General features: G+C 31.9%; 5 protein-coding genes across 11 annotated transcripts in view; 2 read left to right on the top strand and 3 right to left on the bottom strand.

Annotated features, from left to right (window-relative positions):
* The first annotated feature begins 9,632 nt into the window (after nucleotides 1-9,632).
* LOC110616825 (protein indeterminate-domain 16) lies at nucleotides 9,633-12,367 on the top strand. Of its 2 annotated transcripts, none has more exons than XM_043957241.1 (3): nucleotides 9,633-10,176; nucleotides 10,265-10,658; nucleotides 11,369-12,367. In XM_043957241.1, the coding sequence occupies exons 1-3, from the start codon at nucleotides 10,062-10,064 to the stop codon at nucleotides 12,180-12,182; spliced, it is 1,323 nt and encodes a 440-aa protein (XP_043813176.1). In that variant the 5' UTR covers nucleotides 9,633-10,061; the 3' UTR covers nucleotides 12,183-12,367. The 2 variants fall into 2 exon arrangements, with proteins under 2 accessions (XP_043813176.1, XP_021615014.1); XM_021759322.2 differs by having other exon boundaries at nucleotides 9,637-10,176; nucleotides 10,259-10,658.
* A 6,513-nt stretch (nucleotides 12,368-18,880) lies between these two features.
* LOC110618137 (zinc-finger homeodomain protein 2) lies at nucleotides 18,881-19,695 on the bottom strand. Its single transcript, XM_021761203.2, has one exon. The coding sequence runs from the start codon at nucleotides 19,423-19,425 to the stop codon at nucleotides 18,913-18,915; it is 513 nt and encodes a 170-aa protein (XP_021616895.1). The 5' UTR covers nucleotides 19,426-19,695; the 3' UTR covers nucleotides 18,881-18,912.
* A 741-nt stretch (nucleotides 19,696-20,436) lies between these two features.
* On the bottom strand, nucleotides 20,437-41,955 carry LOC110617295 (putative 3,4-dihydroxy-2-butanone kinase). Of its 3 annotated transcripts, XM_021760001.2 has the most exons (21): nucleotides 41,708-41,955; nucleotides 40,724-40,753; nucleotides 40,473-40,546; nucleotides 40,315-40,378; nucleotides 38,941-39,053; nucleotides 38,789-38,836; nucleotides 38,525-38,596; nucleotides 38,339-38,428; nucleotides 37,529-37,702; nucleotides 37,089-37,172; nucleotides 35,204-35,259; nucleotides 34,796-34,926; nucleotides 34,621-34,713; nucleotides 34,318-34,382; nucleotides 23,172-23,315; nucleotides 23,046-23,089; nucleotides 22,645-22,728; nucleotides 22,455-22,528; nucleotides 22,270-22,382; nucleotides 22,092-22,187; nucleotides 20,437-20,813 (listed from the first exon to the last, which is right to left on the bottom strand). In XM_021760001.2, the coding sequence occupies exons 1-21, from the start codon at nucleotides 41,745-41,747 to the stop codon at nucleotides 20,688-20,690; spliced, it is 1,815 nt and encodes a 604-aa protein (XP_021615693.1). In that variant the 5' UTR covers nucleotides 41,748-41,955; the 3' UTR covers nucleotides 20,437-20,687. The 3 variants fall into 3 exon arrangements, with proteins under 3 accessions (XP_021615693.1, XP_021615694.1, XP_021615697.1); XM_021760002.2 differs by lacking the exon at nucleotides 40,724-40,753 and having other exon boundaries at nucleotides 41,708-41,954; XM_021760005.2 differs by lacking the exons at nucleotides 40,724-40,753; nucleotides 41,708-41,955 and having other exon boundaries at nucleotides 40,331-40,378; nucleotides 40,473-40,552.
* An 18,122-nt stretch (nucleotides 41,956-60,077) lies between these two features.
* Nucleotides 60,078-66,657, top strand: LOC110616890 (transcription repressor KAN1). 4 transcript variants are annotated; one of them, XM_021759404.2, is made up of 6 exons: nucleotides 60,078-61,177; nucleotides 61,279-61,355; nucleotides 61,850-61,895; nucleotides 62,095-62,233; nucleotides 66,287-66,371; nucleotides 66,489-66,657. In XM_021759404.2, exons 1-6 carry the CDS (start codon nucleotides 60,412-60,414, stop codon nucleotides 66,606-66,608), a joined length of 1,233 nt encoding a protein of 410 aa, XP_021615096.1. In that variant the 5' UTR covers nucleotides 60,078-60,411; the 3' UTR covers nucleotides 66,609-66,657. The 4 variants fall into 4 exon arrangements, with proteins under 4 accessions (XP_021615096.1, XP_021615098.1, XP_021615099.1 ...); XM_021759406.2 differs by having other exon boundaries at nucleotides 60,080-61,177; nucleotides 66,290-66,371; XM_021759407.2 differs by having other exon boundaries at nucleotides 60,082-61,177; nucleotides 66,501-66,657.
* Nucleotides 66,658-71,414: 4,757 nt separating this feature from the next.
* The window catches only part of LOC110616680 (annexin D5), a 3,141-nt gene continuing 2,466 nt past the window's right edge, over nucleotides 71,415-72,089 (bottom strand). The window contains exons 5-6 of the mRNA XM_021759132.2: nucleotides 72,037-72,089; nucleotides 71,415-71,909 (exon numbers count right to left, since the gene is read on the bottom strand). The exon at nucleotides 72,037-72,089 is cut by the window's right edge and continues 37 nt beyond it. Coding sequence (XP_021614824.1) covers nucleotides 71,706-71,909; nucleotides 72,037-72,089 — 257 coding nt within the window. The 3' untranslated portion in view covers nucleotides 71,415-71,705. The remainder of the gene's footprint in view (nucleotides 71,910-72,036) is intronic.

Below are 72,089 nucleotides of genomic sequence, written 5' to 3' on the forward strand. Positions count from 1 at the left end.
CATTTGATAGAGAGGTGCTTTTCCCAAGACGAGAAAGGCTAGGTGGGTGAGAAACCCGAGCTTAGTTCGCCTGAAAAAGGCTCTGCCAAGATAAGACGGTGTTTCTCACTGCCTTGGTGATGTCCATTTTCTGTGGGGACTTAGCTATTGTTAAGAGAAAGTCTAAAGTCTCATCCTCGTTCCTCCGTGGTTGGACACATCCTTCCTCAACTCCACTCACATGTTTTAGCTCGTTCGAAGGTATTCAAAACCCCCGAACATTCGGTGACAGAGGACAAAAAACTTATTTTTCTATCACTTTAATGAAGAAGGTACCTGATTAAATATCGTCTAGCATTTCCTCTCACTAAAAAATCAGAACTCGTTTCTTCGAGTGCCTAGCTGGTATAGTTGAGAGAAGGGGACCACACTCAGCTCGATGTTGTTATTAGCACAAACAAACCGGAAGGCCACCAGGATTCTCCAGCTGTTGGGATGCAGCCGTGCGACCGAAATTTTATGGAACTGTAGGACCTTAGCAAAAAAGGGTCCATGGGGAACCGAAGACTCACCTTCAGCTGCTTTTCATAGATTATGATAGTAACCTCTGTAGGGATCTGGTCATTCACGCGAACACTCGAGGAAGGAACAAAGAAACAAAAAGTCTTTTGAGAAATTTGGTATTTGTCGTGAAGAGGATTTACATCTTACTCCGTTAGTATGGAAGGGACATTGCTGATCAGACTGTCCTCACTTTCGTGAGCCGTCCTCAATGAAATAATGAGGGCGAGGCGCAGATGAGACCATCGAATGAGGAGTTTGAGGTAGAACTTTTATTGGAGGCACGAGAAGAAGATAAAGTATCCCTATTTATCTTAAAAAAAAGTAAATAGGAATTACTGTAAAAACAAGAAAGAATGAATGAAAAAGAGGAGTGACTAAGTCTTTCCTAAAAGCAGAGACAATGGTTGCAAGCACAAGTGATATTTGAGAAAGAAGAATGACTTTTATATAATGGTTTCAACGACATGTTTTAAAAGTAGTTCAAGAAACAGAGCAGTTATCATATGTGTGCAGAAGCAAGCAAAGCGACGTGAACAGAGAAAAACCAATCCAAGTTAGCTATGTGCCCTAAATTGTAGAGGCAACTGTCACCTTCGAATCTAAAGAAAGATAAAAATGAAATCTTAATGCATATTTATCAAAATTTTGTTATTTAATTTTTTATTTAATTATTTTATAATCAAATATGATATATTAAAATTTGATAAATATGAAAGACAAGTTTGTATAAAATAAGCTTATTTGTAATCAATTATAATTTAGGGATGAATATATAAAAATATAGAAACAAATTACAACTAAAGAGTTTTTTTTTTATTAATAAATTAAAATTTAATAACTAAATCGAGAAATATAAAAACTAACTTATATGTTTCATTAAACTGAAAATTAAAATATAATTAATTAAAAATATTTTAATTGAATTTTAAATACTACATCAATATTTATTATCAAAATTAGTGGGGAAAACTCCACTCTATTATATGATTTTAGAGTTTATATAATAGTAAATAATAATAATTATAAAATCGTTTACTTAATACTTAGTATCTCAAGTAGGAAGAGTAATTAATGAGTCATATACATTTATATAGATTTTATTTATCAAGCAATTGTAGAATATCCATCACCTTAAAAAAAAAAAAAAAAAAAATAGAAGGTCCAAGCCCATGACCATTAGCGTACTTTGCCGAGCTATTCAACTCATGATTGTTTTTGTTTTTTTTTTTTTTTTTTTGATAAACTAAGCTTCCATTAATAAAAATTAAGGTGAAAAAAGAAAGCCCTTAACATGATCAGCACACATAATTAATTCAGAATTAAACTACATGCCTTAATTATATTACTTTTAGAAGCCAATTAACGTTTAATGATTTATTTCCAACCATATTTTGCTTCCTTTTTTTTCTCAATATTATTATCATTATTTTCTTAATATATTTATTATATATATCATAAAAATAAATATTTTTATATTAAACATTTCAATTATTGAATATGCAATTCACATTTTAATAATAAAAATTTTATTTTACAGTAATAATCATGAATATTTTATAAAAAAATATATTATTTAATTTAAAATAATAATATATATAAAATAATTAAAAATTATATATTTATCTAAAATAAAATTTATTTATTATTAAAATTGTAAACTACATATTTAATAGTCGACTATTTTCAGTTATTTTACCTATATAAAAAAATAATTTATCATATAATCTCTAAAGTTTAAGTTTAGTAGAACTATAACTTAGTTCTTTCTTATTTATAGTAAATAATTTAATTTTTTAATTTTTTATTAACAAAATAGTCCAATTCCAATTAAAAGGATTAAATTATTATAAATATGAAAAATATAAAAACTAAATTATTTTAAATTATTAAAATTAAAAAAATTATTATAAAAAATAAGGATGGAAGGAGTAAATTATTATAGTTTAACTGATAAAAATATTATTTTATTAACAGATAAAAAATTTTAGAGACTATATTATTTATTATTAAAATGATAAAAATTAAATTATAGATTTTGCTAAATCTCATGAACTATATTATAAATTAACTTATATAAAAAGGCTAAATATATAATTTGAACCTTAACTTTTACCTAAAAACTCAATTAGCCTCCTAACTTTTTTATTGTTAACTTTTAACACCTGAACTTTATAAAAATATAACTATCTAACTTTACGTGCACATATAACTATTTAATCTTCGAAAAATTGAAATACGTGTAAACTATTTATGAGTGTAGAGGTCGAATAGTTATTAATATTATACAATAATCGTTCAAAATAAGTTATGTATTGATACTTGAAGACAGGGTCAGGTGATAAGAGTTTGATAAGATGATACTCAGTCCTATCGAGGAAAAATAAGACTTGGATGCTTTAGGTCTCGACTCTTCGTCAAGATTCGCCCTCTCAACTACAGGGCGAGACTCCATGAGAAATTACCGTTAGCAAGCACTATCCAGCAGATTCTCATTATGGCTGTAATTGTGGGATTTCCGACCAATTAACAGGCGAGATTCCTTATCAATTAGCCGACCACATTATTACCGGATTTTTAGGAATTTCATTTTCTTACAGTATAAAAGCCAATGATCATAAAGAAAAAGGTATGCAATTTTTAGATAACTATTCTTGAGTTCTAAACTATTCCTTACATTCGTCATTTCTCTCCAGTTTACTAACTTGAGCGTCGCAGTGCCTGTCGTAGGCACTAACTATCTCACATACTATTCCTTGTAGGTTGACCAATTACAGTACAGTTTCTTTTCGGTCATATCATTTGGTTGATCCGTAAATCACTTCACATTCTCTTGGTTTCGTACACTAATTGAAAACTGTTCGATTTTAACTGAAAAGTGCATTTTTACAGTTCCTCAAAGATTGATGAGTCTTCTCACTAATCCTCGATGAATATGCATTTTTTTCATTGATCTATAAATTTTAATTTTTGTTGGCTTGATATTTACATTACTTTTTCTATTTCTTCTATCTATTTAGTTCTGTGGAATTGAAAATTTGGGTTTTGATTTTGACATGTAAACTTTGTGTAATACCCGGCTAGATTCCGGCATCGGAATCCCTACCTTCCAGCGGAATCTCCGTTGAAATCTAGAATTTCTGAAGATGCCAGAGTCTTCTAGAGGGGTAAAATGTGTTTTCTAAAATGTTTTCACATGATTTTATAGTTTTAATGCAAAAGAAATGGAGTTTTGAAAAGAATAGGCTAAGGTGGACGGACCCAGGTTCGGCCGCCGAACCTCAAGTTCGGCCGCCGAACATGGGGCTGTTTCAGGAGTGCTTTAGGCCTCCGAAGGCTTTGAGGGAAGAAACCAAGTTCGGCCGCTGAACCTCAAGTTCGGCCGCCGAACATGAGATAGTTTAGGAGGCACGTTAGGCTTCCGAAAGTGGCTTCCTTTCGGCCGCCGAACCCCAAGTTTGGCCGCCAAACGTGGTGAAGTTTTGGCAGCAGCTTTGGCCGCCGAAGGAGGTTTAGCCGGCCACCTATAAAAGGCCATTTGTCCGGAAAATGGGCGAGTTTTCTCTCTCTTTTCGGGCATAGGTGAGTTCATGCTCTCCTTTGGTTGTTTTTATGCTTTTTTCTTCAAATCCCTCAAGTTTTCATGAGTTTTATCTTTGCTTTGAAGAGTTTTAAGCTTTGATCAAGGTTTTGAGAGCTTGGAGACTTTTGGAGCTTGGACTCTCCATACCTTCAAGCTTGGGTCGCACTAACCCTCGATCTTCAAGAGGTAAGTGTAGATCTTTATCTTTTATGATGTTTTAAGTGAGTTTTATGAAGGGTTAAGGGCTAGGAATGCATGAGTTGCATGGATGTGCATGTTAAGGTTTTGATACCCTTTATGATAAAAGTGTGTTAATGCATGTTTATGTGATGTTTGTTGGGGGTTTAGGCTAGTTTGAGACCCCTATATGCTTGTTGTATGAGTTGTGCATGTTTTGAAAGTGTTGGATGTGAGTGTGGGAGGTTTTGGAGGCGGATTGCATGAGGCGGAAACGGGTTCTGCCTTGCTGGGGAACCCAGGTTTGGCCGCCGAAAGTGGTTTCGGCTTCCAAACCTGCCTGTGGAAGCAATCTTTGGCCGCCAAACCTTGCCCCCGAAAATGGACTTTCGGCTCTGGAAGAGACTTTCGACGCCGAAAGTGCCTGGCTTTCGGCTCTAGAGGAGACTTTCGGCCGCCGAACCTGCCTCTGAAAGTGCCTGACTTTCGGATCTGTGGGAGCATTCGGCCGCCGAATGTGCCGCCGAAGGTGCCCTGTCCAGCTTTCCTTTGCCTGTTTTGCATGCATATTTTGAGGTGTTTTATAGGGGTTTTTGGGGAGATGTTTAGTGTTATGTTAGAGTTGTTTTGGTCCCTCATTTGAGTCCACCTGTGTAGGATCGAACCTGAGGAACCGAGGTGTTCAGCAGTATTAGCTGCTTCAGAGTTAGTCCTCAGCTAGTCAGAGGTGAGTAGAACTAAACTTTATGTGTTAAAATAAATTAAATGTTTTAAGCATGTTCATGCATCATGAATACCATGTTATGTAATAGGTTGTTTGCATTAGAATTCACAAATATGATGCATTGCATAATACGATGATGATGTGGATGGATATTGGATGATCCTCTAGCCCTCAGTATGATATGATATGGTATGATATGATATGATATGACATGAGATGGAAAGACCAGGTGTGGCCGTATCGCCCCTGGCAATATGCTATATGTAAGAGAAGACCAGGCGTGGCCGTATCGCCCCTGACACAGTTGGACATGTTACGATATATAGAGGGCTATTGGTGACAAGTTCATCCTTGATATGATGTGTTTGTGATGTGATGCATTTCATGAAAGCATATGTTTGAATACTTTTTACTATTGTTCTACTCACTCGGCTTTATAGCTCACCCCTCTCCCCTAACCCCAGGCTTGCAGGGTCAGAGATAGTTCAGGAGGTCAGCAGGTTATGGCTATGGTTATGTCATGTAATAGAATAGTAGTGGACATGATGTAATGTAAAGTTATGTAATGATGTAAAAGGATGTATTGTAAAGTAATGTATTGAGGTTTAGTATTGTGCTTAGCCCTAATGTTTATGGTTTGTCCCTGTTACATATGATCTTTATGTATGTTTATGATGAGATATGATGAACCAAGCTTGACGTACGATATGTGGACTCAACTGGAGCATTTGATGAGGGCTCTAGTAAGGGGTTTTATGTTTTCAGTTTTTATGCATGCTCATGTCAAGCTTGGTAGATGCGAAAAGTTAAAGTTTTAAATTCGTATTTGATCATGTATGGGATTATACCAATTGTACAGGATGTATATTAGGCTTGCTACGGGTCCCGGCGACCTTAAGTCGATCTGGATCCTAGCGCCAGTAGCGGTCCGGTTTCCGGATCGTTACACTTTGTGTGTAATTTATTTTGATTAGTGCAATAGTTGTATTGTTTTATGTTGTATACGTGCATTTTGTGTGTTATTGGTGTTTGATTTGCAATGGATTGGAAAATTGCAGAAGGTTTGAAAACAAAGGTTACAAAGGATTGATCTTTGTTTCCGTTTTGATGGTTTTAAAATCAAACTCAATCAAACCAATTAAGTTTAGTTTGATTCGATTTTTTTCTTATTTTGATTCGGCTCAGTTGTTATATTTAGTAATTTTGATTTTTCGGTTTTTCAAATTCAGTGCGGTTCAGATTTCTCTTTCCTATAAACAAGGTATCTCATACCAGGCCACAAGGCAGAAATCTGTCAGGTCGTAATCCGAATGTTAGTTCCGATAAACAAGGTATCTCATGTCAGGCCACAAGGTGCGTATCCGCCACGCTACGCGATCGGGTGTTAGTCCCCTTATATAAAGTTTTTAAGGCATTTAATGCCAAGGCCATCAGGCGAGTTCCACTAAGCCATAATTTGAGTGTTAGTCCCACTAAACAAGGCATCTGATGCGCAGGCCACAAGTTACCTATTCGCCAAGCCATACGACTGGGTGTTAGTCACGCCTCATAAAAATTTTCTAAGACATTTTATGCACAGACCACAAGGCGGATAAATGCCGTGAATTTTCGAGTGTTAATCCCAAGAGAAAGTCAAATCTTTTCCAAAAAGCATCGCAAGGCCGGTATCTTCCAGGCTACCGACCTGATGTCACTCCTGATTGATAAAATCCTTTAAGTCATTATCATAACTGAGTGTTAAGTTCGATATTTTATTTCTTTCAAGTTATTTATTTTATAGTCGGGTATCCGCCAGGCGAGTCACAAGGTGGGAATAAATTCTATTAAAAAGTTTAAAGTTATCTTATGGTAAAAAGCAGAGACTGCCAGATGCTTGGTCAGGTGTTAACTCCTTAACAGCCTTTCAAAAAGATTATTTAGCCGGATGAGGTTTATGGTTGAGTATCGAACATATAAGCACTTAGCGAAAATAGTGACAAAGAGTATAGAAGAAAAAGATTTTATTAAAAATGAAAAAATAGGGCAATTATCAGGAAAAGCAACACGAGTATGGAATGCCAATCTAAACAGGCCACATGCCCTAGATTGTGAAGACAATTATCACATTCGAATCTAAAAAATCGAAGACCTGCGGGAGACTTCTGATATTACACAATAATCGTCCAAAGTAGGCCATGTGTTGGCATTTGAAGACAAGACCACGTGGCAATGGACTGATTAGATGATATTTGATCCCACTGAGGGAAAAGAAGACCTAGACGCTTTAGGTCTCGGCTTTTCATAAGACTCGCCCTCTCAATTACAAGACGAGACTCCATGAGAAGTTACCATTAGCAGGCACTATCCAACAGATTTCCATTATACCTAAAATCACGGGATTCCCGACCGATTAGCCGGCGAGATCCCTTATCAATTAGTCTGCCACATCATTTCAGGATTTTTAAAAAATATTATAATTAATTTCATTTTCTTACAATATAAAACCCAACGATCACAGGGATAAACATATGCAATTTTTAGACAACTACTCTTAAGTTTTAAGTCATTGCTTACATCCACTCTTTCTCTCTAGTTTATTGACGTGAGTGTCGGAATTACTGCCGTAGACCAACCACCTCACATTCTCTTCCTTACAGCTGGATCAATCATAGCACAATTTCGTTTCGGTCATATTTTATAAAATTTAAGTGTTAAATAATTATAATTTTATAAAACGTAAGGGTTAAAAGTTAATAATAAAAAGATTAATGTGAAAACTGTTTTCTTTTATAAAAACTAGACGTTAAATGATGTATTTACTCTATATAAAATATAATTTATTATGTTATATATACAAAATTAGTATTAAATAATTGTATTTAATCAGCGTTAACTGTGCAATGTTGCCGTCATTAAAAATTCGTAAAAATAAATAATTTTTTTAAAAGAATTAACCACATAAAATTTAACGAAATTTATTGTAAAATCTACCGCATCATCTGTTGAATTAGTAATTGTATAGAATTTGTCCCATATAATGATTATATTAATAATTTAATATTAAAATCGGTGGTTTGACATTTTTTTTCTCAAATGAAATAAGAAATTAAATTTTTATAGATATTTTAATGTTTAACATTAAATACGTGTTAATTATGCCAATTAATTTTGATGTATAAAAAAATAATTAAAATAAGAATTGAACATTTTCTGGAAAAAAAATAAAAATTCAACTCTACCATAACAACTATATTTGTTCCCCATTGATGGGAAATAAAATCATAGTTTAGATATGACTAATATACCCATGAAGATGACTTGTCATAATATGACCTTTACAAAAAGCTGCTTCAGACCCTATAATTAATAAAATTTACTGTGCAGTCATAACCAAAAAGATAAAAAAAAAGGGTACAGTTTGGTCTATGGAAACCATTGATGAAGTCTCCCCTTTTTCCACCCTCTCTCTATATATATTATGATAAATATTATAAAAATAATAATTTTATTAGTTAAGCTTTTATTTATTTCATATAAAATATTTACATTATAAAAAAATAAAAATAAAAATAAATTTATTAATTAAATTATAAAAAAATTAATTAGTAAATATTAACTTAAAGTATTAATGATTTTTGGTAGAAGTGAGTATTCAATCAGTTCAATTTAAAATTGAATCGAACTGAATAAACTAAAAATTAAAATTTTAGTATTTATAAAAATCAAATTAAACTGATTTTAATAAGAAATTAAATTAAATCGAACTAATCTAATTCGGTTTGATTTAATTCAGTTTGATCGATTTTAATTTTTAATAAATTTTTTATTTTTTATACTTTATTTTTAGTATTTTATAATTTAATTAAAATATTTTAATTTTAATATAATATAATTTCTTTATATTATTGAAAATAATATATTATTATTACTAATCGGTTCGATTTAATTTTTTTAATTTTTTTTATCAAATTAAATCAAATAAAAATAATCAAAATTTTTGAAATTAAAAACTAAATCGAATTAAAATAAATAAAAAATTTAATTAAATTTTTAAATTAATTCAATTTCATCAATTTTTTAGATAAAATTAAATACTGTAGCTATTTGATAATGTTTTCAGAATTTCTTTTTATTTTTTAATATTAATAATATTAAAAAATAAATTATTGAAAAACAATCTTTTTTATAATTAATTTTAAAGGAAATAATTTATTATTTTTAAAAAAACTATTTTTAAAATTTTAATAATTTTACTAATATTGTTATATATAAATTTATTTTATTTTTTAAATTATAATCAAATAAAAAATAAATAATTTTTTAAAAAATATTTTCCATGAAAAAATCACGAAAAAAAAGGAGCAAACGTGTATAACTCAAATTATGTAAGTAATAATTTTTAAGAAGATATACATAGAGAGAACAGTAGAGCACAGAAGCTATGAAAATGGTGACAAAAATAGGGAGAGCTTACGTGTATATGGAGAGCAGAGCTGTATTTATTCATGCAAGAAAAAAAAAAAAATACTGTAGCTATGAATTATGAGTATTTTGTTTCTTTGTGGGTACTTAATATTTATTTATTTGTTTTATTTTCTTTCTGGCCCATGTATTTCTGGTTGTGGGATCAACTTTCCATCAATGTGATTGCTTCTTTCTCTCTCATCCTTCCCTCTGAAGAAGTTTATTAAGGAGCTTCCACAAACAATACCTGATGAAGATGAGTTTCTCAACTATGAAAGATGGAAAGATGATGAAAAGGCTGCTCAAAGTTTAAAGCCTATAACAAAGCTGATAAACCGAAAGAAAGAAAGAAAAAATACAAAAGAAAAGAAAAGAAAAGTAAAGAAAGGAAAGGAAACACCTTTTCCCTTCTACTTCTTCTTTTTCTTCTCTCATATATATCCCCACATATCTTTAATTTCTCTCACTTCTTTTTCTTCTTCTACTGCTTCATCCAACTCCAACTGTTGCACGAACAAAGCTTCTCTTTTCTTCTCTTCTTCTTCGCTTTGGATTCTATTGTTATTGCAAGATACATATATATGAATTCAACCCATGCTAGCCAACAACTCTTCCTCATCGCTTCCTTCTTCTTCTTCTGATCCTTTTTCTTGTTTAGAAGTTGCAACTAACAATAATAAGAGAAAAAGAAGACCAGCAGGGACTCCAGGTTTCTTTTCTTGCTTTCTTCATTAATTTTAATTCCTTTTTTTTTTTTTGTTTTCTGTTTGTAATTCTTGATTCCCATGTAGATCCAGATGCTGAGGTGGTGTCTTTATCACCCAAAACGCTATTGGAATCTGATCGTTATGTATGTGAGATCTGCAACCAGGGGTTTCAGAGAGATCAAAACCTACAGATGCATAGGAGGAGACATAAGGTCCCTTGGAAGTTACTCAAGAGAGAGACTCCTGTGGTGAAGAAGAGAGTTTTTGTTTGTCCTGAGCCTACTTGCTTACACCATGATCCATGCCATGCCCTTGGTGATCTTGTTGGGATTAAAAAGCATTTCAGAAGAAAACACAGCAATCATAAACAATGGGTTTGTGAAAAATGTTCTAAAGGTTATGCTGTTCAATCTGATTATAAAGCTCATCTCAAAACCTGTGGCACCAGAGGCCATTCTTGCGATTGCGGCCGTGTTTTCTCAAGGTTTCTTCTTCATCCATTACCAATAATGTTGATTTACAAATAGATCTCATCACCATCTTACTCTTTTTCTTAATTATCATTGGATTTTGACTGATTGATTCTCAATCCAGTTTTTAATTAACTACTGTTTATTGACAGTTGTTGAACACGGTTCCCAAAAATCAGTTGCAGTCGTTTCTTTTTCTTTCCCTGTTTGTTTCAAATTCTTTCCACTGTCCACAACTCAAAACAGTTCAATGCTCAAAAACCCAAAAGCACTTCCTCATTTCTGATTATATATATATATATATATATATATATGGGGGAAGAAAGACAATCTCATCTAATTGTTTTCTCTATAAATGATTGGCTTCAGCTGTCATTACCATGATGTTTCTATTCCTTGTAGTTAATTAATATAATATATCTATATATATATATATATGTACATGTATCTTCTACTTATTCAATCCCACATTCGATCGCATCCACTGATAATATTTTTTTATGGATATTTGTGCTTTTTTTATTCATTTAATATGCGTTTATGTCTTGATCCTCCTTATTACTTTGTTTCTAATCCACCCCTTCATCAACAAGGACACCCAGATGATAGCCCTTTTGAGTAAATTCTTGCTCTAGTATCATGACATCAATTTGAATAATTTGCTGTTATAATTGAATTGATTCATTGGTTCTTGTGTTTTGCTCTCTTTCTGATATTGTCGCAGAGTTGAGAGTTTTATAGAGCATCAAGACACTTGCAACATGGGACGCTTACGACCAGAATCACAATCACTACAGCCTGCATGCTTGTCTAGAACAGCATCGAGCCCAAGCCCTTCTGCAGATACAAATTTCAGCACAGTTCCTTGGTCTCCTTTAGTAATACCAAGGAAAACAACTGATGCCATGTTCTTGAGCCCTACTGTAGATAAAAAAGATTACAATTTGGAGCTCCAGCTTTCAAGCACATCAAATCCCATTGACGTCTCAGTTTCTCCTAAGATAGACGATAATCATTCTACCCAGTTGCAGCTCTCAATTGGGTCAAGTGATTTCATCGAAAAAAACGATTCAAATATCACTTGTGCAACTATAGATGCAGGCAAACTCTCCCCAGGAGAGAGCAACAATAATCACAGAGAAAAATCTGAATTGCCAGCCTCAAGGGTTAAAGAAAAAGCATGGGAGAAGCTAAGGTTGGCCATGGCAGAGAAAGCTTATGCAGAAGAGGCAAGACAACGAGCGAAAAGACAGATTGAAATGGCGGAACAAGAATTTGCCAATGCCAAGAGAATTAGGCAACAAGCTCAAGCTGAACTAAACAAGGCACAGTCTCTGAAAGTGCATGCAACGAAGCAAATCAATTCAACAATTCTCCAAATCACTTGCCATGCTTGTAAACAGCAATTTCAAGCGAGAACACATCCAGATGAGAACTCTTTGGGTTTGAGTTACATGTCTTCAGCAATAACAGAAGGTGAAGTAGAGAATGATAATGATCTAGAAAAGCCTGCAGCTTATAACCTAAGCATAAGTTAATCCTTTCTGTTTATATATAATATTGAGATCATTATTTTGTTTATGATCCAAGTATAGGTAGGTTTTGATTATAAGGATGTGGTATGGATGAAGCTTTGAGAGAAGTTTTATTATTTTTCTGGTTAATGGAAGTTGTTCTGGGATTTATTAATATATAAAAATAAATGATGAATGGATTATTATTATTTGATTTATATATTTAGTTAATATTACTGAGAAATTAAATAAAAAAAAAGTAAATTAAATGAAATGGGTGTACAGTGGGACGTAGATATTGGTTAGGTTTTGAGTACAGGGAGAGACTATTTCATTGAATAAGAGCTCAGAGACAATGATATCTCTTTATCCCTAAACTTTTGGTAGTTTTGGATTTTCTGCTTGGAGTATATGCATATGAATAAGCCGAGCTCAGAAAATGAAGGTGACCTCTCTCGCCACCATTCAACAACAGCACTGACCAATATTTATAACCTTAACTTTTTTAAATTTATTTATATTTATATAAATAATTTAAATTAAAAAAAAGCCATGTTTTTCAGTGCCATAGTTGTAAGGGTTAATGCCAGACTCACTAGTCCCTCTCAGCCTCAGGCTCTCCAGAAACGAACTCCATTCACCAATTTTTTTTTTTTTTTGCTTGTTCATGGTAATATATACATAAGCTTTCTCTCTCTGCATCAGAATCAGAGCCATAGAAGAGAGGATGGGGACCAGTGGGGGAGTCAGAGGAAGCAGCATCTTTCCATTTATGCAGACACCATATTGAAAGCTTTTCTTTTTCTTGAGCTGGAAAATGAAATTTCTTTAAGTGGTCTCTCTTTCTTTTTTGACTTAAAAACCCAAACCCAAAAGGTAAAGGCTATTCTTAAGTGAACTTTTCAACCTAAAGGTCTCTTTTTTTTTTTTTTTCAAAAACAATATTTTCCCCTCTTGAACCACGTGCATGCTTCTTCTCTTGGTCATCAATGATATTGTTGAAGTGTTAAGTAATCTCTTCTCTGTGTTGAAGCTAATGAATGGAGTTAAATCAAGTGTTAATGAAGCATGCATGGTGTTATTTATTATGATTTTCATGCAAAGATGGCAACATCAGGTAATAGAATAGATGTTTATTATGATTTCAATACATTAACTGCATTTCTCGTGCTTGTGGGGATAAATTAATAAAATGTAGGCATGGAGAGATGAGATGAAATCATTTCATTGACAGTGATGGAAAGAGATTGCAGATTAATTGCATAATATATATTGTTTTACATTTCAACATTTTTATTTATAATCTTCCCTACCTAATATAAACCCTAAACTTTTTTTTTTTTTTTTTGAAATAGAGACCAAAAATTAAAGAGTAAAACATGAGATCTCTCATATTTATTCAAATACACTTTACAATCAGATTAAATCTGTGAGTGCAATATAAATCCTAAACTTTATAATATAGCTAAACTCGATTTGAGAAATATTCTTTTTTTTTTAAATAATTATAAAAAAAAGTTAATCTATATCAAATTAAATGAATTAGTAATAATAATATATTATTTTTAATAATATAGAGATATTAGATCATAATTAATATTGAAATATTTTAATTAACTTTTAAAATATTAAAAATAAGATAAAAAAATTAAAATACTTAAAAGATTAAAAAATTTATTAAAAAATTAAAATAAAGTAAAAAAATAAAAAATTTATTAAAAAATTTGACCGATCAAACCGAATCAGATCGATTCGATTTAAATTGTTTTCTATTTAAAATCAATTTGAATTTTATCAATACTAAAATTTCAATTTTCAATTTATTCCATTTAATTCGATAGTTAAATCATTAAAATAAATTAATTTCAACACATTCTTAATGATATATAAGTTAAATTAGATATTAGTAACAGTTACTATATATATATATATATATATATTGTCTTATTTTTAAAATATTTTTTAAAATATCTTTTAATATTTAATAAAATTTAATATATTTAAAATAAATATAATTAAAAAAGTAAATGAAAAAATTATATTTTTTAATTTGTTTAAAAAATTAAAGACGGAAGAAGTATTATATGTATAAAAAATGATTTATCTTATCGTATGCACAACAAATTTATTGAATAATTTGTCGTACGGAATGAAATGCAGTGGTCCGAGTGATCCCTCTGTCGAATTGTTCTTCCTCCACGCCTATTTTGTTAAATCAATAAAGTTATTTACTAAAAGAAAAAAAGGGATATTAGGTCAGCATGATTCACGAATTAGGATTTAGAATCAACCTTGCAATCTAAATATCTTGATTTAAAGTAAATAAATCCATTTTTTCCCAAAAAGAAAAAGAAAAAGAAAAAGAAAAGCTTAATGGTTTTGTCATTTTTTGGGTTCCTTCAACCGAATGTGGAGAACAAGGTTTTGGTTTTTGGTGTGCGAATCTTCTTCTCATTCACACTAATCAACAAATCTTTGCTAGTTTCTTGCTCATTAGTGTAAAATTTACTACAACATATGTTAAATATTAAAATTAGCAAATTTTACTTCCACGTTAATTTTATTATTATATCGATTAATATATAACAATAAGATAATTATTAAAAATACTTTAATTAATTAGATTTACAAGAAAAAAACAGTGAAAAAGAGATGTTCACATCGCTTAAATTAGTATATTAAAAAATGGATTAAAAGCAATTCAAAAATTTAAGTAATATAAGAGAATAGTATACATTTATCCACGTGATTCTTCTAATTTTATATTGTAAGAAGGTGAAAATAAATATAGAATTTTCTGATAATCCAGTGATGATGATATAACCGGACGTAAATAGAGATACGCCGGATTGTGTTTGATAATAGTAACTTTATACCAAGAATCGTTCTATCTAGAGAAATATGAATTTTGACGATAAACAAAATGTTTAAAGTATCTCGATCTTTTTTTTTTAAATTGGACTGCGTTCCCACTTATCATATCCTTGCTACGTGGTCATATCTTATAGTCACAGTTTATAACTTATTTTATATGATTATTATATAACATCAGTTATTAATAATTATTTTATTAATAACAATCATAATTTTGTTGCAAAATACCTACCACCATAATTTTATAACAATTACTATCATAAATTTAATTACAATCATATATTGCTATGATAAACTTAATCATAGTGATAAACTTTATATTTTTATAGCAAAAATCTTTACTATTGATTTTAATATTTCTTATAATAATTGTTCAATGTCTTAATTTGAATTACTATTGATAATTTGTTAAATTATAATTCTCTAATGTTAATATTTTTTCACTCATATAATTATTTCATCATTTTAATTGAGTTAGTCATTTTGCTCATTATGATATGCACATTTATTTTAAGTTTTTCATGTTTAATTAAAGTTAATTTTATAAAATATATAATAATAATAATATCATTTGTTGCCTTTGGAATCCCATTTCAATGAAGGGATTGTTTCATTTTGAATTGGGTGCTCAAAATGTATACCAAACTCCAAATGGGCTTTTGACCCAAAGATTTGCTGCAACCCACAACCCACTGATAAATTGGAGAATTCCTACAACTCTTCCTCGGAATTTGGGCTGTCGGTTCAGTCTGGGCCCAATTTTGGGCCACAAATCAATTATTTTTTATTCATTAATTTAATGTAACTCAGATACAACCGTGTTGTGTCTTGATTTTAATTCCCATTTTCAGTCAAATAACTTTTTTTTAAAAATAATTTTTTCATATTCTTTTTCATTAAAAATAAATAAAAATAAAAGAAAAAATTTTTAAAATGCAATTTTACCTTCAATAACTTTCTTCCTGTTCTTCCTCAATAACTCAATTTTTAAAATTTATTTTTTTCTTCTTTCCCAATAACCCAACTTTTAAAACTCAATTTTTATATTTCTTCCGCTTCCTCGATAATTTAATTTTTAAAATTTAATTTTTTTTTTACTTTTTCTTCTTCTTTCTCCTAAATAATTCAATTTTTAAAATTTAATTTTTTAATAAAAATAAACAAAGAATTATTTTATTGATGAATAGAAAAATAAAAATATTTTAATATATTTTGAATATATAGTGATTGATTTATTAATAATAGTTATTTAGAATGATAATTACTATAATTTTTAAAGAAAAAAAATTACATAAAATGATAATTATTATATAGCTGAGAGGTTGTAATTTTTCTTAAAAGAGAAAACTGCCTTATTTTAAAACTGTGTGGAAAAAAAAATAGAACAATTTAATTATTATTAGATTTATGGTTATATGAGTTTAGGTTTTCATAACCCTAGGTTGTGTAATATTATTACAAAGGAGAATCCCTTAAGAAGCAGACATTAGAAAAGCTGGGCTGTAGAATTTTATGATGTCTGATCGTGTAACCAGGTACATTGACTATAATTGATTTTCCAACCAAGCTTTGTCTATAAGATTAAGATAATACCCATTGATTTTTAATCTATTTACATGTGTCTGGATTAAAAATCTCTTACTCTGTCTGTTGGTTTCCTGTTCAAAAGAACCATGCATATTCCAGATACTCAACATTATTGGCACATGTTTGAGCAATAAGGAGAGATTAAAAAGAGACAGAAAGACTAGAAATTAAAGGAGGATAGGTTCATGAATTGAGAGTTGGGTGCATGAGTTGACTACAAATTTAATAGAGGATGAGGTGAAATTGATGTAAGAATGGGAGACAAACCTATACATTAACAACTGTCCTTCACTTCCTACTTCATACTCTTTCAATTCATTCTGCCTTGTCTCAACCTTTCCTAACCTACCTGTCATACTCTCCGAATCACCATATATTAATTATTGATTATGTTAAAAATTTATGCTTACAGCACTCAATTAAACTTGTATGCTGTGGTCACTGAGCTATCTATAATATAATAGAAATATACAGAGTTGGACTGGATGGCTTTGTTTGTATGCTCAATCATAAAACCTACTGCAACAGTAATGGTGGAAAAATATTAATAAATTTACTAATTTCTCTTTTATTATCGATATTCATCTAGAAAGTAGAGTTTACAGTTGGTGCATAAGCTCGATTAGAAAATAAATATTTTTTTTGCTAGTAACGTCTAACTGTCTTTATATTATAGTGTTATTTTTCTTTGTCACTTAGATCCATATATACGGATGCATCAAAATTCTTTTCACGCCAGGTAGCCATTTAATTTTTTCTAATGTGCATGCGAACAGGACTGCGAAGTGACCGGCTCACTTCTCTTATCTTCTGTCACATCACTGGACTAAATTTTTCCTGTTGGACCCGTGCTCATGAACTATCCGATCTATTCTATGTGTCTGGACTAGAACTTTCGATAATTTTATTTGAAAACGATCTGATAGATCTTAAATCTGTATTTTTTATTAAAATTTAATATAAAAAATCCGACCATCATAATTATTACCCATAAAAAAAAAGGCGTAACTAAAATTCAAATCCAGAATCATAAAGAGCTAATAATTGAAGATATTTTACTGCTCATAATTCAGGCTTTTATGTCTGGAATCTGCAGCTTTGGTATGTAAAGACAAATGTTGGAGAAATGGTGAGAATGAAGAAATGGATGAGAAATGATCCAACACAAGCAGCACATATTGATTGTGATGCTGATGCTGATTTGATGGTGATGGTCTGCTTAATTAATTACAAAAATTTTATTGTTAAGATATAGAATTTAATGATATATCATGCACCATACATACATTATATATCAGGCTCCTAAATTTTGTTTTACGCTGAGTTGATCCTCTCTATTTAAAGGTGAAAATTCGGGGAAGAGCCCTAAAATAATTTTTTTTTTTTAAATATAAAAATATATCATTTTTTTAATATATTTTATTTAAAAATTTATAAAAAATAAAAAACTTTAATCGATATGAATATAATTAAATTGTTGAATTATATTAAATTTATATTTATATGTTGATTTTTTTTTGGTATTTATTTTTTTGAATTATGGGATAGTTGAATTTTTAAGATTTGTTAGGATGATGATGGCGGCTAAAGTTGGTGCATTTTCTTCTTAATTTTTTATTCCCCTGACTTATTAATTAGTGGAGCATCCTACTCCATGCTTAATCAATATGGTATACCACTCTTTTATAATTTTTTTTAATATTATTAAAATTTATTTATTTAATTAATTTAAATTTACATCAAATAAATTCGTTGAAAAAATAAAACGCTCTCCAAAAATTATTTCATATTTAAAATTTAAATTTGAGATTTTTAGTTAAAAAAAAAACTCTACCATTTCATTTCATTCAAAAAAATTATTCTTTTATAATTTTATTTACAAAATTATAGATTTTAACTTTAGTATTATAACTCAATTAATCAAATTTTATTTCTCATACTCAAATTTAATTTAATATAATATATGAAATACTCAACTTTACTTAATTATAGCTGAAAATATAAATATGTGAAAAATTATTAATATTTGATCTTCTGAAATTAATTATTTAATCTCTTTATTTTTAAAAATATTTAGTTAGTCTACATCTTTCTTAACAAATAAGAGTATTTCAGTCTTCTTTGAAAAAAAAAAAACTTTTATTAGTATATTTTTAAAAATAAAGGATGAATTGGTTAATTTCATTCCAGTAATAATAATTTTTTAAAATATATTGATTTACCAATTTAAAAAAAAAAAAATACACTGACAAGAGAGAGAGAGAAAGAAAAAGAAGCAAAGGAATCCAATCTCTTACTGAGTAGTAAGGGAAGAAGCATTCCCAGTAGTAGAAGAAGAAGAAGAAGAATTCTTATGATTATGCATCCAAACTTTAAAAACTTGTCTACTAATTCCAACTCCTCTACAGAATCTCTCTACTTCATCTTCTTCATCTTTCCTCTGCAACTTCCATCCTAACTTCTCTGCAAATCCCAACATCTTCTCCTTCTGCTCCGCCGTAAACTTTGTCCTGAATCTCTTCGTCTTTCCACTGCTTCTTTCTCCCGGCAACCTACTACCCACATCCACATATTCCATCATTTCCATCACAGTCGACTGATCAGGCCGGCTGCTGCTGCTGCTATACGTTACTTTCCTGTGGAAATTGCGGTGGCAGCCGCAAGCGGCGCATTGGAGGGTGGAAGGAGAGGTGTGGTCTAGGGTGAATTCTCCACATCCATCTGTAGCGTAGCTTCCTAAGCTGGCTGCATGGTTTCTGAGGCATTCTTTGTATACGTCATTTGTGGTGTGATCGCCACCGTCCATCTCTCTCGATCTGTGTCTGCTACTACAACTACTGTAGTGTTGAATGTTTTGTAAGAGATGGGAGTGTCTGTTTGATATATAATGAAAATTACATATATATTATGAAGGGTAGAGGCTGTAAATAGTTGGAAAATCAAGGGGTAAGACAGGGAAGATATTTAATTAGGTTGTGTTGGATTGGTGCATGAATGCAAACACCAAAGTACACATTAATTTTTTTTTATATATATATAATAAGAGCAATTCATTTATGAGTTGGATTCAATTGGTTTTGGTCAAACTCAGATTTGACTACATTTTTATTATAAATCACAACTTCATTTTTTATATTTTCAGTTTAGTTACAGTCAAAATTAATTTTTTTAAAAAAATTAATTATAATTAATTTAATATAATTATTTTTTTTAACTAAAAATTGAAGATTGAGAATAAAATTTGAAAATTTTCGAATCCACTTCCATTAAATGCAAACAAATATAAATGTTATTTTTTTGATAAAAAAATATTTTATATATAATTAAAAAATAGGTTATTTAATTATTTTAAAAAAATATGATTCCAATGTGATAGCAAACATGATGGGTTTCAACAACATTGGGATATAATATTTAATATTGAAAATAAAAGGGTAAACATGAATATGATGGGCCCCCAAGGCAAGCAGTATGGGGTTCTTCCAATAATTAACCTTGGGAATTCATAATTCCATTATATTTTGCATTTTTCTTTAACTAAGAATTTAATTCCACATTAGATAAGTTAAAAGAGATGAGCGGTGGTGATAAAACACTTGAGCAATGGAGAAAGGAAAGAATGGGAAGAGAATGATGGGTCCTTTTGCCTTTTTGTTTCCTTTTACTTTTGTTTTGAAGATCTCTCAATCTAAAAACAACGACTTCACCACCAATATGCTAAAACATATCATACTAATTACTACTTTTTTTCTACAAGGGCTTTGCTGAACAAGGGACCCCCTCCCTAAATATCCCACTGCCATAACAAGATAGAAAGAGAAGAAAGCATCTATGAGTTCAGTTGTAATATATGATCCATCAGGGTACAACAAGATTTTGAAATGTACCAAATTTGAAATATTGCATTCTTCTCTGAAATTCACATTTTCTATAGAAATTTCAAAAATGAAACTTGCTCTCTCAACTTTGCTCAAAATTTGCATAAGTTAAAACCCTAAGTTAAGACAATCATCAACAAAAATACATATAGCTTGGTTTTACATGCAGCAGCCAAAAAGTACCGCATACTTATGAAGGCTCAAGTTTGTTCTTGATAGCTAAAGCTGCTGCTCTGTACCATGAAGCTGCGGCCATAGCTCCGGGATCTGGAACTGAAGCAAGGATCTCCGCAGAGACGTAGGTAGAGCGGCCAGCCTGCATAAACTCATCTCATAAATTCCCCGAATACATGCATTGCAATACACAAATATGAAAGTTATATTGCAACACAATAGCAAAATAAGGGAGCAGCCGAAATATATGCTAAATCTGTGCACCAAACATGCAAAGGGAGACTTGAGGAGTGGATATAGGGATTGGCTATGCCTACCACCAAGGTTTTTCAAATCAACCCAATTATTGAACCAGTCAAGGATGAAAAACAAAGGGTTATGAGTTTAAGGTCCAATGGGCTTTGAGAAACAAGGTCATTACTACTACTATTGCAGATCAGTTAAATCTCAGTCAAGAGATTATGCTTAATTCATCCTCCTTTAACATTAATCAATGAAACAGACTAGTGAAGAAAGATTCGTATTGCTAGACTTTGCAAAGGTTGCGGCAATAAAACTGAATAAACTTCTGTAACATCATCCATGTAACCACATAACTAGATTGGCATCAAGCTGCAAACAAAAGGAGCATCTACTTCATAAAATTATATGATTATACATAAACAGAAGAAAAAGTTCAAAACATACTGTAACGCTTAATGCTTATAAGTCCAAGAACATGAAATATTTGTGTTATTTTAATAGGGCGTGTTTCATGTAGGGTCATTTTAGAACCATTTTTATTAATTCCACGAATTTTATGTACATCATGCTATAAAATAAATTGAGAAATTGATAAATTTGTGATATTCATTTTCTAAAAAAAAAGTTGCTGTATTTTCTATAAATCTATAATCAAGTTTAATCTTAAAAAAAATAGTAAACATGGCAACTTATGATGTGATGTAGCCAGTCATGATTAATATGTATAAGGCTCAATTATACTTCTTATTTTTTGAAATCTAGCATCATATGAGCATGATTTACCAACATCATTATTGAAAGAAACAAAAAGGAAAAACCTATTACAGTAGAATGACCAAAAGAACATTTTTATCCTTCACATGTTGTACATACTTTTAGCACATATAAGAATTACTGCATATGATCTTACTGCAGAAAGGCTCGAAAAATTCAGGGAAAGTACTTCCCAACTTCATTTCGTGTATGAAAACAAGATTAGTTGCTGAAAAGCAACTTTGTTTTGTGTCCTTTTGCATCCAACATGGGTAATGGAAGAGACAACAAAGTTAAATATCCATGTAAATTCCATCATCGGCCAGAATCCACTTAGCATTATTCTTTTTGTATCTAGAAATGATGTGGGAAGTGCATGCCATTAAAGTACCAAAAGAAAATTAAAAAAAATAAAGAATATCACCTGTGCCTGCATGTGCCTGGTTGATTCAGCTCCAGCCAATGCTGCTTCAGATGATTGAATAAAAGCAGTGATAGGATCATCCCCAGCAGTTAATCTCTGCTTTTTAAAGTAGGTAAATTAGTATCAGAGTATAAAGCCACAAATGTGGAAATAAAAGATGATCATTCTTGCTGCCAACCTCCTGAAGAACTGCTGATGCTGGAATAAGTGCATCTAGCAAAGTGCGATAGCCAGCACTGGCCCCACCATACTTGCTGACTGCAGCGATTGAAGCTTCAAGTGCTTCAGCCCCTGCTTTAAGAGAGTGGTTAAGGTCAAAAGCAATTGTATCTGAAAATCATCACGTTAGGAACCAAATATTACATTGCTTTGATGTGACAACTGATTGTGAGTTTGCTTTCAACTGTGCATGAGCTGCCGTGCAAAATATGTTGTATCTGTTCCAAAGAGTAAAATACAGAGATCAACTACAAGTAAAAGGTAAAAGCAATGAACAAAAAAAGGAGTAATGACAAAGCTCAATTAAAATGCAGAGTCAAAGAAAGTAAAATACATAATCCCACTTGTTCCTCCCATAACTCTTCTAATAGATGATCCAATTTCATTTACTGTCTCCGCAGCATCATTCAGGGGATAACTACGAGCAGACGAAAGCGATTCAGATGAGACATTGAAAAAAGAAAATTATATTTGTAAAACTTTTTGCTAAAAAAAATTAAGTAGAAGAAAAAATACACGTTATTTTCCTGAGGAACTACAAACACTGTATTCTTGCAATATTCATCTTTAGCATGAAAAGTAAATAACAGAACATCTTTCCCTCTGCAATCATATGCAGGGGAATCAATCAATTTATATGTTTAATTTGTCCTAGATTTTCTAACAATCTAAACCATCACATGGCAATGTACCCTAATAAAGCAACAAAAATTCTCTTGAAGAGAAGAAACTTACAATTTTTTCATGTCCTCAAGAATTGCTGTTGCACCTCTATACATCTGAAACAGAAGGTACATCAGCAGTGGATCCCAGGCAAGTGATTATCGTGAAATTAAGAATTAAGTTCAAGGATAGACCCACCGTTGAGCCACAATCACCATCACCTACTTTGCTATCCCATTCATTTAAATCGTCTCTAAGATTGATAATTGCATTTGCTGCTGCCTCAATAGCCGCCTCAAGAATTTGCCCCTGTTCACTTAACTGCAGTGGCCGGCTCATCATCTAATCAAAAAGAGAAATGGACATTCAGGTTTGGCGATGTAGTATTGTGAGAAATGCTAAAAGCGCCTTGTGGTTTGATCTAATACACAATTTCATCCAATTATTTGAAGAACAATTATCAACAAAAAACAAAGATTTTTGAGGGACTAAAGTCAGGATTAAAAAGCATTCAAACTTCACAACTTCGGGAACTACAATGTGATAGGGATAGGAACGGGTCAGCTTTAGAGCATGGAGAAACTTCTAAAATTGAGTGAGCTGAAATATTCTTCTGTTAGAGAGAATTTTGAAGAAAGATACATGGAAAGGGGCCAGCTGGAAAAGAGTACAAATAAGGGATGAAATGGAGGAGCAATGTATGTTTTGGTTCTGAGTTCAAATTTCTCTGTTACAGAGGAGCAGACTTCCTGCACGGGACATTAATCCTGGAGGTTCTTATGAGCCATTTTAATTTCCTTATTTGTTCCTCTTTTACTATTTTTATTTCTGGATGGGGATTGTAAATTTGTGAAAGAGTTGCATTGTTAGAGTTGTATTGTTTTCCATTATCAATCAGTACAAGTTCTCAATAGAATTTCATATTCTCTTCATTGTTCTTTCTATTTTCAAGTCTTCTTTGTTCCTAATTCTATCAATTGGTTCGACCTGCCAAATCTTGAGACGCTGGTCCACAATGGAAAATAGAATAGAGAAGGTAGAGAAGAGATTGGAGAAGATAGAGAGGAATTAAATATTTAGCATTGTGAGCTTGAAGAAAAATTTAATAGCATTGAGCATTTACTTACTCAGTTGTTCTTATGAACCATTTTAATTTCCTTGTTTGTTCCTCTTTTATTATTTTTTATTTCTGGATGGGGATTGTAAATTTGTGAAAGAGTTGCATTGTTAGAGTTGTATTGTTTTCCATTATCAATTAGTATAAGTTCTCAATAGAATTTCAGATTCTCTTCATTGTCTTTCTATTTTCAAGTCTTCTTTGTTCCTGTTGAATCCCACATCGGTTGTGGAAAGGGATAATGTGCCCCTTATATGGGCCATAGGCACTCCTCCCCTTGAGCTAGCTTTTGGGGTGAGTTAGGCCTGGCCCAAATTTAACATGGTATTAGAGCCTCCCCATCCGATGTTGGGCGCCCCATAAATGTGCCACGCACTACTAAAAATTCTGGGCGTGAGGGGGTGTGTTGAATCCCACATCGGTTGTGGAAAGGGGTAATGTGCCCCTGCCCCCTTGAGCTAGCTTTTAGGGTGAGTTAGGCCTGGCCCAAATTTAACAGTTCCTAACTCTATCAATTGGTTCAACCTGCCAAATCTTGAGAAGCTGGTCCACAATGGAAAATAGAATAGAGAAGGTAGAGAAGAGATTGGAGAAGATAGAGTGGAAAAAGACAACCTTCTAAGAAAACCTAAATATTTACCATTGTGAGCTTGAAGAAAAATTTAATAGGATTGGGCATTTACTTACTCAGTTGTTATGGAAGGAAGGCAGTAAATGGAAATGGTCAAGCTCTTCAATAACTTCGTTAACATCAAATCAGTGATGAGTTTGTCATAAAAAAACAGGGTACCCAAAATCCCAAATGCACATTTGAGAGGAATGTTTGATTCTATTCTGATTAAATTGATCTTTAAAAGATTTGAGTATTTATATACAAAAAATCAACCTAAATTAAGAATATTTACAATAAGAATAAAATCCCTTAAATCAAGTCTAATAAGAATCCCAAAGGTTTGAATGCTCCTAATTAGAAACCTTCTATGTTGGTCAACACTACCCTTCAAGTTGGTGCATAGATATCACATGCACAACTTGCAAATCAAGTTGCAAATCAAGATATGACAGGTCTTGTTGCTGACCCCTTTGGTAAACACATCAACTAGCTGGTCATCAAAAGTTACGTGATCGAACATCAAGACACCATTTATTAACTTCTCTTTAATGAGGTGTCGATCAATCTTTACATGCTTTGTTCGGTCATGTTGAACCGGATTGTGAGCTATACTGATGGCAGCTTTGTTGTCACAGTACAAGAGGAGTTTGTCCCTGTCCAATAGTTTCAATTCCTCCAACAATCTCTGCAACCATAAGAGTTCACAAACGCCTTGTGCAATTGCTCTATATTCTGCCTCAACACTTGATCGAGCAACAACAATTTGCTTTTTGCTTCTTCAAGTGACAAAGTTTCCTCCCACAAGTGTACAGTAACCACTAATCGACCTTCTATCATCAAGGGATCCAACCCAATCTGCATCTGTGAATGAATGTATGCGAAAATGACCGTATTTAGAGAATAGGAGACCTTTTTTAGGAGCAGATTTCAAATATCGCAAAATGCAAAAAATAGTTTGCATATGAGATTCACGAAGATCATGCGTAAACTGACTGACTAAGCTGACTGCATATGTTGTCTGGTTGAGTATACGAAAAATAAATCAATCTGCCTACCAATTTCTAATATTTGCCCATATCTATTATCTACTGATTCACCAATTCTTACTTGTAGCTTGCGATTGGTCTCAATAGGAGTTTCCGCAGGTTTGCAACTTAACATACCAGTTTCTTCTAAAAGATCCAGAATGTATTTTCTCTGAGAAATAAAGATTCCCTTCTTTGACCTAGCAACCTCGATTCCCAGAAAATATTGCAGTTTTCCTAGATCTTTAATTTCGAACTCCTAAACCAAAAGCTTTTTCAGTCGAGTCATCTCTTCATGAAATGTCAGCCGAGTCATATTGTTAGTAATTTGCCTTTAGTATTTGACTAAATCTTTACACATTTAGTTTTTTAACAAATTTTTAAGCATGATTTACTTGTTGCTTAATTATAGGAGATTAGTTTAGATTTTTTCCAGATTATTTGCCGCAGTGGTTAAGTAGTTTTTTTTCTATAAATATTCATCAGTTAATAAGAAGGATATGCTTCCAAGTCCAATATATTCCAGTTCTTTAAATCCTTTTCATATAGCTTTATATCTGTCTTTTCTACAAAGTGGTATCAGAGCATATTATCTTGAGGGATCTGTGAGAATGGAGAGTGATACACAATCAGCTTTTAGCCATCATGCTGCTCCACCAGTTTTTGATGGCCAAAATTATCAAGCATGGGCTGTTAGAATGACGGTCTATCTTGAGGCTATGGATCTTTGGGAGGCTGTAGAAGAAGACTACGTTGTTCAACCGTTGCCTGCAAATCCAACGGTGGCACAGATAAAAAATCACAAGAAGAGAAAGACAAGGAAGTCAAAAGCCATAGCTTGTCTTTACTCTGCCGTTTCAAGTACAATTTTTACTAGGATCATGAACCTGGATTCAGCCAAAGCCATATGGGATTATCTCAAAAAGGAGTATCAAGGTAATGAAAGAACCAAGAGCATGCAAATTCTCAACTTGATTAGAGAATTTGAGATGGTAAAAATGAAGGAGTCGGAAACAATTAAGGATTATTCGGACAAGTTGCTGGGCATTGTCAACAAAGTAAGGCTGCTGGGTAAGGATTTCTCTGATAACAGAATTATTGAAAAAATTCTTGTTACTCTTCCTGAGAAATATGAGTCAAAAATCTCTTCTCTAGAGGAGTCTAAGGATCTGTCAAGCATATCCTTAGCAGAGTTGGTTAATGCTTTGCAGGCTCAGGAGCAAAGAAGGATAATGAGAAAAGAAGAAAATGTGGAGGATGCTTTGAAGGCCAAGTCAGAAAGTTCAGGAGGCAAAGACAAGAAATTTATGGAAAAATATAATAGCAGCAAGTTCAGCAATGTCAACAAAGGTGCTAGTTCACCTTGTACACATTGCAAAAAGTTGAATCATCATCCAAAGAAGTGTTGGTGGAGGCCTGACATTAAGTGCAGAAAGTGTGGTATCATGGGACATATGGAGAGAGTGTGCAAATCCCAACAGTCCGAAGTAGCAAAAGCTCATATAGAAGAAAATGATGAAGAACAACTCTTTGTGGCAACGTGTTTTGCAGCTAAGAACAACTCAAGTGATTCTTGGTTGATAGATAGCGGCTGCACCAATCACATGACCAACGATCCAACTCGCTTCATAGAGATCAATAAGACTTTTATCTCTAAAGTGAGAATTGGAAATGGCCAGCTTATTCCAGTCAAAGGAAAAGGCACAGTGGAAATTGAGAGCTTGACAGGTTTAAAACTTATTTCTGACGTTCTGTATGTGCCTGATATTGACCAAAATTTGTTGAGTGTTGGGCAGCTTCTTGAAAAAGGCTACAAAGTTTTTTTTGAGGATAAGAAATGCTTTATTAAGGATGCAATGGGCAGAAATGTGTTTAAGGTCATGATGAAGTCTAAGAGTTTTGCTCTGAATCTGCTGGAAAATGGACAAGCAGCATTTGTATGTCACCTCAGCAATGCAGAGTTGTGGCACAAAAGGTTGGGACACTTTCATCATGCTGGATTACTGTATATGCAGAAAAATGACTTTGTGAAGGGTGTCCCACCACTCGAAGAAGAGCTAACTGATTGTGTGGCTTGTCAATATGGAAAGCAGGTCAGGAAACCATTTCCTCGAATCGTATGGAGAACGTCACACAAGCTGCAGCTGGTGCATTCAGATGTTGGAGGACCTCAGAAAACATCATCTTTAAATGGTAATCAATATTATATTACATTTATTGATGATTACACAAGATTTTGTTGGATTTACTTCTTCAAATCCAAAGCTGAGGTTGCTAGTATATTCTGGAAGTTTAAAAATTGGGTGGAAAATCAAAGTGATTGCAGAATACGAACAATAAGATTTGACAATGGGACAGAGTACAAGAATGCAATTTTTGATAAATTTTGTGAGGATGCAGGTATTGAGCACCAACTCACAACTCCTTACACTCCCCAGCAGAATGGCGTAAGTGAGAGAAAGAACCGGAGCATCATGGAGATGGCAAGATGCATGCTGCATGAAAAAGGGTTGTCAAAAAATCTTTGGGCAGAAGCTTCAAGTACTGCAGTTTTCTTGTTGAATAGGCTCCCGACTAGAGCTATTGAAGGCAAAACACCATTTGAGGCATGGTTTGGTTATAAGCCAGATTTACAAAATCTAAAAATTTTTGGTTGCCTATGTTTTTCTTATGTGCCACAGGTGAAGAGAGATAAACTTGATAAGAAGGCAGAACCCGGTATATTTGTCGGATACAGCAGCACTTCTAAAGCTTACAGAATTTTCCAACCTAAAAATGGAAAAATTATTGTAAGTCGTGATGTCAAATTCATGGAGGACAAGCAATGGATTTGGGAGGAGACAATAGAAAGAGAATTTCCAAAATTCTCTCAAGAAATTAATGACAAGATAGATGATATTCCGGTTCGTGGCACAAGATTATTGTTTGATGTCTATGCAAGGAGTAATGTTGCTGTTTTTGAGCCTGCAGAATTCAATGAAGCAATGAAGGATGACAAATGGATAGATTCCATTAAAGATGAACTACGAATGATTGAGAAGAATGACACCTGGGAATTGGTAGATAGACCTCAAAATAGAAAGTTCATTGGTGTGAAATGGGTTTATAGGACCAAACTGAATGCTGATGGTTCTGTAAACAAACATAAAGCCAGATTGGTTGTGAAATGGTACAATCAAGTCTTTGGAGTAGATTTTTCAGAAACTTTTGCTCCGGTTGCACGTTTGGAGACTATCAGGATGTTGCTGGCTTTATCTGCACAAAAAGGTTGGAAACTTTATCAGCTGGATGTTAAGTCAGCTTTTTTAAATGGTTTCCTTCAAGAAGAAATCTATGTTGAACAGCCTGAGGGATTTCTAGTCAAGGGAAAGGAGGAGAAAGTTTACAAACTGAAGAAGGCTTTGTATGGCCTTAAACAGGCTCCCAGGGCCTGGTACAGCAGAGTTGATGTTTATCTTCAAAGTCTTGGATTTGCAAAAAGTCCAAGTGAAGCCACCTTATATGTGAAGAAATCTGATACTAACAAAATTGTGGTGTCTATTTATGTTGACGATTTGCTTGTTGCAGGAAGTGATGAAAAATTGGTGAATGAATTTAAAGCTGATATGTTCAAAGCTTTTGAGATGACAGATCTTTGTTTATTGTCTTATTTTTTGGGTCTAGAAGTGAAACAAAGTGCTCATGAAGTCTTCATATGTCAGCAGAAGTTTGCAAAAGAAATTCTTAAAAAGTTTCACATGAAAGATTGCAAAGAAATTAGCACACCAATGAATTTGAAGGAGAAGTTCAGTAAAGAAGATGGAGCTGAAAAGGTGGATGAAGGGCTGTACAGGAGTTTGATTGGTTGCTTGATGTATCTCACAGCCACAAGACCGGACATAACCTTTGCCGTAAGTTTGTTATCAAGATTTATGAATTGTGCCAGTAAAATTCATTTTGTAGCTAAGCGTATTTTAAGATATTTGAAGGGTACAACAGATTATGGCATCAAATATTATGGTCTTAAAAATTTTCAGCTCTAAGGTTTTTCAGATAGTGATTGGGCAGGTTCTACTGATGATATGAGAAGCACAACTTGTTTTTGTTTTAGTTTTGGCTCAGGTGTTTTCTCATGGAGTTTAAGAAAGCAAGAGGTTGTTGCTCAAAGCACAGCAGAAGCAGAGTTTATTGCAGCAAATGCAACTGTGAATCAAGCAATTTGGATTCGAAAAATACTTGAAGACTTGCAAATAAAACAAAATGATCCAACAGAGATTTTTGTTGACAACCAAGCTGCCATTGCAATCTCAAAGGACCCTGTCTTTCATGGAAAAACTAAACACTTTAATATCAGGCTCTATCACTTGAGGGAAAAGCAGAAAGATGGTGAAATCAAGCTAGTGTTTTGCAAAACAGAGGAACAAACTGCAGATATCTTAACCAAAGGTCTTCCTAAAGCAAGATTCGAAGAGTTGAGGAATAAGTTAGGTGTATGCAAATACTAAGGCAAGGAGGAGATTGTTAGTAATTTGCCTTTAGTATTTGACTAAATCTTTACACATTTAGTTTTTTAACAAATTTTTAAGCATGATTTACTTGTTGCTTAATTATAGGAGATTAGTTTAGATTTTTTCCAGATTATTTGCAGCAGTGGTTAAGTAGTTTTTTTTCTATAAATATTCATCAGTTAATAAGAAGGATATGCTTCCAAGTCCAATATATTCCAGTTCTTTAAATCCTTTTCATATAGCTTTATATCTGTCTTTTCTACACATATCTTTAGTGTCATCCCCTGTCATTTCTATGTCATCAACATAAACTATAAAAAGAGTAATTTTTCCCTTGTGATCTCTGATAAATAGGGTATGATCAACATTGCTCTGTTGATGGCCAAAGAAAATCATATCTCTACTGAATCGATCAAACCAAACTCTGAATGACTGCTTCAATCCACGCAAACCCTTCTTTAGCCTGCACACATTTCCTTGTGTTTTTTCATCACCAAATCCAAAAAGAATTTCTATTTACACTTCCTCCTCCAAATCTCCATGGAAAAATGCATTTTTCACATCAAATTGTTGGAGATCCCAATCAAGAGTGACAGCGCAAGATAACAATACTCTGATTGAGTTCATTTTGGTAACAAGGGCAAATGTCTCCCGCTAATCCACTCCATAGGTTTGAGTATATCCCTTGGCCACTAGTCTAGTCTTGAATCTTTCAATTGATCTATCTGCTTTGTATTTCACAATGAACATCCATGTATAGCTAACAAGTTTTTTCCCAGGTCAGAGAGTAGCAAGCTCCCAAGTCTCATTTTTTGCTAGTGTTTTCATCTCTTCAATCATTGCTCCTTTCCATTTAGGATTTATAAGAGTTTCCTTCTAATCCTATAGAATAAACACAGAGGAAATAGACAAGACAAAGACTCTATAGGATGGAGACAAAAACCCATAAGAGAGAAAGTTAAAAATAGAGTGCTTTATGCAAGATCTAACTCCTTTCCTTTGAGGAATTGGTTTATTTAGATCATCAAAGGGCTCAAGGTTCAAGGACGACTCACCAAACGGAGAAGAGAAAGAGTCATGACACTGAGTAGGCTGCACAATGGCTTTTTATGCTTCTATTTTGTCTCTTCTTGAGTACCTCCTTAAATCTGGTTTATCCAACCATCCAACTTGGTCACTAATAGTCTCCCCTATATAGTAGTCTCCTCTAGAGTAAAACGTTCTAGAGTTATAGAATCAAGAATCATCTTTTCTCTTTTATTGTCCCCCCCCCGAAGAATTGATGGGGTAGTACTGAAATAAAGTTCAGTCTCTCTAAATATAACATCCATACTCACAAAGTATTTTCTAAATGGAGGGTAGTAACACTTGTAACTTTTCTGTGTGGAAGAGTACTCAACAAACACACATTTAATAGTCCTCGGATCGAGCTTCTCACTTATTCTAGCATGAACAAAACACATGCATCCAAATACCCTTGGTTGGACAATATAAGCATTTTTTTCTTGTAGCACCTCTAAAAGGCTTTTAAAGGCAAGAGTTTTGAGAGACATTCTATTAATGAGTTAAGCTACTACTAAGACTACATCTCCCCAGTAGGTTTTTGAAAGGTTCATAGCGAAAAGGAAGATCAAGCTACTTCCAATAGGTGTTTATTTTTTATTTCAGCAACACCATTTTGAGCATTAGTGTAATAACAACTAATTTGATGCAGTATCCCATTAGACTCTAGATAAGCAGAAAAACGATCATATATGTACTCTGCACCATTATCAGTTCTCAAAACTTTTATCTAAGCATCAAATTGAGTACAAATTATCTTGTGAAAATATTGAAAGCAAAAAATCACATCACTCTCTGCTTTTATTAAATAAACCCAAGTCATGTGAGTGCAACAATCATTAAAAGTAACAAACCAACGATTACCAAATAGTGAGACCGTCCCCAAAAGTCAGAATGGATGGTCACAAAAGGGATTGTACTCCTATTATTATTGGAGGAATAAGAGGTTCTTATATACTTAGCATACTCATAAGCATCACAAACTAAAGAACCACATTGAATCTTGAAAAATAAATCAGGATAAAGTTTCTCTAGCACAAAGAAAAATGGGTGTCCTAATCGTCGTTATCACTATATGATTTCCTGGTTGACATCCTGATTTTTTCCAAAAGGAGCTCGAGGTGAATTCAAACTCAAATTCCCTTCCAATATATACAAGCCATCGTGCAGTCTACCATTACCAATCCTTTTACCGGTTTGAAAGTCCTGAATAATACAATGGTTGGAAAAAAATTCAATTTTACAGTTGAGTGTTTTGATGAGAGAACTAAGAAACAAGGAACATGAAGAATAGAGGATAGCTTGATATTTGAAGTACAAACAATAGAATCGGTTCCAGATATAGGAGTGGAGGAACCATATGCAATTTTGACAGTGTCTTTTTATAGACATGGAAGGTAATTAAGGAAGCTTTCAGAGGAGCCCGTCATATGTCTATTTGCACCAGAATCAATAATCCATAGAGCATAATCAAGAGACGAAATAAAAATATTATCAAAAGTCCTTACATTACCCACAAAAATTACTACCATTTCAAGAAAACACCACCCTTTTTCTATCAAAAAAGAGTGAAAAATTATTGTTAAGAAAGAATTAATGTTCACTGACAAAAAAAGGCATTGGTCCAACAGATTAGAAGTGTGACTTGAAAGCGAGTCTACCGGAAAGGATCACTACTGGAAAAAACCACCGGAGCACCAATGGAATTAGTAGATCAAGAGACAGAATTTCAAAGTGGCAGAATACCCAAATAGTAGCTGCCAAAGCCAAATCCAAAGCTACTAAGGGTAATCACCTTAACCCGGAGTACCAAACCTCAAAACATCACCCAATGCTGCAATACCCAAGCCGAATCGACACCAGAAGAGGAGACAAAGCCGTCGGATCTCGTTGGAAAAGGTCATACGTGTCGGTGCGTGGCGTCGGAGCAAAGAGAGAGGAAGGCGCGTGTGGGCTACACGGACTTTGTCTGATCGCTGAAATTGGACAGGAGGCTCAGGCCGCAATGTTGACCGATAGGGGTGGTGACACAAACAACTCACCCTAAACAGGTGATCTAGAGACGGCAGATTTGAGACCCAAGAAGCTATAGTAAAAAAATTTTAAACCAACAGACTGAAACTACAGATCTGAGAACTAGGCTATGATACCATGTAGAATTTGAGAGGAATGTTTGATTCTATTATGATTAAATTGATCTTTACAAACTTTGAGTATTTATACACAAAAAATCAACCTAAATTAAGAATATTTATAATAAAAATAAAATCCCTTAAATCAAGCCTAATTAGAATCCTAAAGATTTGAATCATCCTAATTAAGAACCTTCTATGTTGGTCAACATTTATCAAAGCATACAACATCACTCATCATCAACTTATTTTGCACATATCAAAGTATGACATTATTGCTTGAAACTAGACGATGATGATGATAAGAGTTGGCAAAAAATACTTAAAGTTGAAATTGAAGAATATCAATAATATAATCTTTCAAGTCCTCTTTGTTCCTACACGAATTTAAGGGAAGTTTAATAACTTAATTAGGTATCTCAATTCAAAATTAGCCTAAATGACATACGAGTATATTCATGTCGGAATTTACCAATTCCATAAATAATTCAATGGAAAAAAAAAAAGAACACCCAGAAAATCAATATTGGGGGTTGGGTACTTCAATAGTTGGGTTACATTAACCAACCTTGTTTTCCCGTGATACAAATTAATTTTTGCCATCACTAAAAAGATTCTCTACCAGATTTTGATGGTAACAATGCAGTCCAACAAATGAGTTGTCAGTGACTCATCTGATTCACTCATAAACTCATACGGAAATGCATAAATTTCCAATTTTTCAATTTCAAAACTTCAATATAATACATTAACCTCACAATTTAAATATAATATATTACCTTTCCCAGCATTTATCATTAAAACTAGAATTGAGCCACAAAATCAAGGACATGAGTAGGTAACTTCTCTTAGCATATGAAAATACCAAATCACAAATCAAAATAAGCAATGATGTATATGAGAAGTACCTCATCACTCTTTGTTAAACGATTCAGCGGCAGAGGAATAGGTATCTTGGCAGGTGGACGATTACCTGCAAATGAAGATTAACCCTAGACATGAACAGCAATCAAAGGATAGCTCCTAAGGACTTCTTTGTTTGGCATTCTGAATATTGACATGGTACTATTGGGAACTTTTTTTTTTTTTTGCTAGAAGAGAATAGATCACCATGGCTTATAAATTTGATGAATGATCATAGAAAACAATCTTAAGACAGTAGACAAAATTTAGTATAATGCACAAAACCAATGTTCAGACACATCACAGACCATCAACTCCAGCAGGCCAGCATGGAGCCTTAGTTGCAGCATCCAAACGTTGCAAAATTGCATCATCTGCCTTCATTATGGAAATTGAAAATCCTGACAACAAAAAACCCAAAGAGGTTAATAACTATATTGTTCAGAAAATAGATTGTTATTTACATCATCATCAATTTCAGACCTGCCATATCAAGAGAAGTCATAAATGACCCAGTATACACTCTTTCAACAGCCAGTCCATGCTCTAGCTGCAACTGAGGGACTGCTTTTCCAGCTGCAATCATCAGCTCCATTATAGGAGTGCCACCAAGTCTGCAGTTAAAAAGGAAAATAGAAGGGTCAACAAGCAACCATTTACTCAGCATGATGCCCAGATCATATAAGCAATTGGTTGAGAAAATTGATAACAAAGTTATCATTAATTAATTGGCAGCAAGCAACAAGTTAAAAGTTTTGAATGCTTAAAACATCCTCAAAGAGAAAACCCAAACAAAAATTAGGATGTTGACTTCATACAGTATTCCAATCCCCATCACCAAACAAGGTAGATACCAATCTGAAGCACCAAAAAGAAAATACTTGAACATACCCGTTTACCATGAGCACCACTCGATTACCACGTGTTATTGGAACATAGTTAGTTTCCTGAAACATTAAATGAAGCAGAAAACCAATTATCAAATTATAATATCAGCTGAATATTACAGATATTAATATCTGAAGTTGCTGAATATTACAGATATTAATATCTGAAGTTGCTGAATATTACAGATATTAATATCTGAAGTTTGTTTTCTATATGGGAGTAAAAAAGCCAATTACTGAAAAAACCAATCATAAGAGAGAGCATCTTTCTACATAAAATAATATACACTTAATGAACCAAACCTTTGCAAGAAAACACAGATTTGTGTACACATTGAAATTGCAGTATCCAAAAAAAAAATCGTAAATGTTGCAAAAGCCTTTAGCAGGTGAAGGATTGACACAGATAATGGCCCACATTATCATTGACATTATAGTTATTAAAGGCCCAAGACACACTAAGGTACAAAGATCCTCAAGCCTTAGTGCAAGCACACGCCTAATAGAGCTCAAGCATACAAAAATAAAACTTGCAAGAAAACTTCCAAAATTAAGAGTAAAGATTCATAACAACAATAAGATATTAGCACATTTTAACCAAATTTATCAAAGTTAACCATCTTCATAGCGTCAATCAAAAAAAATAATTTAGGGGAGAAAATATAAATCAACTATAGACTTCACCAATATCAACTTCTTTTCATCATTGTTTGAGATAAGACTTTCAGAACTCTTATTAGTTCAATTCACTAGCGTTAAGCTCTCGAGCTAAGGATCATGTCACGGACTCACGGGTCTTTGCACAGGGAAATCAACTTCAGCTGCTGCTTTGCCTTTGTTGCAATTCCCACCTCTCCTGGTGGAACCTGTGGTGGAAAGAATTTGAGAGCTCAATGGGGGGAGCTCAGGGTATCTCAAGGCTCGTTAAAGAGAGCCCCTGACCTTTTATGCGTTCTGACAAATAATTCTGCGTGCTTTATTCAATGATAATAACCTCTTATAAGGTGAAGGTTGCATTCAACCATAACAGTTCTAATTGCACCAGATATCTAATATAAGCAGTGTTTATTCAATTTGAAGAACTAATCTAGAATTCTAGATAAAGTAATTTAAATCTGTAAACTACTTTTGAGATAAAATGTTATCCAAATCAGCAATAGCGACTTCTGGCGCTGGGGCATTTCTCAATCCTGTTTTGCACATTTGTTGTAATGTTTTCCCACAAATGCATCCATAACGACTACCCATTCCCCCTACCTTTTTTACAAACCCAAATCACTCGCCTAAATTTCTAATTGTTCTACTTTAGATAACCCAAAATGTAGCCTCTTATTTCAGTCAGACAAGTTGTATGACATGACATCAGTAAAACACTCCCATATATTTATTGTGAAAAAGCATCTCAACAAAGGAGTTTTAGACTGATAAAGCTGCATTTTGACAGAGATAGCACCTATTAGCTATTATATTCTCCTTTCAGAGATTGAAAATGGTTAAGATCCCACCATGTTGCTTCCAAACAAGGAAAGATGCCTTTATTGGAACATCCATCACTCTTCCATCTTTCAGTATCATATGCCTACTTTGAGTCATAATAAATGCAGTATTCATTCGAGTGAAAGAAACATAAGGAGACAAATAATATCAAGAGATATCACAGTTCACAATTGATAAAAATCTATAGTCATTTACTTGAGCATTTCACTGTTTACCCTTTCAATCTGGTAAAATCATTTTTAAAAAAATAAAGGCTTCTCTTCTTGTCATATGTGAACTAAATACAGTATTTTTTTTTTTTTTACTTTTCTTCTCTCCTTTTTCCCCCTTCAGTTGGTAACATGATGAACGCCTTATAGATAAAAAGTAGAGGCTCAAATTTAAAGACATACCTGGGATAAGATCTGCTTAAGAACATACGAAACAACAACCTCAACAGGCTGAAGGTCAGCCACAACAGCTCCAGGTTCACCATGCTAGAAGGCAGGCAAAACAAACCATATTAAGATTTCATGCATAAATGTCATTCTAGAAATTGAAGTATCAGAACTAAATAGAAGCACTAAGCAGACAAAAAAAATAGTTAGCTACTAGGTGAAGTGCATATCAACAAGAAGCGCCAAATTAAATACCCACCACAATTTGACCACATAATTCTCTTTACTTTCTTTTTCATTTTATGATAAGATAGAAAAAAAAAGGGTTGACAGATAAATTTAGACTCACCTAAGTTATAGTACTAAATGTACAAAAAGAATTAATTACCACAAAACTCAAAGACATCGAACGCACTTTGATTTTAGGAAATAGTGCCTCATTAAAAATTACTTACAATTCCAAGACCAAGTTCCATCTTTCCTGGACCCAAACGATCTGATGTAACCTGACCAGGCAGTGTGCAAACTGACAATGCAACACCCATTGTTCCAACAATTTCAGATGCATATTTTGCCTCTGCAGCAACCTCATTGAGAGAGAGTCCAGCAGCAGCAGCAGCTCCAGCAACCTGTTTCACAGAGAGTCAAGTAAGGATTTCTTGAAAATAAATTTATTCAAATTTTTAATTGTACAAAAAATAAGGTTGTACTTCTTGTCAACTCAGAGTTCCAAAAGAACTAAAGCAGTCATACTCTAGAGCATAGCAAGCAAATAAATAATTAACCTAGGAAAACAAATAAAGAAGGCCTTTGCTAACAGCCACATGATAACTTATAATTAGTTCAGTTCTGGCTGAGTACTCTTCTTAATTAACAATTTTGTTTTCCAAAATAGAGCTTAACAGTGCGGTTAAAGAATCTTATGTTCATCTTTCACAAAATTGAAACAAGTTTTCACCATTCACATAATTCATTTAGTTATGCATATATGAATAGTAGACAGTAATTGGTAAACAAATGAATGCAATATTCAACTACAAAGTTGATAGTATAAGTTGCAATCATGTTAATACCTACAGAAAATGGTGAGAAAAGTAATCTAAAAACAATACTTTCAGATAGAAATAAAAGAAACAGAGAAGTACAGGAAAGAGTATATGAAAAACTTTATCTCAAGTGGGTAACATAAATTCCATGCCACAAAACTTTTAGTCGAATCTCTGTGTGTGCGCATCTGTGTGTACGTGCTTAGAGACAAATATTACCTTATGAACCAGAATAGTCCCTGCCAGACCACGCCGGCCAGCTATGCCCTGAGTTGGAGGTAAAGCACAATCATCTCCAACAATTACAGTCTGCCAAAGGAAATGGGAACTTTACTTTTGACTCTAATCACACTAGTAATATGTCCAAATCTAATGAAATAAAACAAAGTTTGAACAAAAACATACCTCCACTTTATAGCCTTCAGATTTTGCTTGCTCTGCAGCCAAACCAAAATTTAAACGGTCACCAGTATAATTCTGTCAACACCCAGATTACAGCACCGTGAATCCAAAAGAAAACCACATGAACCAACTTTAATTAAAGTACTAAGAAATTCATAGAAAGGCGACCCATTGTTCTTTGAAGTCATCATTCAGAAAGAAGCCATCATTTCCATACAACCAATAACATTGAAGTCAACTAAGAAAGTTGATTCAGAAAGAGAGTACCGTGACAATTAAAAGACATCCCTTCGGACCAGTTACAGCTCGAATGCCCTAAAATTAAATTACATCAGAGTAGAGTCATCCAAAACATAAAAGATATATATAGAACCATGCATATATCTTGCAAAAAGAAAAAAAAGTTAAGGAAATTATACTGCAAGAATTGAATCAACTTGTGGAGAAGCAAAAACTTCTCCACAAATAGCAGCAGTGAGCATCCCTTCTCCAACAAATCCAGCCTGTGCAGGTTCATGTCCACTACCACCGCCTGTAGCATAATAAATATAACAAAAGGGCTATGAAAAACCAAATGATGGAAGGAAAATATAAGTCCATCATCAGAAAATAGGTGCACATCTGTAACAAAAGCACACAAATGTTCATTTTCAAATCCACCCGTACCTCCATATTGTTCCCAAATGAATAAGGAAAAAAAAATCCACTGTTATTTTTCTTTTTACACATTCTGCTTGCAATTCAGAAAAATCATTTCATTTCTCAAGCTCGCTGATATAAAATGTCTTTACTATCTGAATATTTGGGGACACAGTGTTTTTTACTACAAAAGAAATTAAAGGAAAAAGTGCCTTATATGACAAATCCACCTCATCCCTTATGTTCTCCCCAACATCTCTTCTCTTGCCCATGCTCTCACTATATCTTCCAATTTGGAGCCAGACACTATGTCGGGGAACTTTAGTTGGATAGGAAAAGAAAGGACAGTCTTCGATCAATGGAATAGGAAAAGCAAATAAGGAAGTAAACAATGATTCATGTCTGGATGTTTCAAAGGATAAATAAGAATTTTAAATATTAAGGGTTAAACAGCCTTAATTTTTTCTTTTTTAATATTGAGGGAGGAATAACTCAGATCCCCTCAAATTTTATGGGAAAGCAAAGTGGAGTTTGACCCTCAAAATTCCATTATCACTATAAATAAAAATGGGTAAAATAAATGTAAAAAGAAAAAAAAAATGATAACTAAGGCTCAAATGAAAGTAGATTTTAAAAAATACCACACTTAAAAGGGAATATACATTTGAGAAGCTAATATTGAGATTTTCAATGTCTCAATTGTTATCAAGCCATACAGTTTGTGCAAGCTTGTATTTTCATGTTTGTAAAAACTAGCACACAACCTTTTTCTTTATTTTTAAAAAATTAGAATACACAATGCCCTTACTGCAACATGCACGCTAACTTCATGGACTAATACTCCAATCCAAGAATGTGAACCTTCCAATCCATTACTATTTCTGAAGCAATGAAAAACACCATTACGATGGATATCTAACTAAATTAGCACCCTTTATTTGGAAGAAATTACAACATTACTTAAATGCAATTCATCACTAAAAGTTTCTTACAATCTAAAACATCATATCACCATTTCATGTTTGGATCTTAAGTCAATGCGTCAGGGAAAGAAAAAAAAGGATCCAAATGTTGAGCTTCGCAGAAGCAATAAAGGTTTAATGTTTCAATGCTGGAAAAGAAATGGTATTCAAATGCTTTGTAGTGTCATAAACCTGATATAATTGCAACCTTGTCATATGTAGCACTTGAAACATCAGCACGTAAAACCACCTTGACCTGTACATCCCCCCCAAAAAAATGACATTATCATCTTGTGATCTTGTGCACAAAAGACACATATTGTGAGTAAATAAATTAACAGCCAAATCACCTCAGGGAAACCATCCAGGTACTGCAGGCCAGGATATGTTTCAATTAGACCCTCAATGTACTCAGTTACCACATCTGCAGTCAGAAGTTACAACAACTAAGCAAAATGCTATGCTTCAACAATATTTTGTCCTCACTAAAAAAATAAAGGATAAAAGATAAAAATACACTGAACAACCTGGGTATTACCATTTCTACGCTATAGATACAACCTATTCCTATTTTGTTATGACTAGCTCACCATGGACTTACTGATAAAAGGTGATATGCTTATACTGCAACCTACAAAATGCCTCCACTGTCAGTGTAGAGTGATGAAAACTATCACAAGGGAATTTCATTCATTGAACACAGTGTAAGCACTTCATATAGGTAAGGTAAATGTAAATACTTTCTATATAACCATTTGCAGAGCTAGTTTAAGTCCCAATAGTAGAAGTAGTTGTCCCCTCAGCTTGAGTAAACTACCCTCTGTTGGTATGGTAAGTATCAGAGGTCTGTGGGTAAGCTCTCTGTTGTTTAATGAAAAGTGTGAGACCCACTTCAGCCATGCACCATTCCAGGAAGTGATAATAGACCCAAAATACTTTTTTTTTCCTTTCGAACTTTCCCTTTCCATATTACTTTGGATTTTTCATTTAATGCACCATATCATAGCAAGGAAGAAAGCTGAAAATAGTCAAACCCTTGATTGAATTCATCCAATTTCTCTTTGTTTTCAGAATATCTCTGATGAAATAGAATTAGGTCGCATAGCAGGTCAGAAATTTATTAGAACATTACTGCAGAATTGGTCTTAGTTTGGAATTAAAGGCTTAGTTATTGTTGTTATCTGATGAAAAAGTGCAAGCAGCCAACGTGAGATTTAGAAGACTCATACGCATTACGACATAAAATCATAAAGCCCCAATGACAATCTTTGACCAACATTAATAAGCAATAATAAGAAACCACACACAAAATGATTGATAAGTGCTTATTTGGCGCCAATAATGCTGGATAACCCCCAAAAAATTTGAATGAGCAAATAAACATGCATCACACACACCCAACACAATTCGTGAACAAATGTTTGGCAAGTGAAAAATCAACTGAATCAGAGCCTTAAATTAACATCAAATATGACACTAAGTTTCGAAAATTCAAGGAAAAAGAAAAGAGAAATCATGCAACCAACAAGAAGCATAAAAATCAAAATAAAAAAGGGGGAAAAAGAAAGGGGAATAAAATGAGAACCATTTGGGTTGTTGATGAGTTTCTTCCCTTGAAAAGCCATGAAAAAAAGCGTAGCTTCAGCGATCAAAGATGGCAAAGAATGAGTGAAAGACTGTAGCTTTGGGAATTTGCATGAAAGTGTAGAGATTGTGTTGATCTGGAAACTTGAATTGCAGAGTAAAGAGAGCTCTCCGTCTCTCTCCCCTCTGTAGATATCGAAGTGTTTGCTTGAACCTTCGCGTTAACTGCTGCTTGTCCGGACATGAGAAATCTTCGCTAATTTACTTTGAGGTGGATCATTTTTTAGCCCAATTCAGGCCCAAACATTATTATTTTTTATTTAATTTATTTAATTATATGAGTTTTTTTTATCATTATGGGCCATAATTATAAAATTTTTATATATTTTTATTATTATTTATAATTTTTAAGTAAAAGTGATTGCAAAAATGTTACAATTTTTGTGATTGAAAATTTTAAACTTTAAAACAAATAAACTATTAATATATTTAAAATGCTATAACTTTATATAAATTAAAAAATTTATATTAAAAATAAGGAAAATATGATAAATTTTATCTAAAAATAATAGAAAATGATTTTTTTGTTTATAATTAATTAATTTAATATATATAGTATTTATTATTTAATTGAAATTAAAATTTTATTTTTTATTATTTTACTTGCATTTGTTCAAAAAAATATATAAATCTTAATTATCATGATAGAAAAAATTTATATATATATATATATATATATATATATATTTGAATTACAAAATTGATCTAGTTCCATATTTGAATACAAGCAACGTCAATATTGCCTCTGTGCTAGAAAAAAAAAATGGAGGATCGTGTGCAATTATATGTTTACCACATATGCCATTATTAAATTGAAAGTATTTTGGTATAAATAATAGAACGGTAAATTAACCAATTCGTGAGCTATTCGATGTTAGACTAGATAAAAATTCGATCGAACTCGATTCGATTTTTAAATAAGTTGAATTCGAACTTAATTTTTAGGTTTATTTATTAAATAAGCTAAACTTGAATTCAGCTCGTTAAGATTTGCGGACTGAATCGTTAAAAGGCTCGCGAGCTAATTTTTTAAGAGACTCGTGAAAACTCATTAAGAGACTCGTGAGCATATTTGTTAAAAGGTTCGTGAACAGACTCATTAAGGGGCTCGTCGAGCAATTTCGTTAAGTGATTCGACTGGATTCGATTACACCCCTAAATATTCAAATGAATTAATTATATTTTTTTAATCATTTAATCTATTTACCAAATATATTATTAATTTATATATTTATATTCCTTAATATGTAACTATATTATTAATTTTTATATTTATTTTTCACTATATATTTTTTAAATTATTTAATTTTTTACTAAACTATTATTATTATTATTATTATTATTATTATTATTATTATTATTTTCATATGTTTATATATGTATTTGTATTATTATTTTTTTATTTAATATTATTTACTTTATTTTATAAATTAAAATTTTTATATAATTTAAATATAAATCAATATGATTCTATTAATAAAATTTAAGTATAATGTATATATATAACTATATAATTTAAATTGATTATACTTATATTAATATATGTATTTTATGTAATATTTTATATTTATATTATATGTATAGTATTTTTTATACAATATAAAATAATTTAATATAAATTATATATTTAAATAAAAATAAATAATGATATATAAAATAATCAAATGATATTATATGAATAATCCATGATAATATATAAATAATTAATGATAATATATTAATAAATTTTATATAAAAATGTCAATTGATACTTTATTTAGCATTATATCGTTGATTTTATATTAAATATATTTTATATAATTAATTAAAAGTTTTATAATTAGTATTTGAATAATAAATAATATTTGATATTATAAATAAATAAATAAATATTAAAATCTAAATAATAGAAAAAATACTTCAATTAATTTTTTATTTAATAAAAGAAAAAAGTTAGAGAATATGAGAGAAAAGAAAGAAAATAAAAGAATAATGAGAAAAAAAAGGAAAATTATTGGTAGTGAAAGAGAAAATAAAAGAAAATGAAAAATAATATGAGAAAAAATTTAAAAAAAATGAAAAGTAAAAGAGATAAAAGTAAGAAAAATGAAAAAAAATAAAAGAAAAAAAATAGAATCGATAACGAGGTGAAGAAAATAATATAAGAGAAAAACGAAGAAATGAAAAAAGAAGATGAGAAAGAAAACAAATAAAATGATGAAGGGAGATAAGGTGTGTAAGTATACAAATACGTGAATTAATAATAAATTTAATAATGAAATTAATCCATAGTAAATTTAAAAGAAAATTATGGGTGAATAAAAATAAAAAAGTGATATTATTTTTTAAATTTTAATAATGAATTTTCTAATTTATTATTACTAATTTTTATATTAGTAAAGAATTACTTTTATTATTAAATTAAAAAAAATGTAAAATTTTAAAATAAAAGCGTAACATTTTTCTTCGATATTTAGTAATAGATTACTGAATCTGTAAATTAGTAATCAATTTTGTAATCAATTTTGTAATGAATTATATCCATTGCTAAATTGAAAAGAGAATGTGGAATTTAAAAAAAAAAAGTCAATTTTTTATCAAAAAATAATAACAAATTAATTTCGTTATTAATTTGATAATATATTTCATTTTGTTATTAAATTCATTGCTATTTTATTCATTTACTATTTAAGTAATTTATTTATTTAGTAACCGATTTAGCAATAATTTTAATACTACATTAAAATATGTTACGAATCTCTTGCTAATTTAATAACCGATTAGTAACAAATTTTAAAATTTTATTAAGTAACAAATTTAATAATAGATTTATTAATCCATTATTAAATTATAAAAATTAATAATGAAGTACAAAATTTGTTATTAATTTATAATGAATTTAAATTAGATATTAATATTCGTTATTATTTCAATATATGTTTTAATGCTATAAAAATTAGATAGTAATTTTTTATTATATTATTATACACCAAATGAATTAATAAAAAAAAAGAATATGATGCATTGAGATGTAAAAAGAGTAATTAATTAATTAATTTAGGTGCAAATGCTAATCCCATAATCCAAATCCCCAAATATTTTGTGGTTTTAAATTAGTTATGAAGAGGAGAGGAAAGGGGAGAGTTGTGGGGATGAACAAAATGGACAAAAGTTGTTGGAGGATTTGAAGGGAATATTTGACTTAAGAGGTCCAACTTTTTTTTTTTTTACAAATAATTTGTGGATTTGAGATTTGTTATGCCCACCTATCACTCTAAAACCAACAACAAAAACCCTTATCAGCCTCTCAATCCATTCATAATATGGCCCCTCTCACCATAATTATAAATTATTTTTGTATATATTTAAATAATACAATATTTTAATAATAATTTTTTATTTTCAAATCACAATAAATTATTAGATATTCTCGATGCATATGAATTTTCTCAGACAATGAAGTTGATTAATTTACTAATACGGAAAGCTCAAATTTTTGTGAGAGAATGAGCATTATTCTCATATGCTCAAACTGTAATTCTAAATGGAATTTAATTATGAATTATTTATTATATGAATATTATTTTTAATTTCTTCTATTAATTTATGAGAATTTTTTAATATAAAAATCAATTTATATGTAAAAATTAAATAAATTTTACAATATAAGTAGTTTTTCTTAAGTATATCTTTTCAAACAAATAATTGAATCTGTCATGTTTACAAAAATGATAATAGATAGATCCTGTACTATATGTGAATAAAAGTTTTTCATTCCTACCACATTATATTTTTAAAGTTGTAATTTTTATGTTTTCATAAATAATTTACCATTTTTTTTTATTTTAATTTGATCCAATGATTATACCTAGAGTGCTGTATGCAATTGATAATATATAACATGAAGTATTGACAAATATTTTAGCAAAAAAAAAATTGACTTCATTTGAAAAATAACTTGAATTTTTTAATTATTTAATGATGTGGCAAAAAAAAACTATATTATGATTGGTCAATCGTGTATGAAAAAAAATGTGAGAAAACGTGTGAGGGGTGGGTATTCACGGCAATCACTCAGATGCTTAAGTTAGTAAAATGGAGATTAGGGCGTTTAATCTCAGTTTTTACTGAGTTAAGTTCTGAGCGTAACTCTGCTACTGTTGGTTCCTTTTGCTTCTTCGAATTTTTTACTCTTTCCAATATGTCTTTCAGGTCATAGGAAGGCTTTTTTCTTTCTATCTTTTGGTCTGGGAGGTCTTGTGCTGTATTGTTGGTTTCTTTATAGAGGCTAATATAAGTCTCTAACCTTTCTCTTTTCTTTTCTGGATCCTCAATATTATCTATCAGGTCAAGGATGAAATTATCCTCTTTTGTCAGTACTAACAGACCATTCATGGCACACAGCGATTTATAATAATCGCAATTCCCTTCACAATCTTCTTTCTGACTTTCTTCTTCTTCTGTGCTACTTTCTTCTTCTTCGGTAGTATAGTCCACTGCATTGATCTCCATTGTTTCTTGCTCTGAGTCTGTTTCATTTAGCAAAAGTTTTGCCAAAGCTTCTTTCAAATCTTCTTCTATAGTTAAGGCTTGGATCTGTTGTTTGACTCGACACTTATTAGCGTAATGTCCCACTTTTCCACATTTATAGCAGACTATAGTTTTCTCTGCTTTGCCTGGATTAGGCTTCTTTCTTTCTTTTGACTTCCGACTGCTTTCAGGTTTTGAATACCTTTTATGCTTGTCCTTGTATGGGCGTTTATTTGCGAAGAAACGCTTGCGGCGATGTTGCCGAATGTCATCTTCTCCTCTCCTACCCCCCTTAAATTTCGTGGACGGAAATTTAATAGGTGGTAAGCCATACTGTTCACAGAAGTTACCAAGGATTTGTTTACCATAGAACCTTTCCTTCTGCATTTGCTTATGAATTTTTAATTCATTGCAAAGATGGATGCCTGTAGTAACCACTTCAGAGGCGAGTTCTCCATACGTGTAGTCATGATATGGTATATTACCATTATGCTTACTGCGTATTTGCTCTCGTACTCGTTCAGCAAAGAGTGCAGGAAGTCCTGCCAAGAATTTCTCTTTCCAGACATGATTTTGACTGTCTTCTCTGGTAAACACCAGAGAGAAGAAGGTATCTCTATACCATTTGAAATGAGAAAGATCTGGGCAGCGCAGATTAATTAACTGCTCTTGTGCTCTGTCAGTAAACATGCTAACTGAACCGATGAAGTGCAACCCTATAGTGTATAATAGGGTATTAACCACATCTGGGATTTGGTGAGCTCCTTCTTGTTTCACCATGTTGAATATTTGAGTTTTGCCTTCGGTTGAGACTGAAAAGTCCCACCAACCTTTTAGTTGGCCACTGAACCCTGCTATTAAGGCTCGTGCAGTGTGAGGGTCATCATTACCCTTTGCTCTACTCGCTGTGGCATACATAGTCATATATTGGAGGACATTCTTGATTTGATAATCAGATAGTCCGTCAATGTTCCATTCGACTATAGAGGAGCCGTCATACTGCATATAGTTGTAACTGGCATCTTCAAATTGTAAATTAATTGGCGACGGTCTTGGATAATAAGGTTTTGCTTCCGTAGTTGCCCGTGTTTTAGGATACTTTATCCTATTGATTTCTGCTGGTTTGGATTCGTTCACCATTGTTTCGAGTTGGATTAACTCTTGATCAGTACTCAATGCTTCTTCTTCTGACTCCATTGTTAATGGAGCAATTGCCTTCTTTTTAGGATCCTCTTTTATTCCAAGCTTGGCTAGCCTCTTTGTTAGTTCTTCTAACATTTCTTCATTTTTGTTCAATTTGAGGCCAAGGTTCTTGCTATCCATAGGCTTGAATAGCACCTTTTCTTCTATTCTAGGGCCCATAGAAGATTCTACTATGTCCCTTTGTGGAAGAATATCTATTGTTCTTGGCTGAGCTGCTATTTTTGATACTTGATTTTCAACTCGATTCAGCTGCTGTCCAATGGTGTGAAGGCTGAGATTGGTGTAGTTTTGTTGTTTAGCTGCTGGGTTTTCTGAAGGATCATGGGAAAAAGGAATGCATTCTATTCTGGTATTTTCTGTGGGTTGATACACTATGTCGATCAACGGTGGATGCATTTCTTTGAGGATTTTCTTTTGAGAGGTCATGAAGGTTTTATAATGCGATTCAAGGGTGGTTAAAAAGGAAGGATCTTCTAGGTTTGGGTAAGGCTTTTTCAGTATGGAAAAACAATGCTTGAGGAACCCAGGAAAGTCTTTACTTCCCTGTTTCTGGGTTTTGTATTGTTCATACTTCCTGTTCCACATTTTCTGTTCTTTGAGAGGAAGTTCCATTTGAAACCATTTATTAAATGGTTCTTCTTCTGTTTCTAGCAGCATGATTTTGAAGGATTTTGAAATCAAGCTTTCTGCATCATAGCCCATATCTGAAGGGGTTGGGCTTTGAGGCCTTGTTGGGCTTTGTGGCCTTGTGTACACAGGATTGGCCACTTGTTCTTCGGATCTTTGGAGCCCAACTACTGAATTACTTCTCAGGGCTGGTACAGAAACCGATGTCCTGGGAGGTAATGGTTCTGACAAGAAAGACTCTGTCATTGATCTTCTGTCAGAAACGCTTCTGCTTCTGCTGAAGGTGATAGCAACTGCTCCTTCATTTGACTGCATAATAGATTGAACAGTGGTTGATTCCTCCTTTTTTGGAGGTACTGCCTCTTCTAGAAGCCAACTATCAGGTAAATTAACCTGATCCCATTTGATAGGTTTTGGAACTATTAAATTCCCTTTTGACATATTAGTCAAAAACAAAGTAGTTGTTCCTTTTGGAGAGACTAACTTTGTGGCACTATCCCTTAAATTAGGGACTACCGTATTCATTGCCTTATAATGAATCCTATAAATCAGGATTAAATTTTCAGATCCTGGTACCATGTCGTACCCCATTGTCTTTATATCCAGAATAAGGGTTTTCATTATATGTGGATCAGATAATGACAAAGTAAGATTTGGGTAACATTGGAAAAAGATTGGTCCATCACAAAGAGAGGATTCCACTACTCCTAATAAGGAGTCACTGAACTTATTGTGTCTTTTATCTCTGACACAGAGCATGGCGGCTGTATTAAGCCCCAATCTGGTTGCGGGTTTTACCGCGACTTGTATCATTCCTATATGAAGGAATAGGTATTTCTCTTGATGCTTTTGAATGAGTTCTTCTGACAATAAACTCATTGATTTTAAATCTCCATGAACTGGAGTAGCCTGCTCTACAGTTTTAACTATATAATCAGATCTAAGTTTGAAAGGAGTTCTGTAGATCAGATCTGAGGAGACAGGAGGTAATTTCCAATTCTGTAAGCTAGTATCTATGTCGGCTGCTAATAATATTTCTTTATTTTTATTTTTATTTTTTGAGATTATAGATCTAGATGAGCTAGATGAGCTAGATCTCCTAGAACCAGAGATTGAGTTAAATATCCGTTCCATTTTCTTAGATCACTGTCAACGACTTACTCTCCACAATGCCTAACACTTTTCTGGTTTTCTGGCAACGAGACACGCGACTTGGGTTTCACTAAGAATAATGGACTGGGTTCAACCTAGGCTTTGATACCAATAGGGGAAGCAAGCGCAATCTTGCCTTCTCTAGCAAGAGGTGTTTAATAGGTAGTCTATTAAAAATTATTATTTCTAATTAATTGATTTAAATAATTTAACAAAACATTAAACAAAGCCAAAGTTCGTTGATATTCTCGGCAGTCACAGTGTTCATTATGATTAACAGAATGATAGGTGAACAATTCACTACCTTCAGCTATAATGGCGTTCTTAAATTGCAAAACTTCGTTTCTATTAGTTAAATCTAAAAAGAGTAAATGTTCTATAGCTTTAGCAATATGGTAAGACATAAATTACTTACTTGATCAATTCCTGAGAATTCAACTCCCCAACCGGTTGGTTTGATGGATGAGAAAGGAGTTTCGGCTGATTCTGGTTTAGTATACCAGACCAAGTAATCGAATTTGCCGGTAGGCTCTCCGAGTGTGTCTTGTACTCCGATTAGATTGTTGACCGGAAGTTTTCTTTTTCTACAGATTTTGGCAGTTTCGGATTTTAAGGATAACTGAGACAACTTCTTTCCAAGAGAACGAGATTCAAATGTAGAAAAAGTATTTTTCATTCACAAAATAATATTACAAAGAAAGCAAGGAGTTCAGAGAGAATTCTGAATAATTTTTCGATGCCTCTCCTTTGTTGTCATACCTCTATTTATATCAACTTGTTGAGCAAGTTGAAAGATTCTTTCTTATCATGAAATCCAAACTAGCCAGCGTTAGTAAGACGCGTGGCGTACTACTAAAAGCATAAAGCAAAAGATTCCTTTTGGCTAAGATGTAGTGCGGGTGCGCTGTGGGCCCCATCGTCCACTACGTTCTTATCCATTACAGCTGGAATCATGATCAGATAAAACACACTTATTACATATGGACAAAATATAAAAAGACACACATAATTATACATAAGAGTACAAACATGATTAGGGCCAGGTGGCCTCATCTGGGTCTTCTGGATTCTGGCTGTCTTGAAACAGAGAGTCTGACAACATGTCTTCATCCGATGAATCGCTGCTTTTAGAGCGTTTGAACTTTGATCTGGATCTAGAACACTCTCCCTTGTCTTTTGGCCTTTCACTAGAAGCTTCATGGTCACTTAATTCCTCTAGTGCAGATGACAATCGTTTCCTCAATTCTTCTTTTGGCAGGGAGTGAAAGAACTCCTTCAGTAATTTCGACAGTTTAGACTTGTCAGATGCTTTTGATTTTTCTGGTTGTTTAACCAGTTGAATAAGCCCTCTGCAGTAGTAGACAGATGATGGTCCAAAGAAATCAAATTTATCCCACCATTTAATCATGACTCTTCGAGTTAACCACTTCACATTGGCAATAGTAAATTCTTCAAATTTTTTAGATCGTTTAGTGGTCAGGATATAATCCCATTTGGCTATCCATGGAACTTTGTATTGAATTGTAAAATCCAATCTAGGATTTTCAAGAGATTCATTAATCTCAGTAAACTGCTTATAAGCAGATCGTACCTTATCAGGTAACATAATTGGAAAAATTCCCCAGTTAAAAAACCAATCATGAAACCAGGGAGGAAATTCTTTAATTTCCTTTTCAAGCTGAAATTGGATGAACCAGCTGAATTTCTTCTGTCGATTCTCGTATAAGAGAGCTCCTGTCCAGGCTTGGATATAGTCAAAATAACTATACCATTTTGGCCTACCATATTGTAATTCCTTCTGTCTTAACAGCGAATCACCCCATTGTTCGCTGGTAATAACATTTTTTATTAGGAATTTACTGTATGCCCACTGATGACCTGTTCTTTCTGTAGGGATGATCTCTACTGACCTAGTTTCAGAGAGTATAGCTTGATAATACTCAAAAGTTTTTGGGAGGAATGGTGCTCCCGAATGATGTTCTGTATAATAATCAGCTATTTCCCAAGGATTAAGGTTCTCATACCTTTTTTCAATAGGATTCATAGTATAAAAGCTGATAGGAATATATGGGTAATTTACCTCTTTCTCGTTTACTGGTTTGATGCTTATTTTATAAGCATCTTCTCTAACCCGATCCGATTCTTTAACCGGTGTGGGTGTCATGTCATCAAACGGTCTTTTCACCGGAGTATTTGAACTCATTTCCTGTAAGAAATTCTCTTGTTAGAAAATCAGGTAATGAATTAAATTCTCCTTTTATAAACTCAATATCAAAATCAAAAACAGATAGAATTGCTTGCCATCTAGCAAATATCTGTTTAGATGCAATGTTTTTAACATCTTTAAGGAGTATTTCCTTAGCACTTTTACAATCAATCCTTATTAGGAATTTCTGATTTAATAAATCAGATTCAAATTTTTGTACACATAAAACAATTGATAAAATTTCTTTCTTAACCGTAGAGTAATTTACTCTCGGTCCGACCCAGATTCCACTTGTAAATCTGACTAAGGTCTCTTTATCATTAATCCTTTGTTTAAGGATTCCTCCATAGCCTTTATCAGAAGCATCAGTTTCAACAATCTTAAAAGATTATGGGTGTGGAATGGCTAAACAAGGTAGGGTTTTTACCCTATCCTTAATCTTCTTTACAGCTAGAGTGCATTCATTCGTCCATTCTGGAGGATTCTTTCTAAGCCTTTGAAACAATGGTTTAGCATCCTGGGCTAAATTTTTATAGAAGTCAGAGACATAGTTCAGGCTTCCTAAGAATCTCTGAAGTTGGGTTTTTTCTCTTATTTCATCCGGAAATTTGCTAGCAAACTCTATCGCTCTGTTTATTGGGATGATGGTTCCCTGAGAGATATTATGTCCTAAAAACCTCACTTCTGTTTGGAAGATTTTTATCTTCTTTGCAGAAACAACTAAACCGTTTAGTTTAACGATTTTTTCAAACATTTTTAAATGCTTGAAATGCTGATCTATTGTCCTGGAAAAAATTAGGACATCATCAATATAAACAATTGAAAACGCTGAATAAACGTTAAAAATCTCATTCATAATTTTCTGAAATTCAGAAGGGGCGTTTTTCAGTCCAAAGGGCATGACATTCCATTCATAATGCCCAAAAGGCACAGTGAATGCTGTTTTATACTTATCCTCTTCTGCAATCTGGATTTGCCAGTATCCAGACTTCATATCAAATTTAGAGAAAACTGTGGCTTCATACAGCCTATTTAGCAAGTCTCTTTTATTAGGTAGAGGATATCTAACCCATCTAAGCGCCTTATTTAAGGGCTTATAGTTTATGACTAGTCTGGGTACTCCTCTTTCCAGCTCGGCTGCATTTTCTACATAAAAGGCCGGACAACTCCATGGGCTACTACTTTTTCTTATTAGCCCTTTAGCCTCTAACTCAGCAATCTCTTTTTTACAGAGTTCTAGATGCCTTGGTCCCATAGCTATGGGCCTAGCCTTTGTTGGAATGGCCTTTTCAGAGAACTCAGGATCATATGGCAAAGTTACCACATGTCTTTTCCTGGTCCAGAAGGCATCTGGGCTTTCAGCACAAATGCTGCTTACTAATTCTTCCTGGATTACTTTAATCCTTTGTTGCAGTTTAGGTTCTTTTAACCTATCATCTATACTTTTATAGATCACTTCTTGTTTCAAAGAATTTATGAATTTAGTTTTATTTTCTACTGTGTTTTTTAACACATCGATTTCTCTTAGTCTAGGCTGAGAGCTAAAGTAAAAGGTAATGACCTTTCCGTTTATTTCAGTACTAATGCCTTCTTTGTTGATTTGAATAGGGTATAGCATATGTAAGAAAGGATTTCCTAGGATAACAGGATGAGATAATCCTTTTACCATAAGAAAAGGGATTTCGAAACAGGTACCTTGATTGCAGATAACAGTATTGTTTAGTTTGTATTTTACCGACATTTTGCTCCCATCTGCTGTATGCAATTCCTCAAGTGTCTTTGAGAAATATTTTGAAGGTACCAGTCCTTCATTGATGCAATTGAGATCAGCTCCCGAGTCGATCAGCGCATTTGTCTCAAACACATAATGCTTATGCACTACTATGGTAACCCTTGTATGCCATTTATGAGTGATTACCCTGTCCGACATGTTAATGTAATGGAGGTTGTTAAGGTCTTTACCTTCTTGGTCTTCTTCTGGTTCTTCTATAGCTAATTTCTGCTGCTGTTCATTTAACAGCTCTAGGATATTTATCCTTTCTTTCATTTCTTTAATCTCAGTTTTTACTGAGTTAAGTTCTGAGCGTAACTCTGCTACTGTTGGTTCCTTTTGCTTCTTCGAATTTTTTACTCTTTCCAATATGTCTTTCAGGTCATAGGAAGGCTTTTTTCTTTCTATCTTTTGGTCTGGGAGGTCTTGTGCTGTATTGTTGGTTTCTTTATAGAGGCTAATATAAGTCTCTAACCTTTCTCTTTTCTTTTCTGGATCCTCAATATTATCTATCAGGTCAAGGATGAAATTATCCTCTTTTGTCAGTACTAACAGACCATTCATGGCACACAGCGATTTATAATAATCGCAATTCCCTTCACAATCTTCTTTCTGACTTTCTTCTTCTTCTGTGCTACTTTCTTCTTCTTCGGTAGTATAGTCCACTGCATTGATCTCCATTGTTTCTTGCTCTGAGTCTGTTTCATTTAGCAAAAGTTTTGCCAAAGCTTCTTTCAAATCTTCTTCTATAGTTAAGGCTTGGATCTGTTGTTTGACTCGACACTTATTAGCGTAATGTCCCACTTTTCCACATTTATAGCAGACTATAGTTTTCTCTGCTTTGCCTGGATTAGGCTTCTTTCTTTCTTTTGACTTCCGACTGCTTTCAGGTTTTGAATACCTTTTATGCTTGTCCTTGTATGGGCGTTTATTTGCGAAGAAACGCTTGCGGCGATGTTGCCGAATGTCGTCTTCTCTCCTCTCCTACCCCCCTTAAATTTCGTGGACGGAAATTTAATAGGTGGTAAGCCATACTGTTCACAGAAGTTACCAAGGATTTGTTTACCATAGAACCTTTCCTTCTGCATTTGCTTATGAATTTTTAATTCATTGCAAAGATGGATGCCTGTAGTAACCACTTCAGAGGCGAGTTCTCCATACGTGTAGTCATGATATGGTATATTACCATTATGCTTACTGCGTATTTGCTCTCGTACTCGTTCAGCAAAGAGTGCGGGAAGTCCTGCCAAGAATTTCTCTTTCCAGACATGATTTTGACTGTCTTCTCTGGTAAACACCAGAGAGAAGAAGGTATCTCTATACCATTTGAAATGAGAAAGGTCTGGGCAGCGCAGATTAATTAACTGCTCTTGTGCTCTGTCAGTAAACATGCTAACTGATCCGATGAAGTGCAACCCTATAGTATATAATAGGGTATTAACCACATCTGGGATTTGGTGAGCTCCTTCTTGTTTCACCATGTTGAATATTTGAGTTTTGCCTTCAGTTGAGACTGAAAAGTCCCACCAACCTTTTAGTTGGCCACTGAACCCTGCTATTAAGGCTCTTGCAGTGTGAGGGTCATCATTACCCTTTGCTCTACTCGCTGTGGCATACATAGTCATATATTGGAGGACATTCTTGATTTGATAATCAGATAGTCCGTCAATGTTCCATTCGACTATAGAGGAGCCGTCATACTGCATATAGTTGTAACTGGCATCTTCAAATTGTAAATTAATTGGCGACGGTCTTGGATAATAAGGTTTTGCTTCCGTAGTTGCCCGTGTTTTAGGATACTTTATCCTATTGATTTCTGCTGGTTTGGATTCGTTCACCATTGTTTCGAGTTGGATTAACTCTTGATCAGTACTCAATGCTTCTTCTTCTGACTCCATTGTTAATGGAGCAATTGCCTTCTTTTTAGGATCCTCTTTTATTCCAAGCTTGGCTAGCCTCTTTGTTAGTTCTTCTAACATTTCTTCATTTTTGTTCAATTTGAGGCCAAGGTTCTTGCTATCCATAGGCTTGAATAGCACCTTTTCTTCTATTCTAGGGCCCATAGAAGATTCTACTATGTCCCTTTGTGGAAGAATATCTATTGTTCTTGGCTGAGCTGCTATTTTTGATACTTGATTTTCAACTCGATTCAGCTGCTGTCCAATGGTGTGAAGGCTGAGATTGGTGTAGTTTTGTTGTTTAGCTGCTGGGTTTTCTGAAGGATCATGGGAAAAAGGAATGCATTCTACTCTGGTATTTTCTGTGGGTTGATACACTATGTCGATCAACGGTGGATGCATTTCTTTGAGGATTTTCTTTTGAGAGGTCATGAAGGTTTTATAATGCGATTCAAGGGTGGTTAAAAAGGAAGGATCTTCTAGGTTTGGGTAAGGCTTTTTCAGTATGGAAAAACAATGCTTGAGGAACCCAGGAAAGTCTTTACTTCCCTGTTTCTGGGTTTTGTATTGTTCATACTTCCTGTTCCACATTTTCTGTTCTTTGAGAGGAAGTTCCATTTGAAACCATTTATTAAATGGTTCTTCTTCTGTTTCTAGCAGCATGATTTTGAAGGATTTTGAAATCAAGCTTTCTGCATCATAGCCCATATCTGAAGGGGTTGGGCTTTGAGGCCTTGTTGGGCTTTGTGGCCTTGTGTACACAGGATTGGCCACTTGTTCTTCGGATCTTTGGAGCCCAACTACTGAATTACTTCTCAGGGCTGGTACAGAAACCGATGTCCTGGGAGGTAATGGTTCTGACAAGAAAGACTCTGTCATTGATCTTCTGTCAGAAACGCTTCTGCTTCTGCTGAAGGTGATAGCAACTGCTCCTTCATTTGACTGCATAATAGATTGAACAGTGGTTGATTCCTCCTTTTTTGGAGGTACTGCCTCTTCTAGAAGCCAACTATCAGGTAAATTAACCTGATCCCATTTGATAGGTTTTGGAACTATTAAATTCCCTTTTGACATATTAGTCAAAAACAAAGTAGTTGTTCCTTTTGGAGAGACTAACTTTGTGGCACTATCCCTTAAATTAGGGACTACCGTATTCATTGCCTTATAATGAATCCTATAAATCAGGATTAAATTTTCAGATCCTGGTACCATGTCGTACCCCATTGTCTTTATATCCAGAATAAGGGTTTTCATTATATGTGGATCAGATAATGACAAAGTAAGATTTGGGTAACATTGGAAAAAGATTGGTCCATCACAAAGAGAGGATTCCACTACTCCTAATAAGGAGTCACTGAACTTATTGTGTCTTTTATCTCTGACACAGAGCATGGCGGCTGTATTAAGCCCCAATCTGGTTGCGGGTTTTACCGCGACTTGTATCATTCCTATATGAAGGAATAGGTATTTCTCTTGATGCTTTTGAATGAGTTCTTCTGACAATAAACTCATTGATTTTAAATCTCCATGAACTGGAGTAGCCTGCTCTACAGTTTTAACTATATAATCAGATCTAAGTTTGAAAGGAGTTCTGTAGATCAGATCTGAGGAGACAGGAGGTAATTTCCAATTCTGTAAGCTAGTATCTATGTCGGCTGCTAATAATATTTCTTTATTTTTATTTTTATTTTTTGAGATTATAGATCTAGATGAGCTAGATGAGCTAGATCTCCTAGAACCAGAGATTGAGTTAAATATCCGTTCCATTTTCTTAGATCACTGTCAACGACTTACTCTCCACAATGCCTAACACTTTTCTGGTTTTCTGGCAACGAGACACGCGACTTGGGTTTCACTAAGAATAATGGACTGGGTTCAACCTAGGCTCTGATACCAATAGGGGAAGCAAGCGCAATCTTGCCTTCTCTAGCAAGAGGTGTTTAATAGGTAGTCTATTCTCACCATAATTATAAATTATTTTTGTATATATTTAAATAATACAATATTTTAATAATAATTTTTTATTTTCAAATCACAATAAATTATTAGATATTCTCGATGCATATGAATTTTCTCAGACAATGAAGTTGATTAATTTACTAATACGGAAAGCTCAAATTTTTGTGAGAGAATGAGCATTATTCTCATATGCTCAAACTGTAATTCTAAATGGAATTTAATTATGAATTATTTATTATATGAATATTATTTTTAATTTCTTCTATTAATTTATGAGAATTTTTTAATATAAAAATCAATTTATATGTAAAAATTAAATAAATTTTACAATATAAGTAGTTTTTCTTAAGTATATCTTTTCAAACAAATAATTGAATCTGTCATGTTTACAAAAATGATAATAGATAGATCCTGTACTATATGTGAATAAAAGTTTTTCATTCCTACCACATTATATTTTTAAAGTTGTAATTTTTATGTTTTCATAAATAATTTACCATTTTTTTTTATTTTAATTTGATCCAATGATTATACCTAGAGTGCTGTATGCAATTGATAATATATAACATGAAGTATTGACAAATATTTTAGCAAAAAAAAAATTGACTTCATTTGAAAAATAACTTGAATTTTTTAATTATTTAATGATGTGGCAAAAAAAAACTATATTATGATTGGTCAATCGTGTATGAAAAAAAATGTGAGAAAACGTGTGAGGGGTGGGTATTCACGGCAATCACTCAGATGCTTAAGTTAGTAAAATGGAGATTAGGGCGAATATAAGGAATTACTTACGGCTTGAGTAGTGTAAAAATTGTATATTTTTGTCTTTGTGATCGTTTTCCTTTTGTATTGTAAGAATATAGAGATAAATTCAGCATTTCACAATAATAGACAATGATGTGATCGGTTGTTTGATAAGAAATTTCTATAGTTAAGCTAGATAATCCCGCGATTATATGAGGACATATTGAATTGTGTCTGATAATGGTTTGTGCTAAAACTTATCCTATTTAAAGGAGGGTGAGTCGAATCGAGTGTTTAAAGTATCCGATCTTCCTTTTTTTTAGGTGTGATTGGCGTTATTCACTTCTCAAATTCTTGCCACCTAATTCTGTTTTATAATGATAATTTATGATTTATTTTAGACCAACTAACATATTTAGTTATAAATTTATTTATTTATTTACTTATATTCTCATTCTATATTTATTTATTTAATTATATCCTCATTTTCTGGTTGCATGGCATGCGAATAATTAGTATTAAGAAGTATTAAAGAGAGAAGTAAATACATAAATTTCATATCTTATCTTTTAATTATGAGGCTATTAATACAAGACAATACATATGGTGTTTGACATTTGTTGATTATATTCTTGCATTATTGTTGTGCTCTCTTTTTGTCTGTGTTATATAAGGCATAAATATATACTCATTTCATATCGGTTTGTTTTAGTCATAATTTAAAAAAAAAAAAATATTTTTAAGTTTTATTTAATCCGAACAAGACCAAATTATAAGGAGATTTTCATTCTTATCAATTAAGAGAAATTATATAATAAAAAAAAAGTATAATAAGCCAATAACATGAAACTATTTATACAACTGTTTTTACTTTTTTTTTTAAAGAAAAGAAAATGATTGGTATTGTTTTCAGCGTTAGTTAATACAAATGAAAAGGTAAAATAAATAATGTCTAATGGCAACTAGTCTGACGCTCAAATTAGTATATGATTAATAATTAAGAAAAATGAGAGTATTTTAAAGAGTTAAAAATTACATATTGTTTAAAGCTCACTATTTATATAATATAAAAATATTGTTCTTATTTTAAATAAAATTCGAAGTAGGCTATACATATGAGAGGATATTTTTTAAATTCAAAACTGATCAAATTAAGCTCTAACAACAAATTAAATATCTATTTAAATGGTAGTAACTCGACTATTCATTTTTTGAACTTGTGTATTAACGATTTAGATCTATTATTATCGACCAACTATTGTCATATTATCAAAACAAATATCTATTTATTTATTGGTGGAAGAGTAAATACTTAAATGAATCATGTTAAGTAATATGGAGTAACTAGTCTTAAATTTTATGGTAGATTTGGACCGGACTTAATTTTTGCTACTGACGTCTGATATAGACTCACAATAACTTTTCGTAAAGAAAATTTCGAGACGCACGACTTTCAAAAGTGTGACGAGGGCTGCGAGCTTGATCACAAAGTTTATGTGGAAATTTTATCGTTTAAGGGTCAATTTTGCATTTTAATTATTTTTTTTGATATTTTAGATATTTTTATAATTTTGCATATTAGAGTTTTGTTTTTATTATGAATAGTCTCTTTTGACTATTAGAAACTCATTTTTCAATTTTTGAGAAATTTCAATAAGACTTTTCTGTCTTCTATTTTATTTTTTCTCTTATTTCGTCTTAATCAAACGATATTAATTAAAATTTTTAATGGAATCTAAATAGTTCTTTATCATTAAGATTACAACATTCAATATACAAATGAACTTGTATTGAACAAAAATCAAATTTCTTATGATATGGTAAATTTTTTGCACTAAATCTATAAGTGAAGTGGTATATTTGTGATATACGTTAATCTATCAACTCAAATTCATAATATATCCCATAGTTATTGGGAAAATTTATGCTATGTTTGGAAAAGGATGAAAACGGAGGGAGAAAAAAAAGGGATAGGAACTCTCGTTTTATCTTCTTTGGAGAAGAGGAAAAACTTAAGAGAGAAAGAGAAAGAAAATGTGAGAAGAAAATTGTTCATGTGGGGCTCACTAAACTCTTCCTCTCCATTTTAAAGTGAAAATCACTTTCTGTCATTTCCCTTTATCTTTCTTCTGTTTCTTCCCAAACGCAACGTATGGGAATTAAAAAGAAGGTGAAAAAAAAAAAAAAATCCCAAAACGTCTGCATTTTTGCTTGTATTTGACTATAGAGAAGAGGAGAATGAGAGAGAAATAAGCTTTGTTGAAGTGTCGTTTTCTTATATATACTCTCGAGGTATAGTAGGAAACACATTCCATCCCTAAATCTTTCACTTTCTTTCTCTCCCATTCCCTTCCCTTCCCTTCCCAATCCATCCTTCTTGCACCACCACACATCCTCACTCTCTCTCTTTCACATACAGTTTCTTTTCTTTTCTTTTCTTTCCTTTCTTCATTTTTGAGTGGTTCTCTTTTCCAAATCATCTGTACTTGAAGAGATAAAACTACCCAGTTGTGGATTCTCTATATTGAAAAATCAATCACAGCTGCTTCAATCTCATTTCTTTGGGAATAAAAATGTCCCATAAAGGAGGAATTTTTCATAGCCAATCTTTGAATCAGATTCCAGACCTCTCACTGCACATAAGCCTTCCAAATAGAACTCCTTCTTCAATATGCACTGCTACAAATGATGATGCTGATGATTCAACTTTTGATGTTTGGAGCAAAGATGATTCTCTGAAACCACACAAAGACAGTTCAATTAAAGTTGGGTCTCTACCAGATGAAACCATCGACCTTACTCTTGCGGCAAATCCTGCAGCTACTATAGCTTTACAAGTAGAAAGCCCTTGGAGAAGAATAAGCTACGCTGGAGGTGGCGGCGGCAGCCAAGCCGATCAAAGAAATAATGTTCTTCTTCAACGTTCTAACGGTGGCTCTATGAGTCAACTAGATCGTGGGATCTCAGGCTTCAAACCCATAAAAGGGTTTCCTGTTTACAGTTGCTGGAACATCAATTCTGGAGAGATGGATCCCAGATTTTGCTTTAACCAAATACCTTATCCATCATCTTGCACTCCTTATTCATCTCCCGGTGATACCTGCAGTTCATTTCCGGCTTATAGAATGGCGGCACCATCAGTTCGACCACAGTTCCAGTACCATCAATACGGCGGTGGAGTGGTGGGAGGTGCTGAAGTTTATGGAGGTGGAATGATTAGATCAAGATTTACACCAAAATTACAAAACAAGAGGAACATGAGAGCACCAAGAATGCGTTGGACAAGTTCTCTCCATTCTCGTTTTGTTCATGCTGTGGAGCTGCTTGGTGGCCATGAAAGTACTGGATTAAATCTCTCTTCTCTTGAGAAGTTAATTTCTTTGAGTTGGGGTTTTAAAAAATCTTGTTTTTAATCAGAGATTGTAACGTTTACTTTATAGGAGCTACACCCAAGTCAGTTTTAGAGCTGATGGATGTCAAAGATCTAACACTAGCACATGTCAAAAGCCACTTACAGGTCTGGCCTTAAGCTCTGACTTAGAAAAATTTTCAGTCTTTTTAATTAAACACAGCACAACCCTTTGTTTCTTTATCTCTCTTCTGTGCTATGGTGAAGACTTTGGGCATGAAAACAGGCACGAGAGCCGATGAGTTGCAGTGAATGAATGAACAGTTGAGTGTGCTGTTTGTGATACAGGACAACTTCTACTTTTTGAAGGAGATAGAGAGCAAGAAAAAGAGGAAAAAAAAATAAAGTTGCCATCATTTCTCAATAATAGAAGCAATTACTGACCTTACCAAACATCAACCTCGTGGTTAATAAACAAACCAAGAAAAATCCGGAAAGAGAAGCATCTGATTTGATTTTTTGACTGTTTCTTTCTTTCTTTTTCTTTATTTTTTTATTTTCTATTCTTAATTTGAGAAAAGATAAAATACTACGTATATTATTTTAATTAGCTTATAGGTTTCCTTGTTTTCTATTCATTTTCTGTCTCTTTTGCTTTGCAGATGTATAGAACTGTTAAGAGCACTGACAAACCTGCAGCTTCCTCAGGTAATTTCTTTTTTTTTTTTTTTAAATTCTTTTTCCCATTTTCACCTAATGAATTCCCCTGATTTCTGCTAGCTACCCATTTGAAAATGATTATAACCCATTAATTAATTAATTAATTGATTAATTTAATTAATAACATATGCAAATATTTCTATGTTCATCGATCCTATATAATATACATGTTACCTGTGATCATCAGATGGATCTGCTGATGAAGATTTCTTGTCTGTAACAACTCCCATTAATCAAATTTCTAACCACAAAACATCTTCATGTGTATCTCTACAACATGATGATGGTTACACTACTTCCTCAACTCCATGGATTAACTCTTCCAGGTAAAAAAACTCCCTCTCTTTCACTCAAATACTGTGCATTAATTGATTCTGTTTGTAGTTTTTGTTTCTATTTTTGATTCTTGGGACCGAACCCATTACTCTTAGCAGCTGTGGCTACCAGCTAAAATAAAACCCATTACATTGCTTTTGTGTGTGTGTGATGATTTGAGGGTTTTGAATTTATTACAAGAGGAATTAGTTTGTTTCTGCCATGCTGCATGGCTTGGCTGACTTTAACTAGCCTAGGAAATCTAAATATATATCCACGTCGTCCTCCTTACTCCTTACTCCTTCCCCATTTCTTTTCTTAAATTCTAAAAAAAGCTTTCTTTTCACAGCTTTTGCTTTTCATTTGCTTTCTTTCTTTTTCTTGCTTTTTCTTCTGCTTTCATGCCCATGCACCATTTACCTTTCATTAGCTTTCTATAACAAATCTACCAACTCACCATATATATATAACTAAAGCAAACATCAGACACTTTTTAACCCCATAAATATAATATAATCAACATGAATTCAATTGTATATTTAGGGCTTCTTATGTTTTTGTTATGATTATAAAATGGTGACGTCACATTGTCTGGTTCTAGGGTTATAAATCTTCTTTTGCTTTCAAATTAAGTAAATATTGGTAATTGTGTAGATGTTGTATTCATAACTATCATGCCAACCTTCTTCCTTCTTTCTCACTCAATTAAATCTCTAACCCTACAGCCTTTCCCCACTCTCTTATTCACAAAATATTAGGTAAATTAATTTAGCTTTTTCTTTTTTTTACCCTAAACATAAATTTTGTACTAAATTCCTACCTTGTAGATATCATGCTTTGAAGCTTATAGTATGCGTGTGAGAGAGATGGATATATTCACCTTTGAAATTAGAAATCTTGCTATTGACTTATCGAAGAGAGAATACATTATTCTGTAAAATTGTTATACGATATAATAGTTACGTTCATAAATGACTATTTAGATTTTATAATTTTAATCAATATCGTTTGATTAATTAAAAAAGAAAAAATATAGGTTAAAAAATGAAAAGTTTTATTGAAATTATTCAAAGATTAAAAAGTTAGTTTCTAATAAATAAGGGAGGCTATTTATAATAAAAACAAAACCCTAATATGCAAAATTATGAAAATACTTAAAATATTTAAAAAAATAATTAAAATATAAAATTGACTCCCTAAACAATGAAATTTTTATATTGAACTTTGTGACCAGGCTTGTTGTTCTCATCACACTTTTAAAAGTCATGAGTTTCGAAATTCCCTTTTTGAAAAATTATCGTGGATCTCTATTGGATTTCGATAGTAAAAGTTAGACTCGGTCCAAATTTACCGTAAAATTCAAGATTAGTTACTCCATATCATACGTGTTAATCATTTATTATAGCAAGATTTATATAAAATACATTGTAATGAATAGTTATAAACAATTATTATATATACAAAGATTGTATTATAAGATTTCTCCTATATACATAGGTGTTACCCTTTATTATGTATCCCAAGTATTGAGGCAAATTAAATTGAAACCTAGTTTTTGTGACACTAAATTAAACTTTCACCCACTTTTATATAACTAATTTCTTAAAATTTTTGTCTCAGAATGCTATTAGAAATATCCATATTTTTCTTTTCCCTTGAAAAAAAAAGAATATATAAACCCATAAAGCTTGTTAAAGAATTTAATTCATTTTCAACTGAATTATATGTTTTATTTTTCATGTGTTCTGATGATGGAAGTTACCAATTTGACCTTTCTCATGAAGATGTCTTGAAGTCTTATATATGCTTGATGATATTGATGGAAAAAAATATTCGAGAATTATACTCTTTTACGTTCTATAATTTTAGTTTATCTTTTTTTGTTTTAAAATTATTGTTCATTTTTTTAGATTATAATAATATATAAATTGAATATTATTATTCTATTTAATTTTATTTTATTTTTTTAAAATTTATTAAAATATTTTTTAATATTTAATAAAATTTAATATATTTAAAATAGATATAATTGAAAAGTTAATTAAAAAATTGTATTTCTTAATATTGGGTGTGAATCTTGAAAAATTCCATCCTTTATGTTGCATTTGTGAGGGCCAGCTCAATTTACCAAATTGTGTTTATTCTCCATTTTTTTAATAATTTATATTTAAATTATGATGAGATCATAACATGTGTATTTTTTTTTTACTTAATTTTGGTTTAATTAGAGATGAATTTAATTAGTATAAAATGCAATAATTACTTTAAATAATTACTTCTTTCCTTTTGTTAAGGATAAATAGAAATTGATGAGAGATTATCAGATGCTTCAGTATACCCCTCCACATGCTATTATATAGAAAATAATAGACTTTATTTGAAGAAATAAAGTATTAAAAATTAAATCTCTTATTATAATTTATTTTCTTATATATATAAGAATAAAACTGCTAAATATATAGTAGCTATTTGGATCTTATTAATTATCAACTACATCAAAATGGTAAATTAAAAAAAAATTATTATTGAAAATATTAACATATAAAAGTTTTTCCGCTGTTAAATTACAATTTTGTATTAGTGAAAATGAAATAGTAAACAACTAAATATTATATTTAAGGATATATTCATAATATTTTCATTAAATAATTTCAATATTTAACAAATTTATACTAATTTTTGTTAGAAAGTTTCAATATTTAACAAAATTAAATGAATTAAATAATTGTGGTTATACAATTAAAGGGATTGAATAATTTTAGTTTTTTTTTTAATAAAATAAATTGAATAGTTGTGATTTTGAAATTACATAAACAAAACCATTTTATGTAAAAACATAGGCAAGTTATTTATTTTATATACTCCTAACAATTTAAATAAATAGAGGGATTAATTTTAAAAAAAGGAAAAAATTATTGTATTTTTTAAAATAAATTAAGTAAATAATAAGTTTTATTAAATTATAAAAATTAAATAGTAATTCTAAAAAAATTTGGCTAGGAAGAAAAAGATATATTTTCTTCTTACTCATAATATCATTAATATAATCACATAAAAGTAATAGTTTCAAAAAGTCTTTCAAGTAAATATAGTGATTATAATTTGAATAAATATCAATTTATATTTTCCAACAGAAATCATTAATTTCTAATAATAAATAAAAAATTTCAACAAATCATTACATTACAAAAGTACATATACAATTTTAGAAGGAAATTTTTAAACTTTTGGATTAACCTTTCGCTTGAGAACTTAAAACATAGTCTTCCTCGAAAACTCAAAATATTTTATCATCAAATCCCAATACTTTCTAATTAGAACCCACTCTATTCTATATTAAATTTTGATCAAATCTAACTATATAGTTTGTTGAAATAATATTTAATTGAAAAAATAGAAAAGGTAAACTAATTCAAATTGAATTGTTATAATTGATATCATAATTTCGAAAATGCGATACACTGGATATGGTGTGAGTTCCTAGTGGAATGGACTTTTGAGACGTTTGCGACAGGGCTGAAGCTATTGGGTTCGAAGGCTTTGTCTGGGGTCTGTCAATCCTTACTATAGCTGGATATGGTAAGTTTCCCGTGTTGAGTCAAATTAAGCTGCAGGCTCCACTACTGGTGAAGTGGTGATGCCCTTCCATTAATTCCTTTAAGTTTTAGCTTGGTGAAATTATTTAATATTGAACTTTTATTTTGCATTCAACGTAGAAAAATGCGTTAATTTCACATTAATTTAGAATATAAATAATAAATTCTTTATAAAATTTTAGGCGCTCCTCTTTCTTTAAACTAGATATTATTGCGAATAAATTAAATACATCCCATTTTCTTGTGATATTATCATTTTTTGGAAGAGTTGTTATTTCATATACCTAATCCTATATGCAATGACAACCTAATAAAATCTAAACAAGTATATATAATATATACTATAAACACTAAAACTGAACCCTAATTAAAAATAAACTATTAAACATTTATCTAAACATATTTATCTTAAAGAAATTGAAGAAGTGATAGAGTAAATGATTCCTAATATTTGGGATTTTTTTGCAGCAGAGAAAGATGGGTGCAAAGCAGTTCAAGGGATATGGAAGGGCTTAGACCACCACAAAACCAATTATCTCACCAAGCATTTGAGGTCAGTTGAATTCAGATATTGATAATTCTTCTTTAAAAAATAGATTCAATATAAATAATTATTATTGGATTAGTGGAAAATAGATTAATGCTGAAATTTTCATGCAATTAATTTTAGATTTATGTGCAGGAAAGTGAAATAAGAAGCTTTAGATCAGTTTGTAATCAATTACTTGAGACTCCAAGTTTGGAGTTTTCCTTAGGAAGACCAGATTGGCAAAGCAAACTACATGATTAAAGCTTTTGCAAAGCAAACTACCCATCTTTTTTTCTTTTTTTTAGGAAAATATATATATATAGATGAAAGATGCATGTATTTTAAGGATGTAAAAAAGTTGTAATATCTTGTAATTAATAAAGACATTTATATACAGAAGCTAAGTTTCCATGATCGGCTCTTATGTTATGGGCAGAACTTATACATATCATGGGATATTGCTGATAAAAATTGAACTGAATTGATTTTGATCAGAAATTTAATTGAATCAAATCGATTTGATTCAATTTGATTAGATTCAATTTGATCGGTTTCAGTTTTTAATAAATTTTTTATTTTTTATATTTTAAAATTTAATTAAAATATTTTAATCTTAATATGATTTAATTTCTTTATATTATTAAAAATATTATATTATTATTATTAATTAATTCGATTTAATTTTTTAATTAAAATTAAATTAAAATAATTAAAATTTTTATAATTAAAAACTTAACGAATTGAAATAAATGAAAATTTTAAATTAATTAAGTTGGATTAATTGTTTTAATTTACACGGGATACTGCGCATTCTCGATAAAGGGCGTCTCCTTAGTAATGGGTTAAAAAGAAAAAGAAAAAAATAAAGAAAAGACAGACAGAGAGATTATGTTGCATGAGTTCCACCTGCAATCAATGAAAGGAAAAAAAAAAAAAGGTTTGTGTAATGATGAAGCAAAAAAGTAGAGTAAAAGAAAGAATCTCTTTTGTTTATTATTATTTTTAATTAGTTATAATATTTCAATAGATTGAAAAATACACTAGTAATTAATAATTTATCAATTTTTTTTAAAAGAATTTAGACCATCAACTTTTATATTCAATAAATATTTCATAGTCATTTGCTAATGATTACCCATAAATATTTAATTCATAATATAATATTTTTAATGAGGGATTGATTGAAAATCTATTTGATACTTTTGTTAAATTATTATGAAAAAAAATCTCTTTTAGATCTATCAATTAGATATGCTATTAAAGCGTATTAAAAATTAGTTTAAAGTTAAATTTTAATATATTTTAGTGATAAGAACTCCAAACTTTTAACAATAGTTAAAATATTTTTTTTTCATATTTTTCTACCAAATATTATTTTAATTAGTGCTACGATAAATAACTATTTAAATTTTATCAGAATTTTTAATAAATATCATTTAATTAAAATAAAATAAGAAAAAAGATAAACTAAAAGATAAAAAATTTTATTGAAATTTTTCAGAAATTAAAAGTGAGTTTCTAATAGTTAAGAGATACTAAAACTCTAATATATAAAATTATGAAAATATCTAAAATATCTAAAAAAAATAATTAAAATATAAAATTAATCATAAAACGATGAAATTACCATATTGAACTTTGTAATAGGTATACGTATGGATGTAAACGAGTAGGGTACCCGTCAAATTGAGATTACCTAAACTCGAACCCGATTATATATAAAATTTTTTAATCCGTCCCAAATTCGTTTAGTATTTTAATTTTATTACCCATACCCATTCCAAATCCGTTTAATAATATCCGTATAATACCCGAACCCGACCGAATCCGATTTTTTTTAATTCAATTCAATTCAATGATAAAAAATTTAAAGATTTGGATAATCATCTTCCTTTTTTTATGCATCACATGAATTTAATTCCATAACCCAGCAATATCCAAAACCCACAACTGACATTCAAGAGAAATTTGAAAATCCAAAGTAATGAAGAATATAGCAATTCATACTAAAAATTAAGAAAAAAAAAAGAAAGAAAGAAAGAAAAAGAAAAACAAACAGAATATGTTTAATCAATCCCTTTCTAGAAAAATAACTTTAGATAAAAAAAAAATGAATGCTTATTATTATTATTATTATTTTCAATGTTCATGTGGTTACCGGAGGAAAGGAAGCAAAGAAGAGACGACGGATCAGAGGACGGACACAGAGGAGCAGGGTAGAAAATAATAAGACCCACTCTTTTTTTCTTTTCTTTTTCTTTTTGAGAATACTGTGGGAGATGTGGTTACCCGTGGAAAGTGAGACTGTGGGAGATGTCACCGACCAAAGAGAGGAGATATCGCTGACTGGAGAGAAAGGAGACGTCGCCGGGGAGAGAAAGGAGACATCGCCGGTGCCGATGCCGATTGGGGTGCCGGCAATCAGTGAAGTGGGGAGAGAGGGACCCGTGGAAAGTGGGACTATGGGAGATGTCACCGACCGGAGAGAGGAGATATCGCTGACTGGAGAGAAAGGAGACGTCGCCGGTGTCGATACCGATGCCGATTGGGGTGCCGGCAGTCAATGAAGTGGGGAGAGAGGGAAGGGAAGCAGGGGAGAGAGGCGCCGACGGAGAGAGAGAACAGTATGGTAAAATGAAAAATGGAATGAGGGATTAGGGTTTGTTATTATCACCTAATTTCGAACCCTACCCGAATCCGAGACGGATAAAATTTTTCAAACCCGAACCCGCCCAAATCCGTTTTATAAAAATTCAAATCCGTTCTAATAGGATTTGGGCGGATCGGGTACCCGTGAAAGCCCGCCCACCTGACATCCCTAGGTATACGATCATCGTCACACTTTTAAAAGTAGTGTGTTTTGAAATTTTCTTTCTGAAAAATTTTAAAATAGGTACAAATTTACTGTAAAATTCAAAGTTAGTTACTCCATGTCATGCTATGTTTAGTAACAATTTTAAAAAATAATATTTAACACTTAACTCAGTCAAATATTACTTTTATTCATAACTTATAATATTTGGTTAACCACGTGATGGGTTAATAATTATTAATCGAGTGTTGGGATGAGTGATAATATCCAATACTTATAAACGAGTAAAAATAATCTGTTTTCTGCAAATAAAATTTAAAAATATTATATTTTTATATAAAAAATGACTATTAATTTATTATTAAAATGATTAGTGTTGTGGAATATGATCTAGAATTAGATGGTTATTGTATGTTAAAAGTGATTTTTGAAAATTTTTCAAATATATTTTTTTAATATTGGTTGATGAAAAATTAAAAATGGATGCCAAATTCTTGGGGGAAAAAAGTATCTTTAAGGATGTGATTTGGGTATTGGGGTGTGAAAGCTTGACTTTATGAGTTGTTTGTTGAGTGAATAATTAGTTGAAAGGGATTGTTGGTATGCACTTGAGAAAAAAAAAAAAAAAGAAAAGAAAAGCTGATGGCTTTAAAGACATGGAGAATATTTGAGTTAATAAACTTTTTTTCACATTGGAAATCACATTCTCTTGAAGAATAAAGTTAGAAAATTTTCATGTAATTGGGCAATGCCACATCACTTGATAGCTTTTCTTTTTTAATGTTTGATTGATTTTCAGATTTGCTTAATTATGTATTATTGATTATTGATGTGATTTGAATGAGGTGTTGTGTTTGTGGGGTGCATATTGTCCCACTCACTAATCCTTGTTGTTCAAATTCAAAAAGGACTGCTATTCAGAAATTCTTTTTCATATCTTTTGTTATTTAACTTTTTACCTCTTTGGAACCCTAAAATCATCAGTCAAGACTCTTTGATACCCCCAATCATTCTCAAATAGTTTCATCCACTAACCAATATATGTTCCTTGATTATTAATATCCCATACATTTCATAATTTAATAATTAAATTTAGACCAATCATAAAATATTATTTAGATTCTGTTAAAAACTTTAATTAATATCGTTTGGTTAAAACGATATAAGAGAAAAAACAATTAAAAAATAAATAGTATTATTAAAATTTTTTAAAAATTAAAAAATGAGTTTTTAATAGTTAAGAGAGTCTATTTACAATATAAACAAAATTCTAATATGCAAAATTATAAAAATATTTAAAATATTTAAAAAAAATAATTAAAATATTTAAAATATTTTAAAAAATAATTAAAATATAAAATTAATCTCTAAAAAATGAAATTTCCATATTAAACTTTGTAATTAAATCTAAGGCTCTTATAACACTTTTAAAAATCGTGCGCCTTGAAATTTTCTTTATGAAAAGGTATCGTGCCTCTTTATCGGATATCGACAGTAAAAATTAGATACGGTTCAAGTCTGTTGTAAAGTTCAAGACAAATCGATCATATTAAGCAGATAACTCATTTAAAATTAATTTTTATAAGCATTACATTATCTTATTTTAAATCAATATAAAATTTAATAATTATTAATAATTTAATTAATATTTTATAATTTAATATTATTAAAAAGTTAATTAATTTTTAAAAAATAGCTTTACCCTTTTAGCTTGGGTTCAATATGAATCTATTTTGTTAATTTTTTCTTAGTTTTAAAATCAGTATTATTTCCAATTTTTTAAAAAATAAAAATCTTGAAATATAAAATAAAACCAAAATGGAAAAATTGTAATTGGAGCCAAAATACCCAATTTTGTAACAAATCATGATCAAATTTATGCAATAGGGAAATTCAATTCTTTCCTGATAATCTCATCAGAAACAAAAGAATCAAAGGGGAGCAAAATCCCAAAAATCAAGGAAAGCTAAGAGGATCTTACCTTGGATAATACAATTAAAATGACTACCTATAAAAATAATTAGGATTTGTCCTCAAATCTATTCAGACCCTAATGGCATATTGTGCTCATTTGAAATTAAAATTATAATATTTGGGGATTAATAGTAATTAATATTAAAACACTAAGGAAGAAAATAGGCAAGAAGGACCCAATTATTTGGTGAAAGCAAAATCAAAGAACTAAATAGTTTAATTTCTAAAATACAAGAACTCAAGTTTATTGATTACAAAACTCTTAAGGTTTAAATTATAAATTTCCCAAAAATAAATTTATATCACATGCAAACAAATACAGAGGAACCACAAACTGTTGTCTTCTCTACAGACACAACATCTACAGCAATGGCTACAAAGAAATTACACACAAATAACTAAGGGTTACTGAACCCCACATCAGAAAATTATTTAATACAACCGTTACATGCACAACAGTTAGACGTAGACCATTAGCCAGGGTGTGATGCACATAAAATCCACCATGATTAATAGCTATAATAAAACTATTGTTCAGTGTATAATTTCTTCGTACAAGAATCAGATTTTGGCTATTGATTGGGCCCTAAAAGGGAAAGAAGGAAAGCCCGATAATGGCCTGATATTTCAGAATGAACTGCATCATTCAATGTCTTCTTGTATTTCTTGTGGTATTCAGCTTTTATATATTGCATATCAATCTCAGTTCTTGTCACAATTACCCTTATCAGCGTGGTATCATCAGTTCCCAGACCTTTCATTGCCTTGCGCAGCACCTGCAAAGTTAATTTTAAATTGAACGTTCAGCTTCTTCATATCAAGAGTTGAAGTAGAATTAAACAGAAAAGAATTTAAAATTTTGCATGTAGAAAAAGAAGTTAGAACTTGGAAGGAAATCAATACCTTTGCAAAGTACATAGCAGGATTCTCAGAGCATTGCAAAATTGCCAATAGAG

This window comes from Manihot esculenta, chromosome 6 (assembly GCF_001659605.2).
Source record: "Manihot esculenta cultivar AM560-2 chromosome 6, M.esculenta_v8, whole genome shotgun sequence".
Taxonomy (NCBI): Eukaryota; Viridiplantae; Streptophyta; class Magnoliopsida; order Malpighiales; family Euphorbiaceae; genus Manihot; species Manihot esculenta.

Bases quoted from the DNA above. Each gene is read 5' to 3' on its own strand.
- LOC110616825 (XM_021759322.2), top strand. From the start codon at position 10,062: ATGCTAGCCAACAACTCTTCCTCATCGCTTCCTTCTTCTTCTTCTGAT. The intron at 10,177-10,258 runs GTTTCTTTTCTT...ATTCCCATGTAG, and splicing joins AAGACCAGCAGGGACTCCAG to ATCCAGATGCTGAGGTGGTG. The intron at 10,659-11,368 runs GTTTCTTCTTCA...ATATTGTCGCAG, and splicing joins TGCGGCCGTGTTTTCTCAAG to AGTTGAGAGTTTTATAGAGC.
- LOC110618137 (XM_021761203.2), bottom strand. From the start codon at position 19,425: ATGGACGGTGGCGATCACACCACAAATGACGTATACAAAGAATGCCTC.
- LOC110617295 (XM_021760001.2), bottom strand. From the start codon at position 41,747: ATGGCTTTTCAAGGGAAGAAACTCATCAACAACCCAAATG. The intron at 38,837-38,940 runs GTATAATTTCCT...ATTTAATTTTAG, and splicing joins AAGTTGATTCAATTCTTGCA to GGCATTCGAGCTGTAACTGG. The intron at 34,714-34,795 runs GTCTGAAATTGA...TTTTGTTGTCAG, and splicing joins GACTTCTCTTGATATGGCAG to GATTTTCAATTTCCATAATG.
- LOC110616890 (XM_021759404.2), top strand. From the start codon at position 60,412: ATGTCCCATAAAGGAGGAATTTTTCATAGCCAATCTTTGAATCAGATT. The intron at 61,178-61,278 runs GTACTGGATTAA...TTTACTTTATAG, and splicing joins GCTGCTTGGTGGCCATGAAA to GAGCTACACCCAAGTCAGTT. The intron at 66,372-66,488 runs GTCAGTTGAATT...AATTAATTTTAG, and splicing joins TATCTCACCAAGCATTTGAG to ATTTATGTGCAGGAAAGTGA.